Consider the following 72,089-nt stretch of genomic DNA (forward strand, 5'->3'; position numbering starts at 1 on the left):
ACTCATGAAGATTACCAGTAAATAATTGAGACATTTTAGAATTCTTTTAAATCTTTCATGATTTTATATGGTTGTGAACTGGGTATTTTTTCAGACGATGCCCATTCGTCAGAGAAGATTGATTTAAATGTTTACTTTGTGGTATTGCTGACCAAAACAGGTCAAAATTTGCCTCTAACACATTTCGTATTACATTTCTTTTTACGTTTGGCCTTACTACCGAGGCAAAGGCCATCCTAAACACGAGCTTTTACACTGCCGTCTGTACTTTGTGTGATTTACAGTATCTTTCTGTGAGAGGATGTAAGCCTGACCCATTTTTCAGCAGTTCTCTAATTATATTCTGCTCCCCTGGGATGGTTGTCACTTCTTCCCTCAGAAAGGCTATATTTACTCGGATTTGTAATATCAAGGGTTTGACATTTGTGTGCACCTTCGTCTTTTCCATCTTTTCGGTCTATTACACTTCGTTTCTACTACAAGGTAACTGCAATACGAAACCCAAGTACAAAAGCGATGTCTCAAATGGAATTGAACTGTTCACTTAAAATACTTTCTGGAGCAAATGAAATTGAAAAGCTAGACAATGCATAACACGACCATTACATCCAACATGCTCACTTGCTGTTACCTCCATGGATGAACTAGAAGGATTTTAAAGGTATTGTGTTATCTCCTATAAATGTTTTATATGACTCCATTGAAATCGAAGGGTATGTTAGAGGCAGTTTGAGTGGCATGTGTTCTACATTTGTATTAGACGTTTTGAATAATTGACAGTTATTATTGGATGTCTTTTCAATACGTGCGTTAATAGCTGAATATGAGTCAATGGCAAAGCCCTTTGGATTAGCTGTTCTACAAGTGAAAGTGCTGTTTTATTAATTAGCCAAACAAAGTAATTTGAGTCTCTGCTGCAGAGGAGCTAGGTAGCAAGTCCCTCAAAATATATATTTCTCTGTCAGGGCAATCTTCATGGGAAAGGCACACCTCTGTTGCACGCTGTTACCAGGTTCACTGTACACGGAGAGGCTCTGCTCATCCTAAGGAAGAGTTAAGTACCAGAGGATGTATCAGCGGACAAAGTTGCAAAAGCCATGAAGGGGCTTATTTACAAGCCCCTTGCGCCGCCGGTGCATCACTTTTCCCATATACAAAGTGAGCCACCGCATTAACCTGTGCTCACCCTCCGGTAGCTAGGCGCAATACACGTTTTACCACTAGTATATGTAGTAGAACTTTGTACTTACTACCATTCCTATGTGATTTTAGAGAGTATCTGTTTGTATCTCTTCCTTGAGTGACTTTACAACTTGTACATTTGCAAATTTTCCCTCCTTTCACTCCACTTGTATATTTGCATTTTCTTTCTGTTTGCATCTCATATGTAATGTAATGTAATGATGTCTTATAAAGCGCCTTAATCACTCCACAAGGGGTATCTCCGCGCTGTAGACCGCTGGGGAACCCGTCCTGGCTTTCCCTGTGAGATGGTCCTTACTGGGTATCTCCAAGGTGAAACCAAGCATCCCCGGCGTATGTGGGGGGCCGTTGTGGAGATGAGGCAAGCTAATGCCCAGAGTTGCCGAGTGTGATCCCTGGTTGGAGTAGGCACCGAGGCGAGAATTATCAAGTCCACTGACCCTGGTCCACGACCCTGCCGCGTTGGGAATTGAACCCTGGTCCCGGGCCGTCCTCTGCTTCCTCTGCCGCCTCTAACCAGTGAGCCACACCACTCCACTCACTCCACATATGTAACTCATGTAATCCAAAGTCCTTATGTAACGCAACTGGTTCTTTTGTAAAGCGCTCTGACGCCTTCGGGTAATGTTCGCGCTATATAAAATCGCAATAAATAAATAAATAAATAAATACAACAGTAGTGCGCCTAAGTCCCCGCTCCGACCGCTGTTGCCCCCCACTCGTTCACACTAGTCCTCCAGGGCCGTCAATCTGTGGTAGCATGCACGGCACACGAGCGTAACCAATGACGGCCCTGTAAGGGCATTTTTGGCCAGCCCTCGCCGCACCGTAGCAGTGTGACGCATTACGCGCTCACCACCCCCTAGCTAGCCCCTCGTCGTGTCGAGGAGTGGAAATGCGTGGTGACCATTCTTCTTGCCTGCAGCCTGCTGCTTTACCGTCTGTGGCACACAACTATAAAATAATTCATAAGGTGAGAGAGAGAAAGAATAAAGAACCGTCCAATTAGAATGATTGCACTGTGCACCACGGCACCAAGTTACCTCTTGGAGACTCCAGTGCTGCTAAACCTTAGGGGTATACAATGATATTGTTATTATTTCTGTCAGAAGTGAGCCCTACATTTGGCAGTCGAAACGCCTACACGCACACCGCTTTTTTGGAGGAGCGGTATACTTCGGGTCCTACGCAATTGTATTTCTTGTGCTAAATAAGTATAAAAATATACCCATAGATGAAAAAGCGAATTCACTGAAACCACTTCAGGTTAATAAGGACACAGTACATGATTCCGAGAGGGAGGAAAGTTAATGGAACGTTCCATCCTATACCTCAAGGGTGCGTAGAAATTAAGCAGAAGGGGGTCAGATAAGCCACTGTTTAGCTACACAGCTCAGATCCACATATCTAACTAAACATATGACTGCAGAACCCCACATGTGCAGTACATAGCTGGGACACCGATTACTAAGCTACATTTCGTGTCTACGCGCCAGAGAAGGGCATAGAGTGATGTAGTTCTGTGCATTGTAATTTTGAAATACTTTAGCCGGAGTTAAACTTTGGCAAAGGGAGCTCTAGGTATGACTAATAGTACAGGCTTTGTGTGCTGGGTTGTTGCGCTTTTTATTTTGCACAGATAATTATTTAGGGTGTTAGACGACCACCAGTACAAGGCAGTCTCTGACACTCATTCAAAAGTCTGATGGAAGGCACTGCTCGGGTTGATTATGTGAATGGGTGTTCTTCGGCTCTGATTGACAGTATGAAACGTGTCAGACTGAAGCAGCTGCCATTTTTTTAAGAGTAACAAAGCTTATTGGATGGCTACGTCAAACCAATTTCAATATATTTCTTTAAATAAAAAACGAACAGCATGGATGGTGAAAATATTTTTCCTCGTGATTATATAGACTCCCACAGCCCAATATATGCCCCAAATTAAGTCAATGACTTCACGCAAAATCTCATAATCTACTTGAAATGCCACTTTGGTCTCAATGACGCCAAACATTCCTACACAAAAATCAAAAGACCTCAGCATACTGTACCTCCACACGTTAGTGAAAAGGCAAAGTAAGAGACTCGTCCGGTTCACACCGATGGGCATGTTAAACCTGCTTTATTCTATTGATTGGTATTTGGTTTGATTGTCGAGGTTTTAGTCACACAGCGCTGTGCACGAGTTTTTGGGCGCTAGGCAGATCCATCTCAGCAAGGTTCCCCTGAGCCTGTTGTTCTCGCCATGGCACACAATATCTGAAGTCTCTCAGAGCTGCTGAACCCCCCCCCCCCCCGCCAAAGGGGCGGCAATCTGAGAGGTTGCCCCGGGCGCCACAAGCTCTAGCTAAGCCCCTGCGCAGAGCGTAACTCACAAGGTAATGTATGAAGTATTTGTGCAACACTTAAAACAGCAAACAGTGAAAATGACATACAAAAAGATACCACCCATGGTTAGAAACATAGGTGCCGATTACGATGGTGGGAAGCCCACCACCGCACGGCTGTGGCGGACTTCCCGCAATCACCCTAAATATTCCCACTGCCAAATTAGGATGGCTGTGGTATTGGGAAAGGTACTGTGGTGGACGGAAACACCGTCCACCGTGGTCACGCAAGGTGGGTCTTTTTCCGCCCACCTTGCGGGACATTTTACAATGGGGCTATGGCAGCGGTGCCGTGCAGGCACCGCCATGGGCATTAGGATGCCTGTCTTTTTTGGCGGCGATGCCGCTGCAAAAAGACAGGCGGTGAATGCCTTTGGGGGCCCGTTGGGGGCCCGAGGCTGCATAGGTACCCCCCCCTGCATTTGCATGTACAAGGTGGCAGGCACTGCACGGTGCCTGTCAGGTTGTACATACAAAAGCACAACATGTATTTTAACATTGTGGCGGGTGCTGCCACCTGCCGCAATATTAAAATACAGGATGCGCCAGCCACACTTGCGGCGCATCCTAATTCGTATGGTGGGACCGCCGCACCTATGGTGGACGGTCCCTTTTGCAGCTGCGATGGCGGGAGGACTTGGTCCCCCTGCCATTGTAATCAGCCCCATAGAGCTTAATTTAATTAACAAAACAAGACCAAAAAAAAACAATAAGCAGAACCAAAGTTCAAGTCAGCTATGATGGAGGTAAATCTAAAAGTTCAAGTGAACCATGATGGAGTGTGGGCCGCATACAGGGTCCAGCCTTGGCCCACTGCAAACTAACCCTGGGCATAGTACGCTACGCTAATGGAGCATATGTAGTTTGTACTAATTCGCACTCCGCAAATTGCACGTAGCACAGTACAAAAACAGTGCTTAATCAAGTAGTGTAACAGCCAAATCAACAACATCCTCAGATGCTTTGATAAAGCAATTTTACATGCTAAAAAGCATATAACCAATTCACAAAAGTGAACTTTTTGAATGAAAATATTAGGCAATGAGAGATGCGATGATTTTGGGGTCCCCCCTAAGCTAGGGGGAGGACCAAGCAGATGCCTTGAACACAAAGAGCATCCTCTTAGGACCACCCCAAGCACAGTTATTGTCAAAAAAACAATCCCAACCAAAGGCCCTGCAAAGCATTATGGGACCAGATCAGCAGTGGGCAGTGAATATTATAGTAACCAATATCAAAATAATTCTACAAAGAGCTGCAGTTAGTCCTTACTAGATGTCCCTCACAAGTCAAATGCAAAAGCATTGAAATTATTCTTACATCAAGCTGCAGTTCCACTAGTCATTACTAGATGTCCCTCAAGAGTCAAATGCAAAAGCATTGACAGTGCAGACAAGTACACAGTGCCATAAGCTACGCACGCAGTTTGTGTAGTACGTGTAGTTCAAAGTATACTAAGTGCTGCTACTTGAAGTGCTACTACGCAAAGTACACCTAGGGTTACTGCAAACACTACCTTGCAAGGAGGATGCATCGACATCAAGGATGCAATGCGTGGAACCGAAGAAGCTACGCATCGTCATTGACCTGGCTGGATGTAGGCGATGCATTGGTTCCGAGCAGCGCAATCCGAGATGCATTGACTTCCTTGCGAGGTATGTCATTTAGCCATGCAGTCGGCGATGTGATGTGCTTGGCAGGTGATGCAGCGGCACTGAAGGCAATGCGTCGGTTCTATCTGGCAGAATAGGGGTGATACGTGGATTCACTGATAAAATATTGATGTAAAAAATATTGATAACACAAATTTTGCAGTAAAAATATAGAATACAAAAATATTGACTCCCTATACTTAAACAGGTAAGTACAAAAATATTGAAACAAAAATATTGATATAAAAAATATAGATGTAAAAACTATTGATTTTTAAATATATAAAATAAAATATAATGTATTAAATAAATTAAATATGAATATCATTTTTAACAAAACAAATTTGAATATACATTTTAACTAAATGTTACAAATTAACTTAATTAAAAAAATATAAACACACAAACAATAATTTATACATATACATATATGTACTTTAAAAAAAAATAACAATTATCTTTATTGAATTTTAAAACTTTTAAATTACATAAAAGGAAAATTAATACTTCTATCAATAATTAAAAAATTTTAAATACCATTTTATAAGTAATTCAAACATTTAACTATTAGAAATACATGTCCACATACATTTCACAGTAAAATAAATACAACAGTAGGGAAAATGTTGGATAGCAGAGGTGTAAAAATTACTATTTCAACTCCAAAGAGTGCAACAGTAGAGAAAATATTGTATAGGGGAGGGGTAAGAATTACTATTCCTACTCCAGTGAGTGCAACAGTAAGGAAAGTGGTGGAGTTATAGGGTAGGAAATTAAATAAATACATTTACGTTTTAATTTTTTTGGTTTGTCAGAATTAACATAATTAATAATGATTTTACAAATTAGAATCAATAAAAAAATTAATAAACAGTCATTGAATATGCATTCTTTAACACTATAATATGAACAACACACCTAAAATAAATTAAACAATCACCATAATTAATTACTAATTCATTCATTTCTAGGAATTAACAACTAATTATTAATTCATAAATGAAAAATACATTACTTACCATCCTTCCCATCATTTACACCAAAAAACCCCACACCAAAACACACACCTAATATAAATTAAACAATTACCATAAATAATAGCTAATTAATTAATTTGTATTCATTAACAACTAATTATTAATTCATAAATTCAAAATACATTACTTCCCACTCTTCTCACCATTTTCACCTATAAACACAACACACACCTACAAATAATTACACAATTAACATAAGAAATTGCCAATCAATTATTTGAAATTAATTAAAAACGAATGATTAAATAATTATAAAAAAATTAATTTACACATTTAATACATCTCAATTCAAATAATATTTATGAATAAAAATGTATCAATAAATTTGCTATAATTAAATTACTTCCCACCTTATTCCTCTATAAACCCAGAACCCGATACAGTACTAAAAACATAAAATTCATATTATAAAAAGGTTTGACTACTAATAATAATTAATACATCTTATATTATTAAATTATTTCCCACCATATTCCCCTATTAACCCACAACCCACTTCGGAACTAAAAATGCAAAATTCAAACAAAAAAAACATTAAATAAGTACTAACATTTTAACACAAATAATAAAAATACAAACAATTCTTATACAAAACATAGATGCAACACAAACATATATATTATATACTAAAACACATAGCATTAATAAACAATTGATATTTTAAACACCTATAGTTTTGTAAACGATAATAAACATTTAGATATTTTTTACATCAATATTAAATACACAAAATGGATATTCTGAACCACAATATTTTTTCTTTCGATATTCCTGACCAACTACATGATTACCACAATATTTGTGCACATCGATATTTTGACACACCCAGGACTGTATTGGCACCACTTGGCAAGATAGACTCACAGTTAGCAGAGTCCCAAAAGTTGCAGGATAGTTGATGGAAGTCTTTCATATCCCTGGGACTTCAAAACAAGGAGGCCAGCCAGCAAGCCCGGGGAATCACTTAGGTTCTGAAGCTGTAGAGGTGCAGGTCCAGGTCCAGTCTTTCTCACTCCTAGGCAAGGAGGGCAGCAGGACAGGTACAGCAAAGCAGGATTCTAGCACAGTCCAGCAGAGTGAAAGTCCTTTGAGCAGTCCGTCAGTCCTTCTTACTGGCAGAATGCCTTGAGGTCCAGAAGTGTACTGAGGTGGTAGTAGCAGAGGTCCGGTACTTATATCTGGTTGTGCCTTTAAAGTGGGGGAGACTTCAAGAGAGGTCTTTGAAGTGCACAAAGTCACATCCCTTACTGCCCTAGCTCCAGACCTACTACAGGGGGCATGCAGCTCTTTGTGTAGGGACAGACATAGCACATGAAGGTGCAAGTGTCAGCTCCTCCCTCCCATACTTCCCAGGATGGCCCATCAGCCTGGTGATGGACCATCAGGATGTGAACGTCAGACACACCTAAGCTTTCTTTGTGTGAGGCTATCTAAAGGGAATGTACCAATCCCCACCCCAGATGTGTATTTAGAGACATGCAGAGGCACACAATGGTTAAAGTAATAAAATGACAACTTTCTGACAGTGAAAAGAAGAAAATGAGGGAATGCACTTTGAATTTAACCCCATAAACAGTATACGATCTTCAGCAATTAATTTCTGCTTGCAAACTAGAAGTGCGCTATGTCCAAATGGCACATCAAATATATGTCTACGATCAGGTGTGTCGTCACGCACCAGCTTTATGCTGCACTGCCATCCTTTCCAGTATCCAAAAGACAAGAAACTTGAATCCAGTATTCATTCCAGTAATCCATATTTATTCAAAATGTTTTCAATCAATACCAAACAGAGGCAACAGAATACTGAGCTTCAACTGCCAGAGAAATGCCCATCCGGGCCTTATTCCCAAGCAGGACTGAATTCTTTAACATCCTGGGCAACCATGTTGTTATAAAACCCAATGCTTATTGGGCCGGTGGCCCTTCCTCAGGGGTGACTATAACATGAAAGAAACAAAACTCATAAGCGTCGTAGGAAATCTGGTGCATCATAAATAAACAATCCTACAACATCCATTATGCACTATACCAGTTAACACCAATTCAGGACATGCTTAATGAGTGAAAAACCATACTAGCAGTAAAAAGGGCACTCACTTTTGTCTGGGTATTGGGGCATTCCCAAGTCAGAATTGTTTCAGTTCAGGCTTGGAGAGGCTGCACCTTGCCCCCTCCCACTCGGTACCCAAGTAGATCACAGAACCCGGTTCTATCTGGCACTTACTGGTCTTGATAGTCAGGTCAGCGCTCTGCAGGGTCTGAAGGACTTCCCTGAGGTGGAACAGGTGGTCCTCCCAGTTAGAAACTTCTTATAGGTAGGTGGCAAAGAAGCCCTCCAACCCAGACAGGGCCTGGCTGACTAACCTCTGTGATGTGGCAGGGGTAATATTCAACCCAGAAAGCATAACTTTGAAATAGAAGTGTGATTCAAGGTTTAGAGAATGCAGGCCTCTCTTTTGCCTTTTGGGTCAAGGCAACCTGCCTGTACTGAGACATTAAGTCAAATGTCAGGACTTTAGCAGCTTCAACCCAATCTGTGAGCTCATCAGCTCTGGGGATGGGGTGCACAGCAGTCTTGGTGACTGCATGGAGCCTACAGTAGTCCAGACAGAACCCAAGTTCAAGTGCCACCTGTAAGGGCAGCCACCGTGCTGGACCAAGGATTGTTTGATGACTCAATAATCCTTACTGCCAGCATCGTGAAGAACTCCTTCTTAATGCTAGCCCCCACTTTAATAGGAAACCTGGATATGTTATTTTTCACAGGTGTGCTTTCCCTCATATCAATATCACGGGTGAACCATGTACTGAGGCCTGGGGTAATTGAGAATGGAGAGGCAAACTGCCCCAACTACTGGCAGCAGTCTCTCTGTCAGTATAGTGTTAGTGTAAGGGAGAGGCTGGCACCCTTCACTGACCAATTTTGCTCCTTGAAAGAAAGGAGGCTGGGAAAAGATTCACTTTCCTCTTCCACCCCAATATCAGTGGCCCCGAGCATGGTAATCGCAGACCACTTAATGTGGGGCATTTACATGCAGGACCTTCGAAGGGTTCCTTGGAGTCTTAGGCCCACCAAGTAGGTGACAATGCTCTTGTGCTCCTTCATCTCATAAGGTCCTGACCAGCGGTCTTGCTGGGCTCGGGACTCCACATGCTCCATTACCCACACTTTGTGGCCAGGCTGAAACTCGACCAGAGGTAATTGATGTCCTCATGGCTGGCTCCCATATTCTCTTATGCAAGCTTCCAGATTTGGGCTTTTTGGTTGTGAAGGACAAGCATGTAGCTGACCACATCCTGGGTGGCTCTTCTGGTAGCTTGCTCCAAGCCCCCTTTCCAAACTGAGGGAACCTCTCATGGGTTGCCCATACAGCAACTAGAAGAGGCTAATGCCAACCCCCTTCTTTGGTACCTCCCTGTAAGTGAACAAAAAGCATGATTGGAGGATGTCCCACTTACTCCTCAAGGGTTCTAGAAGACCCAAACTAATACCTTTCAGGGTTCAGTTGAACCCTTCAAACGAACCATTGTTTTGGGTGCAGTGGAGAACTTGTAGGTTACCCTACAATTCTTCCACATGGTGTTAGGATTCCTGCCACAGTTCACCTCTCTTGACTATCACAATATACCGGCATGACTGATTTCATTCCTCCCAATACATATGAATGAACAAACATCTTGTACCCTGACTTTTGACAATATTACATGCTGTATGTAATAGCCAGATGCAGCTGGTGTTCCCTGGTTTGTTTGTAAAGGGTTAATAGCTTTTTAACATGTTTTACCACGTAAGTGCAAGGTCGGGTTTCAGGCGCCATGAAAACATCCCGAAAATCCACCAGAATAAGCATCAAGCAACTGGCATAGATGACCTAAACGTAAACCTTCCGGAAGACAACCCTCATCAAATTAATACCCTGCGCCTGTTCCTTACTATAAGCAATTAGAACGCAACCTTTGTGAACATTCTAAAACATCTTCTAGAAGACCGCCTCATTGAATTAAACCTCTGCACCTTTTCCTTGCTATAAGCAATTAGAATGCGACATTTGTGAACATTCTAAAACACCTTCTAGAAGGCAGGCTCATCAAGGTAATTATTTGCACCTGTTCCTTTTCACAAAACAGACTTCATTTTACTAAGCGCTGAGCTCTGCCGTAACATTGTGCTGCAAACAAAGGTAACCAATGTTTTTGTTCAACTTGTACACACTGTTGGCAGGGCTCTGCCAGAGAGGACTTGGGTGAAGTTAAACCCTGTCCAAATTTGCTTGTGGGGATGATGCTGAAATCATACTTGTGAGAGGCTGGTTTAGTATTTGGTGCTCACTTATTTAAGTGTAGCATCCTGCACTAATCCAGACAACCCTTATGGTGATTTTAGTGGTCTGGGACAACTTTAAAAAGCTCTCTAAGTGATAGCTGTAGAGAGCAGCCTTCAAGCTCAGTGCAGAACGAGTGTAACGCAGCTCATTTTACCAGTACTTAGTCTTATGGTATAGGTTAAATTAAAAAGAATCACACAGTGTAGTTATAAAAATAGGTATTTCATTACAAATACTTACTAATACAATGTATTATCTCTTACCCGGTGATATAAACACAATACACATAATACTTAGGAAGTAGAACATGTAAATAGCACAAATACACAGTGGTCTCCAGGGGGAGACCCAACCATATACTATAATAGTTGAATGCGGACCATAACTCAAGTCAAGAATGGACCCAGAAGACGTAGAAGAGCCGAGGATTCAAGTAACCACCCTAGGTGAGTATCTAGGAACCCCACAGAAGTCGTTTTTAGAGTGGTGACCGATGGTAGATGGAAGGTTGGAGAGCCACCCCATCAGTGGATACCCCAGGAACCAGGATAAATATACCAGGGAAGTCAGTGCATAGCGGTCATGTTAAGTCAGAAACTGCCGAAGACCACAATAGAGGACTTCAGAAAAGATGCTTCTGGAGAAGAAGATGAAGAAGTCCAGTGGAACCCAAAGGTGGATTCAAGATGAGAGGTACCTGTAAGCAGAGAGGACAGAGTTTATGCCACTCAGGAGTGATCAGGAGGCATGGAAGACGAATGCCCACTGTTGTCAGAGCTGCAGGAGATGATGAAGGTGCCCTTGTAATTGTAGCTGTATGGACCAGGCAATGCTGAAGAAGACCAGGAGCTATTCACGAGCTGTCCCATGTCTAATTTCGAGAACCAAGGAGTCAGTGTCCGGCAGGGTCACCAACAAGCCTTGGCAGTGGCAAACAATGTAGTCAATGAAAAAGGTGCACTGTCGGGACAAGAAAGGTCCAAATGACTCACCACGAGCAGGTAAGTCAGAGCAGGCCTGAGCAGGCAGGGAAGCCCACTGAAGCTTAAGAGGACCTATTTACCAAATGCACAGGAGTTGCAAGAGGACCTTGAGCAGCTCACCAATGAAGAAGGCCCACAGTGGAGGGGAAGTTGTGAGGGTGAAGATCTGGCTGCAGGAGTTGCTTGAGGTTGGAGCTTCTTGGAGCCCTAAGATCTCTGGAGAAGAGAGTCAGCAAGATTTGGCAATGGCAAGTTGATACGGTGCACAGGGTTCTGTTCCAGCAGTACCGACGAGGGATACAGGCCTCAAAGACAGTGCAGGCCTCATGGGAGTTGCAGAACCACCACTTGTGTTGCTGAGGCCTTCAGAGTCTGTGAGAGCCCAGGATCAGCAGCCCGGTCAGCTGCGTTGCGATGCCTGCAGATGCAGGGGAGTGGCTCCTTCACTCAAGAGATTCCTTCGGGTGTCTTGGATTTCATCAGGCCTGGTGAAGAACCTATATGGAGCACAGGCACAGATGTTGCAGAAGACCCGCCGGTCGACGAGACCTGGAGCAGCAGGAATCTTCCCCATTGTAGTCTTGTTTCCAAAGCGAAGTCCAGAAAAGTCCAGAGTGTCCAGATAGTCGAGGTTGAAGTGGTATGTGATCTGAAACTTGTCCCATGAAGAATCTAGGGACCCAGCCACAGTTAAGCCCTTAAGTACCATTAGGAAAGGGTTTGGGCGATTCAAGAGTCCCTCCCAGAGGAGGGGCTGGACAGTGGGGAGGATACTCCCATGTCCTTTGTCCAGTTTCGTGCCAGAAAGGGAGCCAATGTCTCCCTGAACTGGTTTGACCTGGAGTGTGCAAGGAGGGCACCAAATGTGCCCTTCGAGCAGTCTCAGTGGAGCTGGCAAGCGCCCCCACCCTGCCTCAATTAAGTATGGGCCCAAAATATGCTCCGCTTGTGGGATTTGCGGATTTTCGGTAATGTCGCGATCCGCGAATCTCGCAAAATCGCAGAAAAATCTGCAAATCCGCTCGCGGGCATATTTTTTTTTTGCACATGCCCGAGATTAAATTAGCTGTAATCCTTGAGGGAGGTCTTCACACACGGTCACTGGAGGCAAATCTTCTGGCCCTTTACGCAGCTGCAGGGTAGGAAAAGAACTATACATTTACCCAACAAGCTAGCACTTACTGATTGCCCAATGGCAACCTTACTGTCGCGCCAATGCCTCGTGAACCGACCCACACCGACATCACAGCCCCACAGAGAGTAGCTCCCATTGCAGCCGGTCGACGATGACGCAGCACTCGAGCCAGACAAGAGCTGTCCGTTCAGCACCGTCTATGTTGCATGCAAGTGTGAAGTGTAGACATAGCAAAGAAGGAAGTTTCTAAGCGCATGAATTTTTGAATCAGAAAACATTGTTCTAAGGTAGCTACCCAGTGCGGTTACGAGACAGATTGAAGAAAGACCCCGTGTATGAAATAACCTTAGGAGATTATGGTGTGCGTGTCTGAAAAAAGGGTTGCGTGCCTCAGAGAAGAACCCATCAAGTGAGAGCGGACAGACACATGGGACATGTCTCTCTGCCCGACTGAGATACTAGGTGTGTGCGTGGAGATGCGAGAGGAGGGGGAAACGAGGACACCGCAGACCAGCTCAGTCTCGGCTGGTGTGTGAGTGGCCCAGACTAGGGCACTAGTGAATGTAAGAGGGGCAGGACTTGTGTACATGCGTGTACACGTGGGAGCAGAGAAGAGGAGCTATTGGCAGTGTCCACAAGGCACCAAGAGAGGGTAGAGGAAGTACAAAGGGATAGAGAGGAGAGACGGGAAAGTAGAGGTGAGAGAAAGGACGCGTGCATTTAGGCAGAGATTGGAAAGTAATAGGGTGTATAGGGAAGAGATCTAGAAGTGAAGGGAGCAGAGAAAGAAAGTGGAGGTAGAAACGGCAGAGAAATGGCTGAGAATAGAAGGGCAAAAAGATGAAGTGAGGATGGAGAAGAAAGAAGGAATATGGAAGAGAGAAGACAGAAACAGAAGGATGCCAGGAAAAAAGAGAGGTTTCCGGGAGTGCACATGGGTTCAGGGGTCCGCTTTCCATGTGTGTGCATAGAGTGTGTGTCTGCATGTTGTTTGTGAGTGCACCAGGGAGCTTGAATGTGCGAGTGGGGTTTGTGCAAGCATGTTGATTGTACACAATCTCCGTGCTTTGAGTGTTGATGTTTTACGTACTCTCCATGTGCGCGGTGTACACGCAGTGTGCGTGCACATGTTGAATGCGCCCGCTGGGTGTGGTATTCTGGAGTGTGTTGTAATGACTGTCCATCCATTCCTTTGGAAGGTGAGTGAGCCCTTCAGCCTGGCTCCGGGGACAGAAGGTGACACTTCCATACATAGAAGGGAGGGCTGGAGGGATGTATTATCAAGGGTGGAATCCCCAAGTGTGGGCACATTGCTAAATAAAATAAAGAGTGTAAGATTGTCAGCACTCTAGTAGCATTGCAGTTATTACTGCAGCCCCTCTTATATTTCTTTAGGGATGATTAAAAAGCTGGTAAATACTTTTTAATTGATTCCTTGACAAGTTTCCTGTTCGGGTTTAATGTTCAAGAAGGGTCAAAATGCCAGATTTCGCTGATTTTCTTCCTGTACTTAAAAATTCATGCAATACACAGCCACACCCAAAAAACAAAACGGCCAAATGACAAACCGCATACCACGTTTGTATTGTTAATCCACATCCAATAAAAAGCCCTGAGACAGCTTTGATAGATAGGTGAGTGTGTTGTGGGGAGGGAGGGGTGCACAACGAGCTATTTTACATTTTGGGTTCCGGGACCCAGGGGCTGCTGGATGGCTCAACCACCCTCAACACCAACATCTTCAAGACCTCTTCTTTGATTCTGGCCTTGACCCGGTCAGCCAACCGGTAAATTTTGTGTTTTACCGGATGACTGTCACCGGTATCCACGTCGTCGGTACACCAGTGAGTAACACCGGGGGTCAAGGAGAAAAGGGTGGAAAACTGCCCCAACAACTGGCGACACTTGCTCTGTTGCTTCTCGTTTAGGGTCGGGTGGAGGGTCACACCGTCCACCGATCCCCCTCGGGTGGACAGGAGGTTCAGGAGAGGCTCACTCTCCGCTCCTCCCCGTCGTCTGTCGCCAAAAGCATGCTCACTTCGAGCCTCTCGAAGTGGGATTTGAAGCGGTTCACTTGGAGGACCCGCATCAGGTTCCGAGGAGCCTGCAAATCCACCCTGTTGGTGACCTCACTTTTGTGCTCCACTACCTCAAAGGGCCCCGTCCACCTGTCCTGCAAGGCACAAGGCTCCACAGGGGCCATAACCCACACTTTCTGGACAGGTTGAAACTCTACCAGTGTGGCATTCTGGTCATTTCGCCATTTCTTCCTGTCTGGCCTTAAGGTTCATCTGAGCAAGTTTCCTGAAGCAGGCCATTTGGTTGAGGAAGGCCAGCACGTAGCTGAACACATCCTGGGGTGTCTTTTTGGGAGCGGCCTCCCAGCCCTTCTTCACCGAGCTGAGCGGTACTTGCATGTGGTGACAGTACAAAAGCTCGAAAGGGCTGAACCTGAGAGACTTCTGGGGTACCTCCTGGTACGCGAAGGGCAGGCATGGTAAGAGGACGTTCCACTTACACCTCATGGGTTCTGTGAGACCATTATTCATGCCCTTCAAGGTCCAGTTGAACCTTTTCACCAGACCGCTACCTTGGGGGTGGTAAGGAGTGGTGAACTTGTACATAACACCACACTCCTTCCAAAGGGATGTCATATACTTCGATATGAAGTTGGTCCCCCTGTTGGAAACCACCTCTCTGGAAACCCCAGGTGGGAAAATATCCCCATCAACGCCCAGCCCACCACTGGCGCCTTCGTTGTCCTGAGAGGGATTGCCTCCGGGTCCTGAGTGGCATGGTCCACCAAGACCAGGATGTACCTGTTGCCCATGGCTATCTTGGGATCCAGTGGCCCCACAATGTCCATCCCTACCCTTTCAAAGGATGTCCCCACCACTGGGAATGGGAATGGTTAGACTTTGACCTTCCTCCTACTCTTGCCACTCGCCTGGCAAATTTGGCAAGACTGGCAATGCACATCCAACTGCCTTCCCATTTGAGGCCAGAAAAAGTGGGTGACAAGCCGGTCAAAGGTCTTTTCCTGCCCCAAATGTTCTGCCAAAGGCACGTCTTGAGTCGGACCCAGTAGGATGGTCTAAAAGCGCTGGGGTACCACCAGCACACGGGCTGATCCAGGTTCCGCAACCTTAGGCTAGCTGTACAGGAGATCATTCTCCCAATAGATCCAATGTGATCCAGACTGATCACAAGTTGCCTGGGTTGCAGCCTGCCGCTGCAGACCCTCCAGAGAAAGGCACTCTTTCTTCTCCAAGCAGAACTCCCTGGTGGGATCCCTTTCTTGCTGCCAATGGATCAGCTCAGAGATGCCCCCCAGTTCGGCTACCTGCTATCCTGTAGGCACTGGGACGTCCCCCTCGAGGACTGCCTCCTCCCGGGCCGTGGGATTCTCAGGGGCCGGTTTCCTGTGCCCTTTGCCCTTTCTCTTGGCAGGGACCTAGGCCACTGTTTCAGGCTCCGGGTCCTTTTGATCACCCTCTCTGGCCGCCATGGACAGAGTGGACACGCATGCCCACTCTGGCAACCCAAGAATCTCCAAGTGGGACCTGAGCTCAACATCCTTCCACAAGGACTGCTCCAGGTCATTACCGAGCAGACAATCGACAGGGATGGAAGGGCTCACAACCATCCTCAAGGGACCTGAGACCCCCCCCACTCAAAGGGAGCCTGCGCTGCTAGACACTGGCGCTCTGAATTGTTTGACTGCGATCCCCTGGTGGAATGTGCCGGGGACTACCTGCGTCTCAGGGACTAGGTGACACCGAACTGAGGTCACACTGGCTCCAGTATCCCTGAGAGCCTCTAACCTTTTCCCATTGATGGTCACCCAGTTGCTGTACTTCTTTGTGTTAGGGGGCACCTGGGACCATCTCACAGTCCCCTAGTGAGATAAGGGTCATTTCTGCGGGGTCCCCACCCTCCTGTGGGTACTCCTTCTCCTCCCCAAGCGCTACGCTAGCCAACACTCTGGACAGCCCTCCGGTGGGTGGCTGCTCTGCCTTTGAGCACCTGGAGTACCCCTTCCCGTGCCCCACCTGGTCACATGCAAAACATCTGCGGGGGCCAGTCTCGCCGGCTTTCCGGTTGAGACCACTGGCTTCTTATCTCCGGGGGGATGGGAACCTTTACCATGGGTGTTATTTTGGGGCCCTTTAGAGAACTCCTGTGTTTTAGCCTTGTCCCCCCCACGTTTCTGCTGGGGACCTTGCCCACCTTTGGCTGAGTCTCCCCCAAATGCTTTCTTGTGGACCCTGGTACTCACCCAGCGCTCCGTCTCCATAGCAAGCTTCCTGGGGTCAGTCAGCTTACTATCAATTGTGTGCTGCCGCAGACCTGTAAAACATAGACTGAACAGGTGCTCCCATGCAATCAAATTGTAGAGCCCCTGATAATCTGTCCCATTACTGTCCTTTTCCCAGCCATCCAACGCTCGGCAAAATACATTCACACACTCCAAGCATGTGTTGGCATCAGACTTCTTACAGGACCAAAACTGATACCTGTACTTTTTAGTAGTAAGACCATACTTAGTGAGGAGGGCGACCTTCATGTCTGGATAGGTGAGGTGATACCCCTTACCCAAAGCTATTAAAGTGTCCCTTGCTTCTTCATGGAAGAGAGGCCACAATCCTGCTCCCCAATTCTCCTCAGGAACCCCATTCATGCTGATTGCTGCCTCGTACCCCTGAAACCACCTTTGTATGTCATCCCCCTTCTTAAATTCCTTGCCCACATTCTTAGGGATGTGCACAATCCTGTCAGCCTGTCTAGACGAGTTGCTGCCACCATCTGAGCTGGGCCTACTCCTTAGCTCCAGCACTTTAAGACCTCGCTCATGGTCTAACATTATTTTCTTTTCTTCCATGGCCATTGATTTGTTTTCCCCTCACTTTCCATCCTGAGTTTTTACAATTTGAACTTCCTTGCCTACCGCCTGTCCTCCAGCTCCTCAGGAGACAGGCCACTGCTGCCTGGCCGGGAGGTTTCTTCCTCTCCCAAAAGCACATCCCTCCGAAGACTAGACTCCCCATCTCTCCACTAAGGCCACCAGATTTCCTACTAGCCTCTCTGGCTGCTAGCCAGGCCCTGAGCGCCTTTTGTAGCTTGTCCTTCCTAGTGAGGCCTCTGACTTGGACTTTGAGGTTTTTGCACACAGATTTGAATTCCCTCACCGTGTAGAATTCCAACTTATCCTCCTCAATGGCAATGTCCATGAATGCAAAGGATGATGCTACTCATTCTGGCATGATGAAACCGAAAGTTCACCTGGCAAGATCACAAAAAATCAGCCAAAAAGAACACAGGTTAGTATGTGGCATGTAATGGTCTGCGATATCACTGTGAGTCAAGTGCAAATGTAAGTCCAATCCTCACCGCTGACAACCAATGTTAGAAATGGGAATTCTGGCAAGCTGAGACTCGCGCCAAAGCGAGGCAGAAACCACCACTCTAGTCAGGATAAGAGAGTTACACTTCTAAAAAAAACTCACCTCACCCCCTTGGTAGCCTGGCACAAGCAGTCAGGTTTCTCTTAGAGGCAGTGTGTAAAGCATTTGCACATAACCAACAGTAATACAGTGTACGGACTACAAAATAACACCACACCAGCTTAGAAAAATACCCAATTTTTATATTATGAAGACAAGACCAAATAGGATAAAAAAATCCCCAATATTATACTTCAAAATCTTAACTTATCAAAATATGCTTTTCAAAAACAGTTCCTTAATGTTGATAGCTCAGTCCGGGGCTATTACGGCGTCGAGAACAACAAATCAGAAAACAGTTCTGACTGACCGCAGTGTCGCAGGTCAGCTATAGTGTTGGGAAGACCCACAAACAGTACCTTTCAGAGATGCAAGGCGATGGGACCCTTGAAGTCACTCGCGTTGCAAGTCGAGCTCCTTTCTGATGGGATTCGGAGTGCTGACGCCAACAGGCGTCGGGTGCTGCGGTGTGAAGCGCAGCGGTGCAGCGGCGTGCGGTGCACCCAGGTCATGGTGTGAGCAGTGGCTTGGTGGCGGCATCTGATGGCATTGTCGGTGAGACCAGGGTCACAGTGCAAGATGGAGGCAGTGATCGTCACGGTGCTAGCAAGTCACGGTACAAGCAGCGGAGTTGCTGAAGCGCTGTGGTTGGTTGACGAGCTGGAGTTGATGGTGCCGACGTTGGTAGACCAAGGTTGCGGTGTGGGATGAGGGTGGTGCATTGTGTAACTCACGAGCGGTGCCCCTGAACCACGGTGCAGGCAGCGGCGTCAATTTTGCCGGGAAGTGGCGGTGTCAGGAAGGCCCCGGCTTTGTCGTGTAGCGAGGCGGTGCCGAGTGCGGTGCCAACAGGTCATGGTGCGAGCAGCGGCTTGGATGGCGTCAGCAGACATCATCGGTGAGACCAGGGTCGTGGTGCGGCATTGTGACGGTGCATCTGTGGTGCCTTCAGGACACGGGTTCGGCAGGGTCGTCGTAGATGTCGTCGAGGGGCGTTTTTCGGGTTGCCCCACAAAACACACAGTACCCAGGGCTGCGGGTTGAAGAACCTGAAGTCTTTGCTGTTCCTCAGACTTTGTGAACAGGGGGCAAGCTCTACCTCAAGCCCTTGGAGAGTCTCACCAATTCGGTTGCAGAAAGTCCAGTCCAGGCCTTTAACTGCCCAAGACAGAAGTAGCCACTGCAGGTCAGTCCAGCAAAGCACCTAGCAAAGCAGTTGTTCCTTTCGCAGCTTCTCTGGCGCTTCTTTTTAACTCAGATCTGTTGAGCCCTTTCCCAGACAGGCAATCCACATTCCAGCCAGCCACATGGGATGACCCAGCTAAATAATACCCACTTTCTGAAAAAGGCCTTTATGAACTCAGAATGAAAAGGGCAACCTTGCTAAAGGTGGCGTCTTCAGATGCTGAGTTCAGGCATACCAAACTTCCTTCACTCATACCTTTTTCGGGCTACGTGCATGGGTGGCACAATCCGTGCTGCAGTCCCACGAGCAGCGGTGGACTCACAAGCCTCGGCACTCGTAGAGCCTGTTACTGGGGGCTAACAAGTGAGTCACACATCCAATCATGACACAATTTACCACAGGAGCACCAGCGCCTTACCACTGATTAGCAGTGTGAAAAGCGTGCAGAAACGTTATACCAGCAAAAACAGAGCCTAAACCTGGAGGGCAGAAAGCAAAAACTTGGGGGAAACAAAAGATGCCAAGTCTAACAGTAGTGTACCTAAGTACTCACCAGGTCCAATTTACGGAAGAAGCAGAGAGACTGAGGAGGGGGAGACCATGAAAGCAGATCCTACTTTCCTACAATACTCATTACAGTTTTGAGAACTTTGAGGAAAGGGTCTCTACAGGCAATCTAAATTAAAACAAAACAATAACAAAACTAAAGGTTGGTTGCCATGTGAAAGACTTTTATGAAGTGATACCTTAAGAGATAGATCTAATATTAGTCTAAAGCCTTATTATTTCTTTGTTTGATTCTAAACGCTCTCTCCATCCCATCTGCCTTCTACCTGGATTTTGCACCAGTGTCTCCTCCTGTAAACCAAGGGCAAGTCTTGGGAGGATTCGGTAACTAGCCTCTCTGCCCCTTTGGAATCATTTGGGATCCAGTTAGGTGGCTTATGACACATGACCTTCATGTAGTTAGACGTGAAGCTAGAACCCCAGTTAGATATCACCTGCTTGGGGAAACCCACATACGTAAAGTTCCCCATCAGTGCACTGGCCATGGATGGCTCAGTCACTGTCCTCAGAGTGATAGCTTCAGGGTACTGGGTGGCATGGTCCACCAAGACCATAAGGAGTCTGTTGCACCTGGTTATCTTGGGGTCCAGAGACGTTACAATTCCCCTCTGACTTGGCACTTGCCTGACAGGTAGAGGAGGACCTACAGCATGTATCTGATGCCTTAGTCATTTGAGGACATTAAAAGTGGGTGACAAGCCCACCAAACATCTTGTCTTGCCCCAAATTACCTGCCAGTGGAACACCATGAGCCAGACCCAGTAGGACGGCCCTTAAGCATTGGGTACCACCAACACGCGTGTTGCACGAGGCTCAGGAGCCTAAGGCTCACTATACAAAACACCATTCTCCTAGTAGATCAGGTGTCTGCCAGAGGCGCCACCAGCTGCCTTGGCCTCAGACCCTCAAGAGAAGGGTATTCCCTCTGCACCCTGCAGATCTCCTCCTTGGTGCGACCCCCCTTTCTGCTGCCTGTTGGACAGCTCAGACAGGTTCCCCAGTTCTGGTTCATCTTCCCCTGCAGGTACACAGGTGTCCCCCTCAGATTCACTCTCCTCGAGGACTATGGGAGTTTCAGAAGCTGTTTTCCCATGCCCCTTGCTCTTCCTCTTTTTGGCTGGCACCTGGGCCACTCTTCCAGGCTGCAGATCCTCTTGACCACCCTGTCAGGCTGCCGTGGACAGTGTTGTAAGGCACACTTACTCAGACAACCCTAGCATCTCCACATGGAGCCTGAGTTCCACCTCCTTCCAGGCTATTACCAGCAGACATTCCAAAGCCAATGGGTAGTTGCTATCATGGCTGTTGGCTGAAACCACCTGGTGGAACACATTAGGCCCTATCTGACCTGAAGACCCCAGATGAAACTTGACGGTTGGCATGCCAACTCCTATGTCTCTCAGAATCTCCACCCTCTGTCCATTGATGGTGACCCACTGACTTTACTTAATAGAATAGTCAGGCATTTGCGTTTTCTGCACCATTTCTCCTTCACCCAGAGGCACTAGGGTAACCTCTATACTGTCCGCAAATCTATTTTGGACCATCTTGGACAAAGCGTTACACTATCCAACACCATTGACTGCCCATGAGAGGGGGGCTGTGTCCGCTTGGGATACTTGGCATCTCCATTGAACTACCCTTCCTGCTGACATTTCAAACACTTCAGTGGAGCCTTCCCTACAGGCCTCATGTCAGAGTGCCATTTCTTCATCTTTTCAGTAGGGGGACAGAGCCCTTACCCACAGAACTAGTTTGTGGCCCTTTAGAGAACTACTTGCTTTTGCTTTTGTCCCCCCTCCTTCTTCTGGCGAGGACCCTGCTCACCCTAGGGTGATCCCCCAGACACCTTCTTGTTGAACCTGGTGCTGACCCACCGGTCCGCCTCCTTAGCAAGCTCCCTGGGATCAGGGAGCTTACTATCAACAAGGTGTTGGTGCAAATCTGCAATCCTCTGTTTCTGAGCCAGTTCTGAGCCGATTGCTACGCACTCACAGAACCTCTCGTCCTCCCATTCGATTACCTTTAGGAAACGCCCCTAACTTCCGGTTCAAGGTTATTGCGGCCGCGTTTGCCGGCCGATTCACGGCCGATCTATTGCTTGTGACTGCTGTTGCCGCTGTGGCTGGTGCCGGAGTGGTGCTGGGTTTATTTGGAGCTCAGCGGGAGCTTTAACGGACTGTCGGCTTTTTGGGGAGGCGGCAAGTATTGGAGCTGTGAAAGGTTATTTGCTGAGGGTCTGAGGGAGTGCGGCACTGCACCCCCAGCGGCTGTCTTGGAGCTGGATGTAGCCCAAGAGTCGAGCCCCATATCATCGTGTGTTGAAGGAATTGCTGTGATAGACGCGGCGAGCCCAGGAGAGTGCCCAGAATAGCATCCAGGATATTGGAATCTGGTAGCTGGTGCTCCCGTTAAGAAGGGCTAACGTCTGGACCTGTATTGAGAGGGGAGGAGAGAGGAATATATGATACAAAGCTGCTGCTGCAAATTGGCTACATTGATGGAGTAACCAATAGGAGCTTAAGTGAGGAGGAGGAGGAAAGAGTGCAGGCTCATAGAAACAGAGGTAAGTGAAGTTATAATTCTTCTTCCCCTCTATACATATATATATATATATAAATAAATAATAAATAACTAGGGGGAGTATACGTGGAGTGGGGATTGCTGTGCACCAAACAAGTGGTGAAAGCCCTAAGGTGAAGGAAATCCTTTCGCAACCTGTGGGAAGCTGGGAAGAAGAACGCAAAGAAAGGACACAGTAAAAGCAATGGCCCTAGGAAAAACTAAACCATGCAAAAAAAAGCATAGCAAAAAAACAGCAAATAAATCCTGAACAGCGGACGTGACCGGCTCACCTAAATGCTTGGTTGACGTAAACAAAGAGATGGTAACACCAACCGCTGGCAGAACAATATCCATTAGAGCAACCCCCACCTCAAGCACAACCCCTCAGCCAGCGCCGGCATCTACCAGGTCAACAGGTGCAAAAGGGGGGTCGGTGGTATCAAAAACCATTAAGGATTTTATCGGCAAACATTTCAAAGGAAAAGAGAGAGCAGAAAAGGAGACAAGTGTAATTGAGACCACGCAAATTATCGAGGATCCGGCTGCATCAAGCATTGAGGCATTGAATCAGACTGACTTTAACATCGCTGAGATACCAACGGAACCACGTTTATCATCTTCACGAAGGATGTTTCAGTCGATTTTCACCCAGGACTTAGGAGCAGATATGGTGAACGAAGAACGAGTAGATTGTAGTGACTTCATGGGAGAAGGGAACATTACTGGGGAGGCTCCCTGCCATAAGAGTCATGAAAGTCTAGGGTCCCCAGAAATAGTTGGATTAGAAGTATCAGGCATATCTTTACATAGCCTGGAGGTGACGGGTTCTACCGGACAATCTATGCTCGAAGTTATGCTAATGCTCCAGAAGACTCTGCAGGGCATTTTAGAGGTTACAGTTCTAAATAATGACATTCTAAAAAGACATGGTGATCAATTCAAGGGCATAAATGGGGAATTAGCACAGATTAAAAACTTGATGCCCTCAGTTGTAAGACCTGTAGAAACCCAGGAGGAAAATAAAGTGGCCAGGGGGGAAGAAGTGGATGAGGAGACTGGCCCCCCAGAGAATGCACCTACAGAATATGTATCCTACCGCCCCATGCTTATAAAGAGGTATGGGGATGAGAGGTATAGAAGGCCTAATATACTGAGGCGAAGGAAAGGGATTAAGGCCCGACCCAGTTGCTACCCCATAAAGTACCAGGATCATGGGGGGGGGGTAACACCGGTATATAAGACAATAGATAAGGTAGCAAGGCAAGGAACTAAAAAGTTAGATTTCGTAGAGAAAGGTGCAAGTAGCAGCAGACCTGAAGAACAATTCAGGGGGATAACGAGGAAGGATATGGGAGAGAACAAAAAGGTTACCAGGAGAAATCCCCCAGGGGTAAAAAAGAGTGTAAGAGTAGAGTGGGAGAGGGAGATGTCCCCAGGTGCGGAGGGACCCCATCCAAGTAACTGGAAGGGGGCCAAAAAAGGGGGACGAGAAGAAGTTAGTAGACACTTAAGGGGAGTAACGTTAGGAGGGAATCGCCAACATCAGCAGACAGTACCACCCACTGACACTTGGATATTTGTAGAGCCAATAGGACAGGTGAAAGGGGGGAAAAGAATCAAGAAATTAAACCCCTTGAACCGTTCCCAGCTACTATCCTCATTTGGAAAGTGCCCCAGCCTAAGATATGTTAGCACTGATGATCTAAAAAAATTGGGGTTCACGGTAAACAGTAAGGGGAGGAAATAACTAAGGTTTTACTCCACTCAGCTCTAAAAAAGGACGATATAGAAAAGGCAGAGACCGAGATGCTACGGGAAGGCATTAGAATACTAAAAAGGAAGGAAGTATTATCGGATAAGTTAGGGAATTCATTCCTCAGAAATCACGCAGTTTTAGGCGAGAGACAAATAAAAATGATCAACCTGGGGAGAGGTATTAAAGACGCCCTAGAAATCACGATAAGACCCAGCGACCAAAGGTGGGATATAGAAGATGTACTTGCTGGGAATAGATACAGAGAGCTGGCATACATGAGTGATGAGGAAGATGGTTTTACGAGTGAGATCGATTAGGAAGTAGGATCGCCGCACAACCTATCCATAATGTCCTGGAACATAAATGGGTACAATAGAATAGTGGCACAGGAGGAGTTTAAAAATATCCTGAGGAAAAACGACATCGTTTGCCTCCAGGAAACTTGGCTGTGTGGCGAAATCCCTGCTACCGTAGGCTTTACTCATTATGTAAAAGCCGCTAAAAGAAACACGGTGGGTAGACCTTCAGGGGGTTTGATGACGTTGATTTCTACAAGGATTGCCAAGGACATTGAACCCCTGGAACTAAAGTGCAACTGGGCACTGGGCAATACAGTGCGAACAATAAACAATATGTTGGGGGGTGAAAGCCTATGCATTATAAATGTATATATTCAGAAAGGGAAAGCAAATGAATATAAGGCAGATTTGGAACGTTTAAAAACTGACCTGGATGAGGTGTGTAACCGGTTTCCAAGGGATGTGCTCATAATATTGGGAGACTTCAACCATAAATTGAACCCTAAAATAATGGACTCTTGGTTGAAGGACTTGTTGGATGCATATAAAATAGAGCGGGCACAATTTCCCTGCTGCAAGACTTCAACTAAAGATGATAAGCTTGGGCAACTGTTGGGGGTTATGGGATTTGTATGTACCAACGGTAGAAAGAAAGCAGACAGGCCTGCGAAGCGTACCTTTAAGGTTGGGCAACAATTGTGCTCCAGAGATTACGTATTCATACAGGCCTGGCATTTCCATCTTATCAAACAGTTTGAAATTCTGGGGGTGGAGGGTAGTGACCACTATCCACTGAAGGTTGAACTTCAGGTAAATGGCCCCCCGCAAAGATAAAAAGTGCTATTAGTAGATGTAGAATACCCTAAGCGATTAACAACATGAATCACCGGGGAATATATACAGAAACTAAGTGCATATCAGCTAACTGTGAATTTGGGTAACCTTGTACCAGAAGAGAGCACAGCCTGGTACGAGGGTATAATAAGGCAATTGGTGGAATGCCTCCGGATTAAGTTAAAGTGTAATAACCATAAATCAGTAAACAATGCGACATTACGCCCTAATAATACCAAACATTGGTTTGATGCTGAATGCCGGAAACTAAAGGCCGGTATTAAGAAACAAGAAAGACGCCTCAGAGGTAACTACAGTGAGGAAGTGGTATCAGAACTCAAAAAAATGAAGTTAAAATATAAGACAGTTATCAGAGATAAAAAAAGGAGTTTTAAGGACAAATGTTGGGATAACTTACTCGTGGTAATTGAAGATAAAAATGTGAAAGGCTTTTGGAGGGTAATACAGGACTGTATGGGAAAAGCACAAGGGACCATGCAGTGCTCAGTGCCTGAGGACAAGTGGCTGACCTACCTAGAGGAAATTTATGGGAAATGGCCAATCAGGGAGGGAATAATGGTAAATGCTTGGCCAGGAATAAGTGAAGAATTAAAAACCCACTTTTTCCCAGATCGAATTAGAACCATAATATCTAGGTTAAACCTAACACGGGCAGCTGGCCCTGACAACCTGCCAGCCGTCATAATAAAAACAAACATAGAATGGTGGGCAGAGTTCCTTTCAAATATGTTTTTAGGGATCCTAAATACAGGTGAATTCCCTGCAAATTGGAAAGGGGCTATTGTTAGGCCAATCCATAAAAAAGGTGATGGAAACTCCCCCAAAAATTACCGCTTAATAAACCTTTTGGATATAGGTGAAAAGGTATTTTCCAAGGTAATCCTAGGGATACTAAAGGAGTGGGTGGAAGATAAACAGATAATACCCCCAGAGCAGGGGGGGTTCAAAGAAGGCCACTCAACGACTGACTATTGTTTTGTCCTGTGGTCCATCGCACGGAAGTCAATTGATCAGAGGGGTAATTTATTCTGCTGTTTCGTTGACTTCCGTGCAGCCTTTGATCTTGTGAACAGGGAACAGCTGTGGTCAACACTAGTAGGGTATGAACTACAGGATGACCTGCTGGTCCTTATCCATGCATTACATACAGAAAATTGGGCACAGATAATATTGGACACGGATGGAGGACTGACCGGGAGAATTCCTATTGGGAACGGCTTAAGGCAGGGGTGCGTCCTAGCCCCCCTGCTGTTCGCCCTGTTTTTAGCTGACCTACCCCAAGTATTAAGAGATGTTAGAGGGGCGAACCCGAAATTGGGAGGAAAGCACATATCGTGCCTCCTTTTTGCCGATGACAAAGTAATTATGGATCAAACGGAGATAGGCCTCCAGAGAAAACTAAATCGGTTTAAAGAATATTGTACGAATAAAAAATTAGTGGTAAATATGGATGACTAAAATTGTATGTTTTGGGAGAAGGAAAGTGAAGTTCTCGTGGTATCTTGGCACAATTTTGCTTGAGAGGGTGACCAACTACAGATATTTGGGAATGTGGTTCTCAGGTAACTTGAAATGGTACACACACCTGCAAGCATTAAAAATAAGGGCATTGGCGTCGGTCAAAGGACTAAAAAGATTTAATAATACCTATGGTGAAAGGTCAGATAGGCCGGTCTTAAAAGCCTATCAAGCAATGGTTCCCCCACAATTTTGCATGGAGCCTTTTGGATATAGGTGAAAAGGTATTTTCCAAAGGTAATCCTAGAGATACTAAAGGAGTGGGTGGAAGACAAACAGATAATACCCCCAGAGCAGGGGGGGTTCAAAGAAGGCCACTCAACGATTGACTATTGTTTTGTCCTGTGGTCCATCGCACGGAAGTCAATTGATCAGAGGGGTAATTTATTCTGCTGTTTCGTTGACTTCCGTGCAGCCTTTGATCTTGTGGACAGGGAACAGCTGTGATCAACACTAGTAGGGTATGAACTACAGGATGACCTGCTGGTCCTTACCCAAGCATTACATACAGAAAATTGGGCACAGATAATATTGGACACGGATGGAGGACTGACCGGGAGAATTCCTATTGGGAACGGCTTAAGGCAGGGGTGCGTCCTAGCCCCCCTGCTGTTCGCCCTGTTTTTAGCTGACCTACCCCAAGTATTAAGAGATGTTAGAGGGGCGAACCCGAAATTGGGAGGAAAGCACATATCGTGCCTCCTTTTTGCCGATGACAAAGTAATTATGGATCAAACGGAGATAGGCCTCCAGAGAAAACTAAATCGGTTTAAAGAATATTGTACGATTAAAAAATTAGTGGTAAATATGGATAAGACTAAAATTGTATGTTTTGGGAGAAGGAAAGTGAAGTTCTCGTGGTATCTTGGCACAATTTTGCTTAAGAGGGTGACCAACTACAGATATTTGGGAATGTGGTTCTCAGGTAACTTGAAATGGTACACACACCTGCAAGCATTAAAAATAAGGGCATTGGCGTCGGTCAAAGGACTAAAAAGATTTAATAATACCTATGGTGAAAGGTCAGATAGGCCGGTCTTAAAAGCCTATCAAGCAATGGTTCCCCCACAATTTTGCATGAAGCCGAGGTTATTTATCTCAGTGGCAAGTCCTCCTGGGATAGAGAGGAGGGAAATATATTAAAAAGCTTATTCGCTCTGCCAAAGTCCTCTATGGTGCAGGCAGCACGACTGGAGCTGGGAATAACCTCCTGGGCTACAACAGCTTGTATGAGCCTTGTACGCTTCTGGCAGCGGTTGGGAGTAGGGGAAATCGCTAAAATCTCCCTATGGGCTAAGGAGGAAATTACCATTAGTGAGCTTCCCTGGGCAAAAGAGGTGAGAGCCTCAATAAGCAAGGCTTATGGGGTGTTAGATTTGAAGGTATGCTTGCCGCAAGACCCCATAATATTTGGGAAAAAAGAATTAAAGATTCAAGGGGTCAATCTGTCCCGTAGTTATGATCGGGACTACCTTGCTCAAAAGACCTCGGTAGCACACATGAAAGTGGCTTGGGAGAGCAGCCAACACTTCCACTACGTGGATCGGCTACCCAGCCATAGTCTGAGGCGAGAAGTCTTGAAAATGCGAATTGGCATAAACCCAGGTTATGCGAATAACGGTGTTCGAAACCTAATGATAGGATGTAATGGGAAATGCACTTGCACTTTAGGAACCACCTGCGATATTTTACATATTTTATTAGATTGTACGACATTTTTAGACTTTCGAAAGGAGTTTTTATGTCCGATTTTAAAAAATATAAGATTACGCACAGAATGCAAGCTGCTACTCTTTTGGTGGAAATGGAGAATTTAGACATAGCCTGTGCGTTGGGGAAATATATGAATAAGGTTAAGTTGTTCCTCAAATGCGCAGAAGAACATGTATAGTGCAGCCCTTACCTTTGAATAAAGGTAGAAATACCAAGGAATAACAGTAGTAAAAACTGCATTGTGAAGAAGTTATATATAGGCAAAATTTTAGCGATTTTAACAAATAAATGTTATAATACTCCATTTTAAAAGGAACAAGAGAAGTTAAACTACATGTATCTTGAGGTGTAATTGTGGTTTTAATATTATCATGTTATGCTGCTGTTCTTTCTCTTTGTTGAATATTGTCATGCTTTGCTGCTGTCCTTTCTCTTATCACGGAATGTGGAAAATGTACTTTTAAGGTTTTAACAAATCAAATAAAGTTTTGTTTGACTGACAAATCTGGAAAACAAATACAGAACAGGGCTCTTGTGCAATCAAATTATACAAACACTGGTGATACTTTACCTAACTTCCCTGCATCCAATCACCCAGTGCCTTCGTAAAACGAATCTACACAGTCGACCCAGGTCTGTTGGGACATCTTCTGACTGTCCATGAAAGTCTGTTTGTACTTCTCTGGGGTAAAACCAAACTTCCTGATTGAAGCCTCCTTCATGGAAGGTAACCTCATCCTTTCACCTCCTTCTAGAGACAGTAGGGTATCTGTTAGACCTGGCATCATTGGCGTGGTTTTGCCCTGAATTTCTGCTTTTACCTCCTGTGTTGTTGCTGTGTGTTGGTCTTCGTTATGCTGGTGTAGATGCTTTGGGCACTTTGCCACTGCTGTTCAGTGCCATAGTACAAGTGCTCCCTTGTTCTAACGGTATGAGCTTAAGGATTTGCAAATAGTTCGGGCAAGTCACCTCTCTCATGTCTTTCATGAATATTTGTAAGTAGGGTGCCAAGAGTTTCACAAAGTCCTTGCCCTTGCCATCCACACTCATCGACATACCCTCCATAGCCAGCAGATGCCGCAACGGATGTACCCAATCCAGGGTCCCTGGAGTGGTTGACGAGCACCATTTTTCCAATAAAACCTGTCTTGCCGCTTGTTCTGACCGACTTTTTCGGCCCTTCCTTGAGGGAAGGTGATTGGAGGTGACTTCAGTCTACTATCATTCTAGTGGAAGCATTAGAACCGTAAATAGAGCCTATTCACAAGGCGTGTTGATATAATTCCGTACCCTTTTCCTTAGATCAGGGCTTATAAACTTATGTTAGGGGATAGATTCATTAGTATTAGTGATAATCCGTCCTTTTGTAAGAGTATTAGTATACTTTCAATGGAGTTATGCTTATTTCGGGCCTTGTAGGCCTCAAACGGAAGAGACTCAATCTTTCTTTCTGCCCCGGCAGCTTGAGATGCTTCTAGGTCAAATGTAATGTTTTAGTTACGAGGTATTGTTCGCTTGGAGAGAACCGGCTCAGGCTGGCCCTTATCGAAAGACTGTATTTTTCTCCATTCCGAAGACACAACATCAGGCCAGCCGGCTGGGAACGTGTCCTTGGTACGGGGAGGTACAAGAATTTGGTGGGCGGCAGGTTACTGGCCCTAACTTTCCATGAAGGAACAAGCTTCCATATTAGTGAAAGCATAAGGCAGTGAATGAGTCAGTCTGTAGGCGGCAGCTAGCCGTTAGCATCAATGCCATTAATTATTTCAGGGCAGACAGTCGCCATTTTAAAGTCCGAGACAGATCGAGAAGCTGATACTCTCTTAGAAAGATTGAAGTTATTTTAGCTGGAGCAGCTGGCGAGCTTTGACCTTTAGATTAGAGCATACAGAGTGAAGTAGTTAGTTAAGGGAACGAATACCAGAGTGGCTGAAACTGAGTTATAAGATCGAAGCCGAGAAGTGAAGATGGTCCGCGATTGAGAGGAGAGAGGAGTAGTGCAGAACAGCCAGAGAGAAAGCAGCTGATGAGAGGAAGGTTCCAGTGACTTGGAGGGAGGCGAAGGAGACAGAGCATAGCGGGGCAGACGTGTATCCGTTACTGCAGAGGTGTGACCTTAAAGACGAGCCAAGGCACAGACGAGAAGGGAACCCAGATGACTGCTGAGTCCAGACTTCATATTAATAAGGTGACGTCGACCCTTTCTTATTAGCGTGCACATTCTAACCTTTCATTTTCCTTTGCAGGCTATATGTTATAGTATAGTGTTATATTGATATTGTAGTTCTGATTAATAAAGTACCCCAGTTCTTAGTGAACTGGCATGTGCCTCTTATTCTTATATGAAAAGGTAACCTGTTCTTCTAGTCAGTTACTGTTTCGCGAACGGATGCAACTCCCGATCAGGTAAGCAGTGGTTGAATAATGAGGGAGAGAGGAGCCCTTGAAGTAGAGGATAAGTTGTACATCATCTAATTCGGCTATCATTGTGTGACCCATAATATTGTAGTATTATACCTTTAGTGAATAGCGAGAGATTCCCCAATATGGAGAGCTAACGGTATTCATAGGAAAGTGATCGTTGTCAGAAGACGGCGTTAAAGAGAGCACCAGGGGGGATACTGGTGTGTATACCCACAGGATTGTGGCTTGTAATGTAAGTAAGTGAGCACCAGGGGGGATACTGGTGTCTATACCCACAAGATTGTGGCTTGTACGTAGATAAAAGAGAGTACCAGGGAGGATACTGGTATTTATACCCACAAGATTGTGGCTTGAGCGAGCACTGGTTGCGGCCAGTGTGTAATGGTATATAATCAGAACTGCCCCAGGGTAGAACAGTCTGGGCCTGGTTGCCGCGAGACTAGCTGGTATGAATGTGATATTGTAGAAAACTTAGGCATGTACATTTCTAATTCCCCATCCTTGGGTATGAGACATAGATACCTGTTGTAAATAGGTCCTAAGGAGGGAGGTGATTACGTTCCGGCTGGGTTGGTTGTGCTCTGATGAGCTGATTCTATCTGGTCCGAGAATCCAGTCGTTACACCGCTAGCAATGCCAATGCAATATGTCTATCTCTAATAGATTTGAGCAGGAAGGTTTTGGGATGGGATAGACCTAGTGTATGTTCTGGAGAGCGCGGCAGCGCAATCTGAAAAGCAGCATCATTGTCTTTAAGAACCGCCTCCACTTGGCGAACCAGTTTCAGACAATGCCGTAACAGATGCACCAAGTTTCCTGTTGCATCACATCCCCGCCAGCAGAGATCGGTTTTGCTTTTGTCCCAGGAGTGTATCCATGCTGGAGTCAAGTACCAACAGGTAACTACTTTAAAAGCAGATTCTGTCCCTGATGCACTATGGGCGGTATGATGTGCTCTATATATTACGTGGTCCCACTCCTTGGGTGTCAGGGGCCTGTCCAATTTAGTATCCCATCCCACCTGGGCTTTATGTAGTAACAGGGTTCCCAAGGCCTACATGCTCCGAAGATAACCCACTTACACTCAAGAACTGTTGGCACGGAAACTGTAAAAGGCAAAGAACAAGTTTATTAAGACCCCATGGGGTGGTGGTACACTCATACAGCACCCTTCGGTAATGCAAGAGGTATCACACCGAACACCGGTGTGACCCCGATTTATATACAGTTTTGGGGCAATAAAAGATAGGCGGCACAAGTTAGAACACATTCATGTACATATATGGTCATGTTTTGGAACACAGCCAGCTCATTGGAGGGGGGCACAACTCCGCTGGTCAGTTTGGTGCACATTCCTGAGGGGTAACTGGTCAGTTGGGACTGCGCATGTGCAAGCTTGACCAGTACTAAAAATAGCCTGTTGCTGGGCAGACTGAAGTGGTCAGTGGTACGGACAACGGACTAAAGGGCACGCCAGCCACGAGGCCGCTTATGGCCTAAAATGGCCGCCGCAACATTCAAAATGGCGTTTTCATATATAGCCAAGTTAAGGAGGAAAACGTGTAGTTTCAGCTAATCGCTAACGCGGCCATGCCAATTACGACAGACGACCCTTTTAGCGTTTAGCTGAATCTACCTTATAATGAACATAATCAGGATGTTCGTCCTCGATGTCTATTAACATTATTTGTGTCACTTCTTTATGAAGCATCATTTTGTCATGGGCAAGTGCTCGTCTTGATGGTATGCATGCTGATAGGCACATGGAACATAAAGCACGGCCACATTGGATACATAGGCAAACAAAAAACAGTGCCCCCACAATTATACATAGAATCGTTAACAGTTTCCAGCCCCAAGTAGTAAGCATTGACCAGAACCATCCTGAAAGTGTCCAAGTTCCATTGTCCGGATGTATCTCAGCTGCGATTTTATGGAGCTTTGATATGGCATCATAAACAGATGGGGAATTGTCAGGTATGTATACACAGCAGCTACTTCCGATAATTCTGCATGCCCCCCCACGATCAGCTAGAACTACATCCAACACCATCCTATTTTGGAGCATAACTATTCTAGAAATCTGAAGTTCCTCAGTGATATTTCCTGTGGGCAATGGCAGTGTCATTCGCTACAGCCTCGACAACACGTGTCAATCGTCTTATTTTCCGGCTGTTCAACGCGGCCCCCACAAAAGAAAACAGTCCCAAATTGAAGTCCACATACTGTTGTAAGGCAGTATCAGTCTGGTCTATGTCATCCAGAACGACAGTCCGTTTGACCCTATTCAGGACAAAATCGTGGTACAAGATATAATCATTGTGATACATTGGTGGAGCAATGAATACAGGAGGTAGCACTAACGATACATAACACGTGCCCAACCATCCCAATGGAAGCTGATGATAACCCTTCGTTCCACAGATAAAATACGTGTTTCAAGATGCTACAAATGAGATGCCATTCGGGCTATCAAAAGTAAGTGTGGTGTTGCATTCACTCTTCCCTACCGCAATCGAACCTTTATTTCTAATACACAAATCGGCTTTAGTAGCAATGACATTAATGACATGTGAGCTAGATACATTGATATTTCTTTGATTGCTGTACACACGTGGGGCAGATACGTTGTCGGGCCTGTACTCTTCCCATTCGAATCGAGTACCCTCAGCCCGCGGAAACCCATCCTTGTCATGGGAACATACTTTATTCAAACGAAAAAGCACCCCCCCTTTGGTTGGCCATCTCAAAGTAAAGAGGAGGGTGTACCAGGCATTGCAGGATCCATTATGAGAGAACGGGAGTGGAATGAGTGGGGTGCCCCCTCTCTTCTGGTGCCCTGGTAACATCCCACACACCCAGCAATTTGAAGTATTGGTCATATTGTGCGTGTGATGAAGAATCTGAATAAAACTATTGTTCAGATAAGTTTGCCGATGTCGTTCTTCATGGTAGGGTAAGGTAAAGTGAAAATGTTCAGATGGAGCCGGGGTAGTCGGCAGCAAATGTTCACGTGCAGGTACCACAAGTTCAACTACCCAGGCTATTACAGCTATCACCACAATAGTCAAAACAAAGAGAATGGCACCCAAGATTCGCTTATCTCGTGATGCTGGTGATGCCATAGTTCGGAAAAGTTCTTACAGAGCCTCAAATAGTTCAAATTGTTCACAAAGTCTCAAATACACATGTGTGTATACCTAAAAAAAAAGAAAAATACGGTGCTGAACTCCGAGGTAGCCGTTGTTTTCTTCTCCGGGCCAAGACGGGTGTCGCTACACTGGCAGAACTGATCCCCCCCCCTTGGAATTCCCGGTTTCTGTTTCACAAACCTGGAGCGGTAACCAACCAGTCATATACAAAAAACTAAAAAATCTTCTTATCGGGGACGCAGGTTTTTGTGCTCTCGTCCAGCAAAAGCGTGGTCCGGGAAGGCTCCCTAAACTTCGGCCGACGTCACAGCTGGGCTCTTCTCTTTCTCCAGAATCTCTTTGTAGTCGGTCAGCACAGCGGGAGTCACCAGATCCGGAGAGACACGGCGGCAGTGTGTCGAGTGCACCCACCACTTCCTGTTGGTCACTCGTACAGCAGTCCGGGTCGCAAGGAGGACCTGTTCGGGGCCCTTCCACCTTGGCTCCAAACTGCTCGCTCTCTCAAACGATCGGATCATCACATGATCGCCAGGGCGAAGATCATGGCCCTCTCCAGTAGAGTTGTCAGGGAGCGCTTCTCGAACCTGTTGATGAATAGAAAGCAAATCATTTGTTAATCGTGCCAAATAGTCGTTCATCATAACACAAGGCACATCATGTATTAATCGCGGCTTGGGCACCCCCCAGATATTCATGGGGCGCCCAAACACCACCTCATATGGTGTAAGGCCAGTTCGTGAATGGGGTACTGATCTAAGAGAGAGCAGTGCTAGCGGCAACGCATCTGGCCACTTCAACGACGTGGATGCCACAATTTTGGCCAGTTTAAGTTTCAACGTAGCATTGTACCGCTCAACCAGACCTGCCGACTGAGGGTGGAACACAGCGTGGAACTTCTGCTGAATCCCTAATCCCTTCAGTACATACTCCACAATCTTCCCAACAAAATGAGGCCCATTATCGCTCCACAGAAATTTGCAAACTCCAAAGCGAGGAAAGAATTCCTTAAGCAACACCTTAGCCGTTGTCAGAGCTGTATTGTCTTTCGTGGGGAAGGCCTCGACCCATTTGCTAAAGGCACATACCACCACTAGGACGTACTTCAGGTTGTTGCAGCGCTCGAGTTGGATATAATCCATTTGGAGTACCTCAAATGGTGCAGAAGGTGGAACGAACCCTCCTTTCGGAGTATGGGTCCCCTTTCCAGGATTGTGTTGTAAACAAATCAGGCAGGTCTGTACTACTCTCTTAGCTGTATTCGCAATCTCGGGATGCTCCCAGACTCGTGTTAACAGTCGAGTGATTGCAAGAGCTCCAACATGCGCCAGTCCATGGGTCATCTGGACCATCGCCTGTAAGTAAGCCGCAGGCAATTTCCATTTCTTCATGTCTTTGCTTCTCCAACAACCCTCATCATCTAGTACCCCATCTGCTGCCCATGCCGCAAGTTCTGATTCAGTAGCCGATTTTTGAATATCCAATATTTCTGCTCTAGCATCACTCCATCGCTCAGCCTGCGATTGTGTCACATACATAGGGGAGCTAGTCCGGGACATAGCCGTTTGTCTCGCTATGCTATCTGCGAAGGCATTTCCTTGGCCCACTTTATCCGTGATCTTTTTGTGGGCACTGCATTTTACTATCGCTACTTTCGTTGGACCAAGCAACGCGTTTAGGAGATCACGCACTAGCTCTCCGTGCATAATGTGTTCTCCGTGAGATGTCAGAAACCCACGCTCTCTCCAGAGTAGCCCGAAGTCATGTGCTACTCCGAAGGCGTACCGGCTGTCTGTGTATATGTTCACACATAGGCCAGCACTTAATTCGCAGGCTCTTGTTAAGGCTATCAGCTCTGCTGCCTGAGCCGATTTCTGTGGTATCCTAGCTGTTTCTACAACTGTCTTAAGTGTCGTGATCGCATAGGCTGCGGAAGTCGTACCATCTGGCAGCCTTAAACACGATCCATCAACCCACAGTTCCCCATCCACATCTGGAAGTGGCACATCCTGTAAGTCAACACAACCCTTTGTCTGTTCCTCGGTCAGGAAAACACAGTTGTGATGTTTTTCTTCCTGACCCTCCTCGACCGGATAGGGCAATAAAGTGGCGGGGTTCAGAGTAGCGCATCTTTTCAGTGTAATATGTGGCGCCAAAAGTGTCAGCTCATATCCTGTTAGTCGCGCACTCGTAAGGTATTGGGTCTTTGTTTGATTTAGCAGAGCATCTACTGCGTGAGGAACTAACACCAGCAGTTTATGTGATAACACTATTCCCTCACTCTGCCGTATAGCTACTGCTGTTGCTGCTACCGCTCGAAAACACCCAGGCAACCCTCGTGCTACAGGATCAAGAATGGCAGAGAAGTATGCACATGGTCTCTGCTTGTCCCCGTGTACTTGCACTAACACTGACAATGCGCACCCATCATTCTCGTGCACGTACAATGTGAAAAGTTTCGTGTAGTCTGGTGTGCCTAACACGGGTGCAGAACAAAGGGCCTGTCTCAACTGTTCAAAGGCCTTCTGACATTCATCTGTCCATTCAAGGGGCATTGGTGTAGCTTTGGACAGTAATGCTAGCAAAGGTTTTATGATGTGTGAAAAACCCATGATCCACTGTCTACAAAAAGACGTCAACCCTATGAAGGCACGTACATCTCTCTGCGTGCGGGGGATTGGTGTATCTAAAATTGCTTGAATTCGATCAGATGTTAATGCACGCCCCTCCTTAGACAACAGATGACCGAGGTAGGTCACCTGGGGTCTACAGTATTGGAGCTTCTTTTTCGAAACCTTATGATTGTTCTGTGCCAAAAAGGAAAGCAACGCAATTGTACTTTCTTCACATTGTGCATAAGAGTCTGCAGCAAGCAGAAGATCATCCACGTACTGGATGAGAACAACGCCAGTCTGCAACTCAAAGGAATCTAGCTGTCTTTTCAAAGCCTGGCTGTAGATGCTAGGGCTTTCAGTATAACCTTGGGGAACACGACAAAATCTATACGATTTATTATTTAACGTGAAGCCAAACAAATATCTGCTATCAGGATGGACAGGGATGGAAAAGAACGCATTTTTCAAATCAATAACACTAAATGTTGTGGCCGTTGGTGGCACCAATGTAAGCAAGGTCGTAATATCGGACACCACCGCGTATTGGGGAATGACAATTTTGTTAATCTCTCTCAAGTCAATAATAAAGCGATAGACTTTGTCGTCAGTATCTCTTTTAAGGATCGGAAGAATAGGACTGTTGCAAACATTATAAGGGACCTCCTCCACTACTCCTGCAGAGATCAAATCCTGAACAATATGTGTCAATGCAATTTCACCTTCTCTCGAAATCTTATACTGGGGTACCCGTGGTAGAGGGACCCCCTCCTTAACAGTAATGTGTATTGGTGGAATACGCATCTCTCCCACATCCGTATCTGAGGTCGCCCATAACGTGTGCGGTAGAGAGACCAAGGCTGGAATGTCTAAGATAGTGCAAAACCTATCCGAGTCAGGGTAATTGTCATTCAGGAAAACCCGCACTCCCTCAGGAGCGCACCGAATCGTTGCTCGAAAATATTTAAGCAAATCAATGCCCAGGATATTGTCTGGTGTATGGGGCGATAACAAAAATTGACCAAAACTGAAAAATTTGTCAAGACATAGTGCAAGAGGCTTTGACAATGGGCTAGGGGAGGGTGTGCCATCGAACCCTACACATGTAATCATTTCGCCAGACAGGGGAGCCCTCGGAACCAAGTTTTTCGACAACGCGCTACGAGTAGCTCCTGTGTCGACCAAAAAATGATCAGTAGAACCCAGAATACCCGCTGTTACATATGGACCCTGCTGATCTACCGGCACTTCAACTGATTCCTTACCCCATCCTACGCAGTCCTATGCATGCACATAATCCTGGTGCTCCACATTCTCACCCTCCGAAATCTGATATTGATTCCGTCTATCAAACATGTTTCGTTCATCCTGGCCACAGCCCCTGTCCTCAACCCTACCACGATCACTTCCGCCGCCCCTCGCTCCCGTATAACCTCCTCTCGACCTACCACCTCCTCGACCACGCTGACTACGCTGCTCACGAAGTACCGGACAATCATCAGCCCAATGCCCAAACTCCTTACAGTAGGCACATTGATCCTCCGCTATATCCGTACGACCATACCACGTATTCCCTCCACCTCGTCTACCTCTATCATTCCCTCTACCCTGTGTTCCCCGAACCTGCGCCAACATCACCTTCGTTTTCAATTCTTTCGCCTTCTTATCAACACTTTCTTTAGCCTCCAACTCCTGCCGCTCATAATACTGAGCCATAGTTAACAAAGACGCAGGGGTCGCCGTGGCCCAGGAACTTTCACTCGATTTCAATCGCTTTGCAATCTCCGGTAGGAGATTAGCCACATACTTATCTACGAACAAATGCCGACCCGTATCGTCTGTTAAAGATTGACCACTATAATCATGGAATGCCTCCTCGAAGCGCGTAAAGAAATCTGAAACCGTTTCATCAGGCTTTTGTTTGCACGAGGCTAACATAGTCCAATCGATCTTTTTAGAAGGAACAAGCGTTTTTAATTTAACCAAAATAGCCGCCGGAAGGTCTAGAATCAACTGACAAGGCTTACATGCCGGTTCCCTATCTAAATCGGCAGCATTTATTTCTTTCCATGTCCCCCCAAGTATTGTTTCATCATTATTTTTACGAATTTGCCTCCACATATCAGGTGGAAGGATTAGCCCAAAAAGCAGATCTATGTCAACAAGAGTCATCACACAAGATGAAATAGCCCCTTCCACCCCTTCATAAAATGCCGCCGGATTTTTCCGAAGATCAGGTAGAGAATTTTTCAATGCCATAACATCTGCTCTATTCCAAGGCGTATATACCCAGTTATATATAAAATATCCTTTCGCATCCTTTGACGATTTATCATCATCTGTACCTTCCCTTTAGGTGGAACATACAAGGGCGCGGCTTCACGCATAGGCATAACATGCAATGCAGAACTCTTATCTGAACCCCGGAGAGAACACTCCTTAATCTGCTCGTTATTCTCCGGCTCGGACTCCTTTTGCTTCCTTTTCCGCTCCTCCTGCAATCTTGTTGTTTCATCTCGCAGCTGGATCAGTTGCTTGAAAAGGTCGTCAACATCTGCAAGATCAAATAAACCTTTATCCAAATTCTCACGATGTACTGACAAAGCTTTAGGTTCTAACGTATCTGAAAGGTCACGATACGCGGCAACAACTTCATCCGCCAAACTAGACAAAAAATACATTAATTCAAGATCCGACCACCTACTCCTCTCCGCAATCACCTCATCCTGAGAAACACATTTCCTATTCACTTTACGAGCCCAACTACGTAAATGTGCGGACCTCTCCGCAGTAAACCTGAGAGCGGATATACCTTTCTTTTCCGACTTATCCTGCCCATCATCTCCCGAATCTTCAGCTGGAGCCGTTGGCGAAACGTACGGGGGCGGTGACCGATCTAGCAATGAAAAATCATCAATTTCATTATTAAGGACAGGATAAAGCGGTCGGCGAATAGGAAATTGACCAGTCGTTTGCAATTTACGTTCCCGTTCCTCCCTCTCTCTTTTCTCCTGAGCCTCTTTTTCCTCAAGCTGTAAAGCCTTATCCCGAGCAGCCTTGCGCTGCTCTTTGTCCGCCAAGGCAGCTTCACGTTTCATTCGCTCGCGCACCGCTTTCTCCCACATTCGCACACAATCAAACATGTTTTGTCTAGACCTGCGTTGAAACAAAAATTGCTCCACAAACTGTACTTTACGTAAATCGAACGACCCATGTAGAGGCCATTGCAATTCAGGATCAGTTCTCGTGTACTTCTGCCATAATTTGCTGTACATAATAGGGGGAAGGCCAAATTTAATATACATCTCCCTGTTCGGTGTTCCCTCTGGGGGAGCCGGCTGTGCTTCCGCTAACCTAATTGTGGTACCATTTCCAAGACAGCACATTCCTCGGAGTGTGCTGAAAACAGGCATGTTCAAAAAGTATCACGAAAGCGTGACACCGTATATAAAATGGCACTTACAGTACTTCACACAAATGTGCCGCTCAGAGGAAAAAAAACAAAGTTAGAGAAACATCTCTACATGCCTGCCTATGTGAAGTGCACTACACATATAGATTCAAAGTTCACAAATTCACAAACGTTAGCTAACTCAAATCAAAATCGTAGATCATAGGACTCCGGCAAGCGTCCGAAGACTACCTTACCGATCACAAATCATAGGACTTCAGCAAGCGTCCGAAGACTACCTTGCCGAACACAAATCTTACCCAAATTCTCAAATGTCCAGATTCCAACTGCCAAGGTCTTGTGATCAAATCAGCCAAACGGCACTTTCCCAGCAACACAGACACTCGAAAACTCAGTCGGAGACCGGCGCCACCTGGAAGGTCAGATCGGAAGGAAAGGAAGAAACACCGTGGGAGCCAAGACTCGGGTCACTCAGTGGCAGCGCGCGTCCATGGCGAGTTTCCAAGCCTTCGTCACGACCTCTCCTTCGGCCATCCGAGTCGCCGATGAGTCCCTGGTCGTGGTCGCCAATTTGTAGTAACAGGGTTCCCAAGGCCTACATGCTCCGAAGATAACCCACTTACACTCAAGAACTGTTGGCACGGAAACTGTAAAAGGCAAAGAACAAGTTTATTAAGACCCCATGGGGTGGTGGTACACTCATACAGCACCCTTCGGTAATGCAAGAGGTATCACACCGAACACCGGTGAAACCCCGATTTATATACAGTTTTGGGGCAATAAAAGATAGGCGGCACAAGTTAAAACACATTCATGTACATATATGGTCATGTTTTGGAACACAGCCAGCTCATTGGAGGGGGGCACAACTCCGCTGGTCAGTTTGGTGCACATTCCTGAGGGGTAACTGGTCAGTTGGGACTGCGCATGTGCAAGCTTGACCAGTACTAAAAATAGCCTGTTGCTGGGCAGACTGAAGTGGTCAGTGGTACGGACAACGGACTAAAGGGCACGCCAGCCACGAGGCCGCTTATGGCCTAAAATGGCCGCCGCAACATTCAAAATGGCGTTTTCATATATAGCCAAGTTAAGGAGGAAAACGTGTAGTTTCAGCTAATTGCTAACGCGGCCATGCCAATTACGACATTTAGTGCAGAGACACGTGGGGCATGCTATGAGCATGGCGTATAAGTACGAAATAAGTCTGCGGTCGTCTTTCTTGCATACTAGCCATTTTTCAAATGGTGTGAGAGGTCGGAACATGCGGGAATAGTTAGCTGGCGTAGGGACCCAATGCGCAACCTGGCTATAGGAGAATGCATCTCTGGATGGTAAGTCATAGTCTTTCCGCAGTTGGACAAACAGGATCAAGCGCTCAGGATCAAAAAGGGATCCCACCCTCTTGCACCCCTCCTCTCACCATCTAAGAAACACGACTGACGCTTGTCCCGGAGGGGAATCTGGGTTGTCCACAATGGGGGTCATCTGTGAGGGAAATTAAGTCCACTCTTTCTTCACGGCTACCCTGTCCCAGACTTTAAGGGTTGGCAAAGTGACCGGGGAGGAATATAGTCCCCACGCTCTGTGTCTACGGGGTATCCAGAGCTCTGCCATATTTTCACTCCTGCAACCGATTGGCCATGAAATTCCAGTATTTGCTGGACCATGGTCTGTTCCATTCCACAATAAAGCGTAAACACGCCACTTGATAGTAGGCTCCAATTAGTGGGAGAACCAGTCCCCTTGCACCTTCTGAGTCATCATTTGCACTAGAGAGAGGCATGGTTTCTTACCCTCCCACACAAATTGGGTAATGAGTGATTGCAGTTTCTTAAGAGCCCTGGGAGGCCTTGTTAGCGGAAGCATCTGAAAAATGTACAAGATGCAAAGTAGCACTGTCATTTTAACCACTGCAACTCTCCCAAACCAGGCCATTTTGAGGTGAGACCAGGCATCCAGTGTTTTGGCTGTATGTTCCAACAGCAAGGAGTAATTCCGTGACACCGTCAATTGGTAGGCACCAGTAAGACCTCTCAGATCCAGCCATAAATCACTCCTGATCCAGCCTCCTATTCGTACCTCCTGTAATGGCCATCGTTCTTTTTCCTATCTCGCCCCTCAGCTGTGGAACAAATTGCCCTCCCACCTTTTATCCATCTCTGAACATAAACTCTACCGGGCCAGTCACAAAACCTGGCTGTTCCCGAAATGAGGTCTCCTTTCGCCTGAATCATCTCCCCGGCACTGTTTCCACTTGCTCTTCTCTGCCTAAAGCGCCTTGAGACCTTGTGGTGATAAACTTTGCGCTCTACAAAAACCTCTGACTTGACTTGACTTGACTACCATTTGGGGTATAGTCGGCACCACTTTGAACCCTAGGTAATTGATATCTGATTGCACCCACTGGAATGAGAAGTCCTGCTGCAACCTCTGCCGGAGGAACAGAGAGGTTTAAGATCTGGGATTTCGTCACGTTCACCTTAAAACCTGAGAGACCCCCAAAGACCGCAAGCTCATACAGCAACGCTCGCAGGGACCACTGCGGTTGAGTAAGCGAGAGTATCATGTTGTCTTCGTAGAAGTTGAGTTTGTGGACATCCGCTCCGAATTTGAGGCCTACCACGTCAGGATTCGCCCTGATCCGCTATGCAAAAGGCTCCATGTAGAGTGCAAATAGTAGTGGGGAGAGAGGGCACCCCTGTCGTGTCCCTCGGGCAATGGGGATGAGGGCTGACCTGCAGCTATTCACCAGGACGAAAGCCATGGGAGAGGAATAGAGGCACAGTATCTACCGGAGGAAGTTAACGCCAAAGCCATACCCACGCAAGACCGCAAACAAATAATCCCAACTGACGCGGTCAAATGCCTTTTCATCGTCGATGGACAGAAGAAAGGCCATCTTACGGGAGCAGTGGATACCGTCAATGGGGTGAAGGAGTCTTTTGGAGTTGTCACCTCCTTGCCTAGCACGAATAAAACGCGATTGGTCGGGATCAGCGAAGTCTGGCATGAGGGGGCGAAGACGTGCCGCCAGAATTTCCGCAAAGAGTTTTGCATCGATGTTGAGGAGTGAAATAGGGCAATAGGACCCACATACGTGCAGATCCTTCCCAGGCTTTAGTATAACTGAAATCGCCGCCTCTGACATCGAGGGTGTCACATCCCCTGATTCAAGAAAGGACTTAAATAACCGGGTGAGCAAAGGGTCCAGTTCCACGCAGTATGTTTTATAAAAGATGGCCGAGAAGCCATCTGGACATGGCGATTTGACAACTTTCAGCTTAGAGATAGCCGAAATCACCTCTTCAATGCGAATTACAGTGTCTAAATCATCGGAGACAGATTTAGGAAGGGGAGTAATAGAACAAGTATCAAGATACGCTGTTGGGTCAGGCGGGGAAGGGTCGCTCTCTGTATAAAGCAGTTGGTGAAAGCTGCGAACGGTGTCAACTATTCTATCATCTGCTGTCTGATCTGCGCTGGAGTGGTCCTGCACTAATTGAATAATAGATGTCTGTTTTTGGGCCTGCAGTCTATGTGCTAACATTTTCCCGCATTTGTCACTACTCAGGAAAAACTTATGACACAATCGGAGAAGGGTGTGTTCTGCCCTATCTATGTCGAGATGCTTTGGCATTTGCCGGCGGTTTTCCAGCTCGCGCCATACCCGGGAGCGCCTGTACGTTTATGAATCGCCTCTAGCTCGCCCACCTCCCTCTCCAGCTGCGCACATTTGTCCCTGCGCATAGCGTTGTAAGTCGCCACAATCGCTTTAAATTCACCAAGCACCACCAGTTTCAGGGCCTCCCAGACCGCAGAAAGCGAAGTGGAACCATTGTCGTTCACCCGGAAATACTGTACTATGGCATCGCGCACCCGCTGTACCACCGCTTGAGAGTGAAGCAAGCTATCTCGCAGCCTCCAGCCAAGGGAGCAGGTTCGTGCTCAGGGCACCGGCACAAGCACTGAGATAAGGGCACGGTCAGAAACAGAGTGTGGGACAATCTCTGAGGAGTGAAGGCTTTTCATGAGTGAGGTAGATGCCAAGAAGTGGTCGAGGCACGCATAAGCGGACGCGTGCAGCGGGTGCGACGAAGGCGCGACGAAGTCTTGCCTAAGTCAAGCCCGTCTGCGCCCGTCCGCGGCCGAACGGGGCTTGGGGCCACTACCCCTGTGCAATCTGTGCCTTCCCACATACGCTATGAAAGACAACAACTGTTAGATTTATGCCCCTCTAATGCGGGAATGTGCTGGCATATAATGGAAGCACTAACTCTTCGAAACTGCCCTATGTGCCCCTTCAAATTCCTAAGAGAACCAGCTAGTGAGGCAGACAAAGGAAGAGTCAATTGAGGCTTGTTAAATTGCAGATCATTAAGCAAGCACAACAATCAGATATGGCATCTCCTTTTGGATGAGAGGATAAATGTTCTTTTCCTAACGGAAACATGGCTTGGTGAACACTCAGACCCTGATATAATCGAAGCTATCCCGCCAGGCTACTCTCTCGTCAGATTAGACAGGAAAGGCGGGAGGGGCGGAGGAATCGCCATTATCATAAAGGCCCCGCTTGAATGCACTCTTGCGCCCTTGCAAATAGATAACTGCGAGGCCGGACTTTTTTCTCTTAAACTTGGACCCCAACACACTGTATCAGGAATCCTTGTATATAGACCCCCCGGGAAGTTTAAGGAATTCAAACCCAATTTAGTGGAGGCTATAGCTCACCTAGCCATTAGAAAGAGTAGACTCCTGATATTAGGCGACTTTAATTTCCACTTGGAGGATGAACTATCCAAGGAAGCTACAGACCTAAAGCAAGACTTGCTGGCCCTACAACTAGTACTAAACAACAAGGTCCCCACCCATATACATGGACACTTATTAGACCCTGCTTTTAGTAGCTGGAATGGAGTAAGAGTGAATCAGCCCATTCCTGTTCCCTGGTCGGACCACTTTTTAATCCCTTTCAAAATCCACTGCCCACATACAGATATTCACAGAGGGGAAAAAAACAGCTATCCACGACGGAAATGGAAGCGTTTTTCACAAGATACCTTTAGTCAACTACTAGAGTTAGGGGGTCCACCAGGAGGGGCTGATTGCGAAAGCACTAATAGCAATCTTGAGAAGCGTATTTTAAACGCTCTAGATGCGTCAGCCCCGATGTGTCCATCAAAGACAAGAAGCCGAGATAAAAAGTCTGCCCCTTGGTTTACGTCCGAGTTGCAGAATGCCAAATCAGAATGCAAAAACTGGAGCGCAAATGGCGGGTTGATTTTTGCCCTCAAATTAAGACCACGTACAAGGAGGCACAGAGAAAATATAAAATCACACTTCGAAGAACTAAGGCTGTACATTATAAAAATCGTATTGAGGAGGCAGAAAATTCCTCGAGAGAGTTGTTAAAAATTTGTAAACAAATCTCAGTAGTAGTAAATACTAATACTCCAGATAACGATTCAGTCGAGGAATGTAACAGAATAGCCAACTATTTTGCTGTAAAGGTCCAAGACATCTACGCCACCTTCTCAGGCGGCATAATCTGTGGACGAGACTTTGAGGAAAAAGTAGGGGCAAGCAGGGTAGAGAACTGTCTCAGAGTCTTCTCGGTACCCCCTGCAGAGATACTAACCAACATCTGTCAGGGTATCAAATCTGGTTCCCCTCGAGACTTAGCACCTCCTCGGGTGCTGGGGAAAGCATCTTGGTGCTGGAACCCTATATCAGGCATGTACTTCAGGTCTCTTTTGCCTCCGGAACTCTCCCTGATGACTGGAAGAAAGCGATAGTTCTTCCCATAAAAAAAAAACAAATGTTAGCCTTGAAGTGCTCGAAAACTTAAGACCCATCTCCTTACTACTGTATTTGGCCAAAGTGGCAGAGAAAGTGGCCAACATACAACTAATGGCTCACTTAGAGAATAACAACCTCCTGCACCCCTCTCAATCAGGCTTTCGACCGGGTTTCTCCATGAAGACGACCCTGTTGAGAGCAACAGAGACCCTGCGGCAAGTGGCGGACTCCGGACATACCATGGCACTGATAATGCGTGACCTCAGTGCAGCGTTTGACACTGTAGCTCATTCCATCTTGCTACAGTGTCTAAACAAAGCAGGGATCACGGAGTCCGCGCTAAGATGGTTGAAAGCATTCCATACTGACCGTAGTTTTCAGGTCCAAAGGGGCTCCTTCAAATCCTCTGCCATAGCACTAGAACAAGGGGTGCCCCAGGGCTCAGCTCTGAGTCCAAGCTTGTTTAATCTGTACATGGCCCCCTTGGCAGAAGTGGTGCAAGCGTATGGAGTGGAGTTAGTCTCCTACGCTGACGACACCCAACTGCTGATCTCCCTGTCCCAAGCCCCTAAAACAGCAGCATCCAACTTTAAGGCCTGTATGCAGGCTTTAGGAGGATGGATGAAATTGCACTGTCTAAAGCTCAATGGCTCCAAGACGGAGGTTATGGTGATTGGAGGAAGCAACTCAAGCTGGACAGTGGACTGGTGGCCAACAACGCCCAATCCCAGTAAGGAGGCAAAGAACCTGGGAATATGGGTTGATCCCAAACTGTCCTATGACGGCCACGTCAACCGTTTAGTGGGAAAGTGCTTTGGGATATTGAAAACCCTCAACCACACATTGGATTTACTCCCGCTGGAGGCTCGACGTACCATGGCCCAAGCCCTGGTCACGTCCCGTATGGACTACGGCAATGTGCTGCTCTTAGGCACCACGGAAAAAACCGAGGGCGATTGCAAGTCCTTCAAAATAGTGCCGCCCGTCTAGTGCTGAGACTTCCTAAAAGAGTAGCTTCTAAACCTGCTCTTGCAGCGCTACACTGGCTACCAGTCAGAAAGAGAGTGATGTATAAAGCACTCTTAATATGTCACAGGATTGTATGGCATAAAGCTCCATCCTATCTTTCTGACCTGGTACATATTTATGAGCCATCTAGAGCACTACGCTCAGTAGGAGCGGGGCTACTAAAAATTCCCCACGTTAATACAGCTAAATTGGGTGGGCGCTCTTTCAGACTGTTGGCAGCCAGCAACTGGAACAAACTCCCGATCAGCCTAAGATTAGAAGGATCTGAAATCAAGTTCAGAAAACTTCTTAAGACCCACTTGTATAACATCTAACTTTACAGCTGATCAGAGGAGTTTCCTGCTCTGAGCGACTTTCCTCTCTCCGTAGCGCGGGAACACGCCGAGATGGCGTCACCAGGCGCTTTATAAATCTCTTTATTATTATTATTATTAAGTTTTACGTGCTGCGGAGTAATATGTATAATCTTGGTCACCTGGATGTATTGCTCGCCACACATCATGCAGTCCACTGTCTTCCAGCCATTTTATCCCTGTCGAAGATATAGCCCTATTCTGGTGAAATCGCTGCTCCGACCTATCCAGCTCTGCAATCATAACCAGATTGAAGTTGCCCCCTACCAGAACTGCTGCGTCCGGGGAAGTGAGAACTTCCGAAAGGGCAGTCAACAAAAAGGGTTCTTGTTTCTCATTAGGCACGTACAAAGAGGCCAGCGTAAGGTAGGAGTCTCCCCACTGTACTCTGGCAGCTAACAGCCTCCCCTTTATTTCTGCTAGAGTAGACACCACTTTGCACGGACAGCGCGCACAGACTAAAATAGCCACTCCATTCCTTTTAGCCGGTCCAGCTGACCAGAATTGCTGGGGGAAGCGCTTGTCTCTCATACATGCACGGTCCTTAGATAGGACATGTGTCTTTTGGAGAAGGCAAAGATCACTATCTGAGTTTTCTAAGAGGAGTAGAACTGCAGCCCACTTCACAGGGTTATTCAGACCCCGAACATTTGAACTAACTACCTTCAAATCCCTACCCATTGGAGTGTTTCAGAGACAGTGTGTGATTTGTTCAGCCCTGCTTGGCTGACATGGAAGATTTGCGTGAAGGCCTATTGCTCCCTACCACCCTTGTTCCCTTCCTAAGAACTGATGTGGAGACTCTCCCTCAATAACCCAAAAGAAGCCCCAACCCCAAAAGTAGTAAAACAGTAGAAAACCGAAAGGAGAAAGAACAACAAGAAAGGTATGACTACAGTTCATCACAATAATAAGAATTTGGGGGATCATGGCTGCAGCCAATGACAAGTTCGTAAAGGTCGTCAAAAAGTCACAGAACGCCAGGGGAGACATATCTCCACAAGCCAGTCAATCACAGCTATCCCCCGGCAACCCCCCAGTATACCTCTCCTCGGGCCATCTGACAGCAATGTCATGGAGGAGCCTGGGCCAAAGTAGATTGAGACAAGGAGGAAAGTACTGTGTCTCTCTCTTTCGCTCGTTCAGACTGGACAGGTTTCTTAATGGGAGACGCCCGCCCCACCCGTTGCCATCCAGAATTGGGACGGGCTCGCCGAGGTTGAACCCGGTCCTAGGACTCCGCTGGCGGGTCTCCCTCGATGCCCAGCATCTCCAGTGCTTCTTCTCGGGACCTAAGCTGCAGGAGCTGTCCATGATGAATAAAGATGATTCGGAATGGGTGACCCCAGGAGTAGGGAATGCTAGTTCAAGTTCAAGTTCAGGGATTTGTATAGCGCACTACTCACCCAGAGGGTCTCAAGGCGCTTGAGGGAGGGTGGGTGCATTACTTATCGAATAGCCAGGTTTTTAGTTGTTTTCTGAAGGAGAGGTGGTTCTGTGTGAGTCGGAGGTGAGTGGGGAGAGAATTCCAGGTTTTGGCCGCTAAGTAGGAGAAGGATCTTCCTCCCATGGTGGATCTGTGGATGCGCGGAATTGCGGCGAGGGCTTGATTGGAAGATCGTAGTTGGCGGGTGGGTGTGTAGAAGGACAGTCATGTGTTGAGGCATTCGGGTCCTAGGTCGTAAAGGGCCTTATGTGCGTGGGTGAGGAGACGGAACGTTATTCTCTTGTTGACGGGGAGCCAGTGGAGATCCCTCAGGTGACCGGAGATGTGAGCATGGCAAGGGATGTCCAGTATGAGTCTGGCTGAGGCGTTTTGGATGCGTTGGAGTTTTTTTTGTAGTTTGGCTGTGGTCCGGGCGTATAGGGTATTTCCATAGTCCAGTTGGCTGGTGACCAGGGCGTGGGTGACTGTCTTTCTTGTTTCAGTGGGGATCCAGCGGAAGATTTTTTTTAGCATGCGTAGTATGTTGAAGCATGAAGACGAGACGTCGTTGACTTGTCTGGTCATCGAGAGGGAGGAGTCTAGGATGAAGCCCAGGTTACATGCGTGATCTGTAGGTATGGGTGCTGTGCCCAGGGCCGGTGCCCACCATGAGTCGTCCCAGGCAGAGGGGGATGATCTTAAAATGAGGACTTCCGTTTTGTCCGAGTTAAGTTTTAAACAGCTGTTCTTCATCCATTCGGCTACTTCTTTCATTCCTTCGTGTAGATTGGTTTTGGCGGTGTTTGGGTCTTCGGTGAGGGAGAGGATCAGCTGGGTGTCGTTTGCGTAGGAGATGATGTTGAGGTTGTGTTGGCGCACGATGGATGCAAGGGGACTCATGTATACGTTGAAGAGGGTGGGGCTGAGTGAAGATCCTTGTGGTACACCACAAATGATTTCGGTGGTCTCTGATTTGAATGGGGGGAGGCGGACTCTCTGGGTTCTTCCGGCGAGGAATGAGATGATCCAATCCAAAGCTTTCCCTTGTATTCCGACGTTGTTGAGGCGTTGTATGAGTGTGCTATGACATACTGTGTCGAAGGCGGCGGAGAGGTCGAGTAGGATGAGGGCAACTGTTTCTCCATTGTCCAGTAGTGTTCGGATGTCGTCTGTGACTGCGATGAGGGCGGTTTTGGTGCTGTGTTTGGCTCGGAGGCCAGACTGTGAGGGGTCGAGGGAATTGTTGGATTTGAGGAAGGCGGAGAGCTGATTATTGACGGCTTTCTCAATGACTTTGGCCGGGAAGGGGAGAAGTGAGATGGGGCGGTAGTTCTTAAGTTCAGAGGGGTCCGCTGTGGGTTTCTTCAGAAGGGCGCTGAGTACTGCATGCTTCCAGCTTTCTGGGAAGGTAGCAGAGTTGAAGGAGCAGTTGATTACATCACGGAGATGGGGTGCGATGATGGAGTCTGCTTTGTTGAAGATGTGGTGGGGGTATGGGTCAGTTGGTGAGTGGATGGAGTTCATCAGACGGATGGTGTCTTCAGTAGTGATTGGGTTCCAGGCGCAAAGGTTGTGAGAGCGCTGTTTTGGTTTGGAGGTGGGTGGTGTGGGTTGTTCTTCGGACCGGTTTTCTAAGCTGTTATGAATGTCGGCGATTGTGTTGTGGAAGAAAGAGGATAGAGATTCGCAGAGGTCTTGGGAGGGAGTGATGTCGTTGGTGCCGGCGGTGGGGTTGGTAAATTCTTTGACGATGTTGAATAGTTCTTTGCTGTTTTGGGCGTTGTTGTCGAGTCGATCCTTGAAAGATGATTTCTTGGTGGATCGGATCAATTGGTGGTGTTTGCGGGTGGCGTCTTTGAAGGTGGTCAGGTTGTCAGTGGTTGGTTTTTTTTCCAGGTTTTCTCGAGAGTACGACATAACTTTTTAGATTTCTTAAGGTCATCGTTGAACCAGGGGGCCTTTTTGCTACCTTGTTTGATCTGATGGTTTTTCAAGGGTGCTAATTCGTCAGCGCTGCGGGTGATCCATTGTGTGAGTTTGGTGGCAGCTTGGTTTGGGTCCGATGATATGGCGGGGGGGTTTTGGTTAAGTGATGTGAAGAGTTGGTCGGTGGTGATTTTGTTCCAGTTCCTTCTAGGAATAGGTTGTGGTGGGATGTGGGACGTGGTCTTATTGTAGCTGAAGTGAAGGCAGCTGTGGTCCGTCCAATGGAGAGCTGTGGTGTGATCGAAGGAGATGTGTTTGCTGGAGGTGAAGATAGAGTTGAGTGTGTGTCCGGCTAAGTTGGTGGGGGTGTCAACAAGTTGTTTGAGTCCGAGGTTGGCCAGGTTGTCTAGGAGGGTGGTGGTGTTACTGTCGTTTTTCTTTTTCAGGTGGAAGTTGAGGTCTCCCAGTAGAATGTAGTTCTCGGAGGTGAGGGCATGTGGGCTGATAAAGTCGGTGATGTCTTCATTGAATTGTGTGCGGGTTCCTGGTGGTCTGTAGATGAGGGTGCCTCTAAGTGTGGTCCTGGGGTCGGTGTGGATCTGGAACTGAAGGTGTTCGGCGGTCACGAGGTTATCGTCGGAGCTGGTCGTGATTCAGATGGAGTTCTTATGGGCGATGGCGATGCCTCCTCCTGTTTGGTTGGTGCGGTCTTTTCGGATGATCTTGTAGGTGTCCGGGATGGCTATGGTGATGTCGGGCGCTGATGAGGCGTTCTTCCAGGTTTCTGTAAGGAAGGCGACGTCCGGCGATGTAGTGTCGAGTAGGTCCCAGAGTTCAGTGGCGTGTTTGTGTACCGATCGGGTGTTCAGCAGGATTCATTTCAGGTGGTTAGAGTCGGAGTTGTGTTTAAAGGAGGGGGATTTGGCGTGGGTCCTGATGCAGGCGAACTTGCAGGAGTGGCAGGCGAATGGTCCATGGGTGCGTCCAGGGGTAGCTACGCAGCATTGTGGGGTGCGACCGGGGTTAAGGGCTAGGAGAGTAGCAGCGTCATACGATAGGCGAGTGGGATGGGTATAGCGAGGACCGCGAGGACCAGGGGGTCTAACGAAAGTGTAGGAGTTGCGCCTCCCGGGCTTTCCGGATAATCCGTTTTTTCAACTGGAAGTCATGAACGCACACTAAGACGTACAGGGGGGCACTTTGTTGCCACAGGGGAGACCCACTCGGTGGACCCTGTCCATCTGAATGTCTTTGTGTTCGTCTTCTCCAATGATCTGCTGAAATAAAGCAAGGGCATACGCCCGCAGATCGTCCCCTTCCTCCTTCCATGGAAAGCCTCTGATTTGCATGTTATTTCCTCTCAAACGAGTTTCTAGATCCTCTGCATGAACTTGGAGGTCAATGTTCTGTCACGGAGGCGTAGTACATCTTGTTGCAGTAGGTAGATATCTTCATCTCTACTTACGTCGTGCTCCTCTAGAGTGGCAACCCTTTCCCCTATTTCGTCAATGTCACGTCCCACCTCCCTAAGATCCACTGCCAGCTGGAATTTCAACTCCTGAATGCCATCCTTTATAGCAGTGAAAAGTTCCACAATGAAAGCCTTGGTAGCGGGGGAATCATTCCCTTCCACAGGCCAGAACTCTTCTCCCCCTGCGCGCCGGTCCGATCAGGTTGTTTCCGAAGAAGATGTTGCAGGGACCTCTCCTTGCGTGTCCGTGTTGCTGTCATCCCGGACCCCCCACTCAGGTACGCCACTGCCATTAGCGAGGTCGATGGGGACCAGGTCGCCGTTCAAACTGCTCACGATAGAGTGCGGCAGTAAGTTGCTAGACGGCCTGGCAACAACTCCCTATCACCGGATGGTCTCACTAGAAATATAGCGCTCCCACACCAGAAGGGTGCCTTCTACTCCCAGAATCCCCCCAGGCACTGGTGGGATTGGCGGGGCTGCTAGAGTTCTATGCGCCACAACGTTCTTTAAGATCTGCCTCCTTAGCTCTGGTGTGCACCCCGCGTGTTTGGAAAGCCAGAGTGGGTAGCCGTTCCTTTCGCAGCCTGGCTGCGCAACTTTGGAATTCACTTCCTGTGTCCATCAGAGGGATCCAGAATCATCTGGCGTTCCGGAGGGCCATAAAGACGTGGCTTTTTCTGGCTTAAGCTCTTTCTCTGGTTCTTGTCATAGAGTCTGTGTCCATCGCTGGGACGCTCCGTCGCTGGGGCAACAATGCGCATTATAAATCTGACAAATAAATAAAAACTAAACGAATTGGACCTTTGCTGTGTGTTGCTTCACTCTCCGCTGAACTAGAGTAATTGCTCTTGCCCCCGTAGTCTGCCGGAGTGGGGCCTGGTCAAGCGCGGCCTCCCTTGTAGGCGCTCCGGGGCTAGACGCTCACAGGGTAACGTCTAAGATGGCCACTCTATTTCCTCTTGGCAGATCACGGAGGGTCTTTTTAAAAGTTTATTTTTCTTTTTGAGTGATTTGTTGCTTGATTTTTCTAATTTTTATCTAAACCACTTTCATGCAAGTTATGTGGTATTAGTATAAAGAGGATTTTTATTTGGTTCCCACTTAATTAGTTTCATTGCTTGTGTGTTTTTAAGATACAATTGCAGAATTCATTAAACTGTTGGCATGTATAGATGTCTTGCAGTTTTATGTCTTCAAATGACTTGTAATGTGGAAAGGAATAAGTGTTTCAGTAATTATCAGCTCGTATGGAGAAAATTTCACAGCAGATAATAAAAGAAGAGCTTAAGTCAACGTTTCAAGGTAAGGACAGAACATGTACTGCTTACTCAATAGTGAAAACCCCGCAATAAAAATAGCTGTGAACGCAATAAAAATTCAGGAAAAATCACATATAAAACTGAGACAACTAAACAGCATACGTTCCAAGAAAGGTATAGCAATATAAAGCTTATACGATAACAATCTTTTTTACCATGAAGGAGAATGCAGCTGCTTCACAGTAATTGGTTTTGCGTAGCAACGGGTCACCTTCATCTATGCAGATTTGCATTCCAAGGGCAGCTCATGAATGTTCTGAGCACTCCGTGAAAGGGGTTTGATCACAACAGCTTGGCCCAGGTGGATCTTCATTGCCTATTTACGAAGTAGTAACTGCTAAACATGCCATCGTGCACCCCCTAGGTAAAGTGGGGTAAATGTGCATTTCATGGGATTGTGCTCCAATGTGAGAGACTAAGGGAAACGGGCTGTATGCAGGACATGGCCATGGTTTACGCCTTGCAACCGCTAGCCACTGCATTTGGCCAAAGTGCATATCAGTGGACATAGGTGTTCAAGTACTGGAAACAGGGCTGAAGAAGACTATGCGTGTTAAAGGTGCACAGGTGAAGACCATTTGCAATGAGGGACATGCAATAGGATTAGGAAACCCCTTGCGCTCGCTGGCTGTTGCCACTTGTTCAGTGTGGTGTAAGTTTGGGTTAATGAATGCTAGGCACGTGGAATGTACATCTGCCTGGTGACAAATAAACACAGCAGAAGGATGTGTGCAATACGGTCGGAGCACAGGGTCTTGGTGCAGAGCAATGACAATAGTCCACACCCTTTACTAAGTAGCTGCTGCACAAGTCCCAAATCCATGTGTTTTGGATTGCTTTGCCAGGATTGCAGGATGAAGGAAATGGCAGAAGGTTACACCTTTTTCATGCACAGTGGGTGGTGTACACAAGGCATTTGCTCAGCATATGGCAGAAACCTATCTCCTGGAACCATTGGTGTGTGACCACAGCCAATGGCCTTGCCCAGTTGCTAGATCATTTTTAACAAACGCAAATTGATGACGTTATTGTCTGGAAATATCGTGTATGTCTAAAATGAGAAGCCACATCTTAAAAGCCGATTGGGAGCACTAGGCTTTCATAAACATCCATGTTAAGTTAGAAATGCTTCTGAATACAATTTTCTTTTTAGTTTTTACTGACTTTAAGTAAACATTCTTATCAAAATGATGACGTGAAGAGTTCAATGATTAAACGTGCTGAACCAGCAAGAGTTAATAGAAAAAGATAGCTTTCAACATTCCTATAGACATATTTTTCATAAACTACAGTAGTGTACTAAATTATGTAGCTACATTTTACTTCAATGTTTCTTCATGAATAAGATTCGAAAGTTAGAATATGTGCGAAAGGGCGGAATTAATTTATGGAATTGTTGGCCTGTTTTGATTCGCATAAAAAAGTCAGTAGGAACCAAACCACAACTTGTACAATAAAGTTTATGTTTAGCACTTAATATCTGTAAGTCTTTGTTCTGAGACAGCTAAGACAGTGGAAGCTTTCTGTTTTCCAATTGGTGGAGAAGATGGACAACTGCAACATTTGTTTTAGTTGTTATCGAAATGTTATAGTAGTGTGTGCTCCTAAACTAGTGTTTCAGACTCGAATTCTCCACACCCAAGAGCTTTTTCTTGACAGCCACCCACACTCTGTGAAGCTCTCCACTCTGAGCAAACCTTTCTAAGCTCTTTACTGAGATCTATGCTAAGACCCATTCATTTCCCTTTGCAAAAATCTATCTTATATTTCTGAGACTCCACTGAATTTTCTGAACTTTTCTTCATGAGAAGTGCTATTTGAATTGCACAGAGCTTTATTCTTTTACCTCTTGATTTTGAGCTCTTTATGGGTTCACGATACTTTTCTCATCAGAAGAACTAGAATAGGGATTTTTCTTGTATGGACCACTCTTTAAGCCATATGTTCTGTATTGTATTGACATTAATCAATTAAGGAAAAAGAAAGACTTGAATAAAACCCTTTAAACTCACATTGAAATCTCATCATTGTCTCTCAAGAATGTATCATTTAACTGTGTTGTGTAACTCGAATTTCACTTGCAACTCCTGATTAATTATTTGCCTGTGCCCAATGATTCAGAGACCCGGGACCCAGTAAGAGCAGGGATATTATATACAGGTATGCTGAGACAAAGATTCCAAAAACGTAAACCAAATATTTATTTAGGCCTTTGCTCTACCAGGAGTCACAGACAAAAATAACATAGGGTGTGTGTTGCCAAAGCCCATGCCCTCCAGTCAAAACCTGTTGTAGTTCATAACTGATTCTTTCACTGCGGGGTCAATGTATGTCATATAAAAAGCCTTTTGAGTTCAAATAAACAAGCTTAGTAGCCTTTCTGTCGAAGTTCTGACGGAAGTAGTCATGCAAGGTAACCAAACAAAAACTATAATACTGATGTGGCAGAGTGCTTATGACTCAACAAATTAAACAGTTTACATTTACAAGTTCAGGTATATATTACGTCTTACCTCACACAACTGTCATATTCTACTAATGATCTCATATATGGCACCATAGATGACATCATAAATTACATAATCGATGACATCTTGGAATTTCATGTGAATATTGTAGCCCACTTTCTGTTTGACAAAACATAGAGGCATGCTGAAAAGAATATGGGCTCGGAGATAGTCCATTGGCTATGGCCTAGTTAGTTGGAGGAAGTTGCTGAGTGCAGCTACTTCTTTCTTCTGAAGTACTATGAAGGCTCAAATGCTTAAATGCAAGGTCTGACTTTCATCCCTCCCTACAGAGGTGTACAGACGACTCTGAGGCAGCTGTCCTGATCCTCTGTCATACACAAAACCATTAGGGAGAATGAGGACTGTTTTACCTAACTTCTGATCCAGTGTCCTGTTTGAAGTTCTTCCTTGTCCCACAGAATTTTTTATGCGACAAGAAAGAGTGAGCCTGATGACTGCTACCACTGAATACTGATAGCAGTTGTGAATAGGACACGGAATAAGCTGTCAGCTGTTCCACAGTGTTTCTTTAGCTTGACATGCTTTAGTAGAAGGATCAGATAGATGTGCTGTTGTAACTGCAGCAGTTAGCAGCCCTGACAGAATCAGTTCTTATTTGGACTCAAAGCCTGATCTCAGTGTCATGGTGCACTGCATTTATGACAGTTAGACCTGGCACTAACCCTGGGCAAAGCACTACGCTACGCTCGCGTAGTTTGCGAAGTTTGCGTAACTTCGCACTATGAGAACTGCACGTAGCACAGTGCAAACATGCGTAGTGTAGTGCAGCGGTCATTTTTTGCTTGCTCGCGTCCTCAAAGTCAAGTTGGCAACCGCGAGCAAGCAAAATGACATCCTCGCGAGACTTTTTCCTTGTTCGCGATCAGCAACATCAAGTTGCTGATCACGAGCAGGTAAAATAAACCTCCCGGCGAGATTCTTAAAGCTGGGAGGTTAGGTTTCTCATTGTGAGTGGTCGCGCATGCTCGCGACCGCTAACGATGAGAAACTACCAGTCCACGTTGAGAAAGCTGCAGCTCGAGTAAAAATCTTCTCGAGCAGCAGAAAAATACAGCTCGCACTGTGTAAGATGCCGTTTTCATTGATTGCACAGTGCCGGATGCTTGTCCGCACTGTGCAATCATTGAAAACTACATCTTGCACAGTGCAAACATGCTACTACGCAGTTCGCGTAGTGCTACACGTAGCTCGCGTAGTGCGAAGAGCACTTTACGTAGCTACGCATAGCGCTACTTCGCGAACTACGCCCACCCCTACCTGGCACCACTGGCATGGGTCTCCCTTCCATTTTTTGCTGTTGCCTCCTATGTGTTTTTGCTATGTTTTTGCTGGTCTAGATGCTTTGGACACCTGCCACTGCTGTTCAGTGCCAAAGTGCAAGTGCTCCCTATTGTAAATTGTTGTAATGGATAAGTGACTCCATTATTGGTTTATTTGATTTACTTGTCAGATCATAGTACAGTGCACCATGAGTGCCCAGGGCCTGTAAATCAAATGCTGCTGGTGGGCTTGCAGCACTGATTGCATCACCCACAGAAGCAGCTTGTAAAGTGTGGCTCAGTCCTGCCATTGCAGAGCCTGTGTGCAGTCTGGGAGTGCCCTGTTGACTTGGCAAGTGCACTCACTTGCCAGTCCCTAAACCTTTCCTTTTCTACATATTAACCACTCCTATGGGCAGGGTGCACTGTATATGAGCGGTAGGACATGCCCTGGTGTGTGTGGCATGTCCTGATAGTGAATTACAGCCATTTTCGATTTTTACTATTGCGAGGCTACCTGTTCCAATAGGCCACAATGTGCAGTTTAATTATAACATCTTATAATCCTAACTGACCCAGGGAACAAGGTAGAAAAACGAGTTTAGTATGCCTGAACTCAGAATGTTAAAATACATCTTTTAGTGAGGGTGGTTTTTACATTCTGTGTTTAAAAGTACCACTTTTAGGTATTTTCTTGCCTAACAATTCAGTATGCTTCTGCTAGGTTTGTGTATTCTATGTCTGGTTTGTGAGTGACAGGGGGCTGGAGAGGGCTTTGGCTCTGGCAGTCTGATGAGTAGGGGTGGGCGGAATTTGTGAAATTGACTTACGCAAACTATCAGGAAAGCGCGCAAAATCTCAGCGAGCAAGCGGAACTTTCGCGAAGATGAGGAGATTGTTTTTCCCGCCCATTCGCGATGTGTTTTTGCATGCTCGCGGGGAAGTGGACCTCTAACTTGCCTATGCAGTCTCTAATGGGCGCGGCCATCTTGCTTGCAATGCTTATTTTCTGTTCCGGGTCGAATGACGTGTTCGTGATCGCAAAGTCACGCGGAATAGCGCGACCGGTTACCAACAATCCAACATCTCGTGGCGCAAGCGAACGGATAGGAAAACACGTCGGCGAACGCAGAAACCTGGTAAGTCGCTACCGCATATTCAAGAACGCATTTTTAAAGCACAAACAAGAAAAAACTTCCGTTTTGTGGCAGATTGCGAAGGTTTTGACATTTCCGTGCTCTCCGCAGAACGCAAAAATGTCAAAATATTGCGAATTCCGCGAGCGGACCGAAATTTACCGCCCAGGCCTACTGATGAGTCAGGGCTGGGCTGAATGAGACCTGGGTTGAATAGAGAGTAGGAGAGGAGATTTCCTTTCAGCTACCTGAGCCAGGTCTGCTTTCAACAATGCTGTCTCCACCTCCTGCCCAGAAGCTGCACCCAGGAAGACAGAACGGATTTTGACAAGGTACAGACACGATCTGCCTTCAGAGAATAAAGGATTTAGTAATATAAATATTGGGGACCAGACACCAGAACTTTATACCTCTTCTTGGAATCAAGACGAACCTTTGCCGAGGAGAGAAACCAAGAAAACTGAAGGAGGAGACTGCCCCTGTGCTGTGTGCTATTTGGGGTTGGCCTGGTGTAGTGAGGACATGGGTTTAACTGCGGACATTGCTAAGTTAGCAGAAGTAAAGGTTTGCCAAGGAGAGGAACCCAGAAAGCTGGCCCTGTGCTGTGTTTTGTTTGCCAAGGAAAGTAGAAAAGGAACTTTGTGTGTACTTTGTCATCCTGACCAAGATCTCTAAGGGTTCGAAGCTGAGCTTGCCTTCTCTTCTAAAGTCTCAGGGACACAAAGACGTCATCACCAGCTCCCCCGAATTTCCTTGCTGGGAATTCTGCTTGCAGAGAGGTGCCTGCTGCTGTTTTTGCGACCTCTAGAGACTTGTGTCGCTGGGAGCTGGAAGCGCGATGCAACGAGGAAGAAGCATTTCGCCACCGCAACTGTTGCCATCGCATCGCCGAAGAAGCGTGCCACCGCTGCAGCTGTTTCCCAATGTATATCTGAAGAAGCGTGTTGCGTTGCCGGAGTAGCACTTTGCCGCTGCAGAGGTCTCCGTGGCATCACCGGAGAAGCGCGTCGCAGGGCCTGTCGTGGCTCAAGGATCCACCGGCTCGCCGCACGACCTTGAGGCGTACACCCATCACATCTAAGTTGTCACATCGCATCAAAGACACCACCGGATCGTCGCTTCACATCAAGGTGCCATCTTGACGCATCACACTGGGAGGCAGTAAGAAACCGAGCATCAACTCCCCATGCAGTAAGGAAGCGGCGCGTAAACTCCCCTGTGCAGCAGTAAGGAACCTACGCATCCACTCCCCTGAGTGTAAGGAATGGCGCATCACCTTCCCTGTGACCCTTTTGTTTGTTTTGCGTGACACATCTAAGGTACTTTGAAAGTAAAGTGTCACATTTACCATCTACATTGAACTAAGCTATTTCTACCATTTTAAAGTCATATTCTTGATGGTGTATAGTAGATTTTTGTTGTTTGGTCTTGTGTTAAGTCTAGTAAACATTACTTATTTTTCTAAATTGGTGTGTTGTCCATTTGTAGTGTTTCACTGTATTACTGTATGTGTTCACAAATGCTTTACACATAAATACTGAATTGGCATGGTGAGCAAGATGGACTCAAAGTGATTTCCCGCTCCGCTGCCGCCTACGCCACAGGATCTTTCGGCCTTCCGCTATGTGGCCTGACCTCGTGATCATACGGAGAGATCAGACCCGGCCGGCGCGAAGGCTGATAACAACCTGCAGTGGCTTCTTCCTTCTTCAGATTAAAACACCGAAAATGCAGCTGAGACCCCTCCGGAAGCCTCGAGGGAAAGTGTCCGCTTCTAGCTAGGGGAAAGCTGCAAATTGGATTATCGGGCCAGCGTCTTTGAAACGGCGTGACTCCAGGTTCTGCTGGTCCAGCTTTGCCACACTGTTTGGTCTTCTGTGTGTCTGGCTGCTTTCATTTGTTTTACGATTGAGCTCCTGCTCTAACAGGCCGGACTCAGTGACTTCTGCAATGGAGTTTGGTGATTTTGAACTGGACCGGTGAGTGGGGTATGGCCTCCTGAGGGGTTAGGGAGGTCAAAGGTAAGACAGTAGGTATTCCTAGTGCTGCTGCCACTGCCAGTTCCACCATGGTCGCTATAGAGTCCCCCCCAGAAGTAAGAAAGAGACTGTGGGATCTAAAAAGTCTCTGAGCAAACCTAACCTCGGGGGACCCCCAGAGGATGGAATCACCTCACAGCCTTCGGTTGCCAAAATGTTTTTCTCTGCTGGAACGGGCTCAGAAAATGGGGGGAAGTCTGCATCTAACCCCCACACAGAAAGTAGCCCGGCAGCCTATGGAAAATGAATTTTTTTTGTTATTTATGTCCCATTATACACCCTCTCTTTCACGTCCAGAGATCATCATGATGGAGACTAGAAAACCCGGGCACATAAACGTAAGGTTGCACACAACGCACTCTTTCTCTAATTGCAACCACACATTCTTATGTCCAAGCCGATTCCGAGAAACGACCCCCGTTGCAACCATACACTCTTATGGTCAGGCCGATTCCGAGAAATAAGCCCCCGTTTGCCAAGACACAATGACCAATTCCGAGAAACCAGCGCCTGTTTGCTAAGACATGACACCAGTGATCCTGTCACGACCATTTCTCTCTCTCTCATCTAAGGAACCAGCCTAGGGTAATTTCTCAACACTCTGCTTCTGCCGGGACTTCCTCATGATTATGACACAGTTACGCTGCTCCTGCCATGACTTCTGTATGATTACAATACGAATAACTGAAATTTGCTCAAGGGAAGCTCCTTCCTCTTTTCTATGTCAAGAATGTATAAATACCATGTTTTCTTTGATTAAAGTAGAGACTATTCCCAAGCCTCCTTAGGTGACGGAGCTCTCCCTTAACTCGAGTTACTGAAAAAAGACCCTGAATTCTAACCACCACGGACTCTGCTCTTCATGCTTGACCTTATTGATATTATAGAAATTCAGTTCAAGGTAAATTACTAAAATATTTACCACAGTAAATTGGCGCCCGAACAGGAACTTCCCTTTCTCCCCACACGCCGGTGATGCGGACCCTAACCTGTCTCTCCAGATACCGACAGACTTCAAAGTGCACACTGCAGGGTGTTCCTGCATGAACTCCTTCATGTCAAAGAGGGATCGAGCCGCGGCCTGGCCATCCACACGAGGCGGTGAGGCCGACAGCGGAAGTCTTGACCCAGAGCCCGAATCTTGTGAAGTTGCCGAGTCCGAGGTCTTCAGAACCCTGACAAGTCCCTGATCAAGAGCGCAGCGTAACTAGTCCAGTGTCCAGATCTTCAAGGTCTTCAAGTTCTCTGCACCTCGGTGAGTACTGCTGGGGGTGTATCAAGACGGGTTCTGATTTTTCAGAGCACGGTCAAGACGGGTTCTAGGTTTCTAGAAAACGGTATATTTGTTATAAAGTGTAAATTTTATTGTTTGTTGAAGCAATGCCTTTGTTTTCTAAGTTATGTCAGCTGGGTACCCGGAAGGGGTTACTGCAACAAGATGTACCAGTCCCCCCAAAGCATACTCCTGGTTTCTTCATGTATACGAAATATGGAATTGGTGCCGTTTTGTACTTAGATCTTTTGGAAGATTACACTCTAGATTTAGAAATTGCGATTAGATGGCCAAAGAGTGGCACAGGGGATTTAAATTGTATCATGGCAGTTGAAAAGAAATGTTGGGAAAAGAAAGCAAGACCCTCGATGTTAGAGAGTATCGAAATATGGCATCGAAGGGAAGAAGGAGCAAGGGAAAGTAGAGAAAGCAAAAAGAATGTCAGAAGACAGTAAGATGAGAAAGTTACAGGATCAGAATGATGATATTAATTTCGAACAAAGAAAAAGGGAGGTCTCGGCCTCCGTGACGGGTATATATCCCGTCCTTTCGCAAAGAACAGAGTCCGATGGTAGTTCAGACCCTAGCATTCCCACAGCACCTCCATGTCCTAAAGTTCCTTCCGTATCCAAAGACTTCATTACCACCTATTTAATTGAACCACCTCCTGCTTATACTAATCAAACAGCGGTCAGACGGATAGTTACCCAGACGGAACCCATCCCTGACACTTCAGATGGTGTTCTACCAATGTGAGAATGTGAATGGTATACAACGTTTACAATGGAATTTTTACAACGCACTACCATTAGAACGCAGGCATTACCACGCATACCATTACAACGCATTGCGCTGGGGGGCGCTCTAGGGTAGGGAATAAGTATAATTTTATATCCAACACCTTCCCTAGTGTCCACAGGGACTGGAGTTGGAATATAAAATTATACTTACCACTATCCAGCACCTCTAAGCGCTATGCGTTGTAACGGTATTCGTTGTAAATACCGCGTTGTAAAGGTATGCGTGGTAACAGTATGCGTTGTCACGTCATACATCCAATGTGAATACCACCCGACTCCAAGGGAAGGTCCACAAGCAGATGCCTCCTATCGCTTACGGGAAGCTTTAGAAGGCATACAGGGGTACCAAATATCACAAATTGCCTGAATAAAATTTACGAAGCTCCCTGAACAGGAGAAAATTTAGAAGTCCCACAAGAGGCTATTGAAAATAAACCTATCGCTCATAAAAAAGTCTCTCACGATTTATATTTACCTGTTTTATCCGTATGATCTCAAGTGCTGGAAAAAAGGTTCCCGACGACATACTTCAGCAAGATCAAGCAGTGGTAGCGGGGAATTATAATAAAATAAAAGAAATAGATTTCTGCATCCCTCTCTTTACCAGTAAGGTTTCCGACTCTCATAAGAAAAATGCCCCTACCCGAGAGACCGAGAATGGGGGTACAGACGAAGACAGGGAAGAAGGAACTGCTTTTCAAGGAGCAGTACGTTCCCGTATCCCTTGTTCCCAAAGTAGCGGACAACTCAGGAATAAGACTAAAAAATTGTCAGCTTCTTCAGATAGATCGTTCCAACTAACACAATAAACTTTGGATGATTGGATGGACGATGAACCTCAACTCACCACACAAGAAAAAGAACTTGCTCGATCAAGCACCCATTGGGTGTCCCAATACTCTATATACGGCCCTGACATAGTTGCTCAAATGTTTTTATCGCTCCCCATAGCCACTTTTTGCACACAGGCGAAATAAGAATATTAGAGAACACATTGTGCATTCTTGGTTTAAGACACCAAAAATTGAACAGAATTTAATGCAGAGATTAATTCTAACTCACAATCCGATTAAAGGAACGTTTCTGTATTCTTCATGCACTTCATGTAGAAACATCCTTACAGGTGAGGAATTCTCTTATAATGGACATACAACTAAAGCAAAAGAGATGTGGAATTGTAGATCCTCGAATGTAATTTACTTCATACAGTGTCCCTGTCTCCTAGGATATGTAGGAGAGACCTCCAGAATGATTCAAACTCGCCTTACTGAACATCGTCCTGCCATTAAAACAAAAAAGATTGTTGCCCCCATGGTAAAACATTTCATAGAAAAAAATCATTGCCCAAAAGATATGAAATGGCGGATATTAGAGAAAATTCAAACACCAGATTCCAAGGGTGGAGCAACAATAAGAAAGAAAAGAGAGGTGTTCTGGATCTTTGTCTTTAACTCTTTTCGGAACGGCCTCAACAGTGAAATCCCTTGGGAGAACGCGATCGTTTAATTGAGATGAGTAACTCACATTAGGACCACGGGCATTTGAAAGTGGCAATATATTATATATTATTCAGATTTCAAGAAGATGGAATGATTACCTATATTATACTTAATGGCATTTATTAAATCTTATATGCCTTAAATATATATCTGTCCATTTATGACTGTAACAACACAGCTATATATCCCTTCGAATATTACTGTAATAACAAAGGTATATTTATAAACTAATGACTACCATTCTCTTCATTTCCAATTGCACTTGGATTGATATTCCTATTGACTAATATAAGTCACTATGAAGTGGTTTTATTTTATACTAATGCCTCTGTATTACAGTGGGTAGTCCAGCTTTCGGGCTCCATCTGTCAAATTTATTTGAGAGATGATATTTTCTCCTTTCGCATTTCTCTTAAATATAACAAAATAGTCCATCTTTTATGTTTTATTTTAATTTTAGTTTTTTATTTTCAACACACAAAGTCGAATAATATGGCCCCATTTTTGACGACATATGATAGTGGTCGTCCTGCTCCACGTACGAATAATCTATAGTCTGTTCTTTTGCTCGACCATCTGACGCATTCGAGCAATAGGTATTCCTTTTTCTGTAGTGTTTCAACATGGGACAGAATAGTCCGCTTTTTATTTTCAGTTACCAGAGTCAAATATAGTGGCATCTTAGTAGTGTCAGTATGTATCAACATAGGATAGAATAGCCCGTTTTTTATTTTTAGCCACCAGTGTCGAATATAGTCGCATCTTAAATGACGACACAGAGTATGTTTCAACATAGAATAGAATAGCCCGTTTTTTATTTTTAGCCACCAGTGTTGAATATTGTCGCATCTTAGATGATGACATTGTGTATACAGCTGAGATGGTTAGTCTTTACAAGCGCTCTTATAAAAGCGTGACCTTTTCAATTTCTGAGGCATTTCGACTTTCGGATGTAGTCTCCAGAACCCCGCCTCTCTCCGCCGGACCGTTAGAGTTCTTCACAATATTGTTAGGAGATAAGAGCTATGCGTCGTTTTGAAACTCGTCAATTGACTATGTACTTAACTGAGATCAAGCTATGAGCTGATTTCAAGTGCCGGCAAGAATTAATATCATACATCTCTGTCACTATCTATTAGGAACCTAAAAGGAAGGAATTTCCCCACATCAGGAGGATTTTCCGGCACCGAGGGTATATTCACACCCGCCCAGGTAGGCCGATATCCTGAGTCCTTGGAATCACTTTAACCACCATGGCATCTGCCAGCAAGGACAGTAATTTATAACGTACTTAATTTTTGTTTTTATCCAGCTAATCATTAGTCTATCGGTAGCACAGACAGCAAGAAGGCCAAGCCCGTTTCATCTTTTGTATCAGGTACCGGTCTTTAGAATAATTTGTTTAAAAAGAATGTGAGTCTATATTTTGCGGGAACACTAATACGATATTTTACCCCCTCTACTTTTCAATTTTATAGACCCGGGTCTATTTTAAACAGAAATCACAGATTTATATGTACCCTGGTGTAAAAATCGGACACCACGCCATGGTAACTATATTTTTAAATTCCTTTTGTCACCTAGCAGTCATCTCTGGATACGTAAAAAGTGAGATATCACTATTAGAATAAAGAAAAATTCCCGCCCAACATCTCTATCACGTCATGATATAGAACTCCAGGAAAGAAATGAAGATACTCAGTTATACCTCCGTTATATCTCACATTTGTAAATAAGGAGTAGGTGTAACTTACTACATAAAATAGATGTGAAGGGCCTTCGGTTAATACTAGCAATGGCTGTCTATTAATAACTTGGAAAACCTAACCATCACATGTCTTCCACAGTTCTGAGACCCGATATGCTGTCCACAATTTGGATATTTTCTAATCAGAAGATAACTGAGAAGAAAGAAATAATTTGAGCCATTCATGCTCCTATCCTAAACATATCGTTTTTGTCTGTGAGTATATGGATAGAACCTTTTTCTTCCAACCCTGTTTAGAAGCTTAGAGAATTACAACCCCTTTTTCCCTTCCCATCCTCATTCATTGTCTCTATTTTGGGAGACATAACAAAATTGAAATAAAGTGTTGTAATTGGTTTACTACTGGAACTGTCCCCACCACCCTGTCTAGAAGCCCATAGAATTATCACCTTCCTTCCCCTTCCTATTCTCATTTATTGTCTCTGGTTTGGGATATACAAGGAATTGAAATAAAATGTTGTAATCGGTTTATTTTTGAAATTGTTTCTGAAGATAAAAGGTCTATATGAAGCTACCTGTTGATATATATGTTTTTAAGACAGTATTAGTTTTTTAATAATTGTATGTACTTGTTCTTATTTTTGTATTTTTTATAAATTTATTTATAGAAAACACGTGGCTCCTCCAGAAGAAGGCGATGGTCACCAAAACGCGCGTCAAGAATTATTGTGCCACTTCTTATACATGAATTTTCTTATGATAAGTCAATATTTGTGTGTTGTATTTAGTTTTTTATGTACGGTGATTAATTGATCTGTTTATGATTTTTTTATGTATATGAAATTAATGTCTCTTTTAATATAAATGTTAATAAATATCAGAATCTGAATTCATTGGTAGCTCCCTGTCCTTTAATATTTCCTTTTTTAATATCAAGTTCTAGTTATGATTGCCTAGGTTGTTTCTTGTCGATTGTTTATCTATCCCTGACCTAGGAATCACAAACTCTATGTATTCAGGGGGTCCTTGATAACTATACGTGAAATTTATCGCTCCACATGACATCTCAAAGACTAGCCAGTATATATATGGTTCAACACCTCATTACCTTGTATGAAGACACTAGCTACCCGCCCAAAATGTTACATCCTCTCTTAGGAGACTGTCTAGAAGGGAGGTGGGTGACAAGGGGACAAGAATTCCTAAACATTTTCCTAGATCAACGACAACGCTAGGTCCAATACCTTTCTAATGTTTATGACTCAAATCCCCCTCAGTATGGCCAAGGTCAATTTCCTCTCCGAGAAGTACATCCCGTTGTAGATTCTGCAGGAAAGCTACAACAAACATTTGTCTACACTCCCCTGACAAAACTAGAGATATTAGAAATGAAGAAAATGGTCCCTTCTCATGAAAAAGATCCTACGGGTTTCCATAGGGAACTCAAAGATATTCTTCAAATGGGTTCCTTTACTTATAAGGACCTCAAAATTCTCCTCAAAGTCCTACTGCCTCAAGGAACATACAACAAACTAAAGGGGAAAGATTGGGAGGTGGAAGGGAAAAAGATAGCAGGGACAGCTTTAGAGACAGAAGAAACTACTCATACTCCTGGACAAGGCCTGGGACCTCTAGTCCTGGAACTCCCTCGCCTTCTCCCGAAAATACTCTCCCAGTTATTGGCCACCAAAAAGGAAGATTGGGATGCTATCTCTGCATGCAAACAAAAACAAGATGAGGATATAGGGGACTATTATACAAGATTAGAGAAATGTTTTCTTATCAATAGCGGTCTCTCCTCAGGTGGAGACGCCTATAGTCGGTTGTTTGTCTCAAAATTTGTAGAAAATGCCTTACCTCAGATCAAAGATATGGTATTAAAGGTTGAAAGCACTTGGCAAGCAAGTTCCCCTTCACAAGCACTTCAGATGCTCCAGTACCATCAGAACAGAATTAGAGATGAACAGGAACAGGAGAAAAAGAGGACAAAAGATACTAAAATGAAGGTATTGGTAGCCCAGACCAATACAATTCCTCAGACTCATAAGCAACGTTCAGTAACACAAGAAAAGGTTACCTGTAATTATTGCAAAATACCTGGCCATTTTGTACGTGACTGTCCAGTCTTACAACACAATATTGCTACTGGAAAGACACAACCTCGCACCTATACCACTCGTCCCTCTGCTCCAACATCAACTTCCCCAGCTGATACTAAATTAGCCACACAACTCTATCAGTATCCAGTGGCATCCTATCCTGAATTCCCTACAATTTCATGAGACTGTCGTCCAAAAAGGTCCCTATGTACATGCTAAGCTCCTAGGTAAAGAAACAATATTTCTGATTGACACCTGGGATAGTAGGACCACAGTACAACACAACGAAGTTCCCAAGGTACCCCTCTCTGGCTCAAATAGTATTTCCTTGGGTTTTTCAGGTACACCAGTCATTAACAAAGTTTCTGAACCAGTATCACTTCAGGTTGGCCCTCTTACAGCTTCCACCGATTTGGTACTTACTAAGTCCTGTCCCGAAAATCTGCTTGGCATCCAGACATTAAAGGAACTGGGTGCTGTGATATGCTGTTCCCCGGAAGGAATCCGACTATTCCTCTGAGATTTTAAAGGTCATTTCGCGACACAAGAGTTAGCGGTTAGATCAAGGGACATTCCTACTACATTATGGGCTAGGGATCCAACTGACGTAGGGTTCCTGGATATTACGCCACACATAGTCACGTTGATGGAAGGTGTTGTCCTACCTCGTGTCCGCCAATACAAGTTACCTCCAGATGTGGAACAAGCCCTTATTCAGATTATCGATGACTTGATACAAAAAGGAGTAGTCAGAGAAGTACCTTCCAACATACGTAATTTACCAGTTTTACCAGTGCGAAAGAAGACAGATGACGGTGCACCACCAGTTTACAGACTTGTGGTTGATTTACGTGAACTCAATAAATGTGTGGTACCACAGTACCCTGTGGTCTCAGACATCAGTACTCTGCTGACAGCTATAGATCCTGATGCCACACATTTTACAGTTATTGACCTTAAAAATACATTCTTCAGTATACCCATTCATCCAGACAGTCAATATCTATTCAGATTCTCACTGCAAGGTCGTAGTTTTTGTTTCACAAGAGCTCCTCAAGGGTACACAGAAAGTCCCAGTATCTACAATCAGGCACTTAAAAGACAGTTGGATGGCATTGTTCTGCCCTCCAATACGACATTGTTACAATATGTCGATGACTTACTGATCACTGCACGTTCTGAACCAGAATGCGAACAAGCCTCATGAAATGCCCTAATGTTTCTTGCACAACATGGCCACAAAGTATCACCCTCTAAATTGCAATTGTGTTTACAGCAGGTGGCATACTTAGGACACCTGCTGTCAAAGGAGGGTAGGGCACTCACACCTGAAAGAATCCAACTCATTTTTAACATTCCTGTCCCTAAGACACAGAAAGAAGTCTGTGCCTTTATTGGCTTCACTTCCTACTGTAGGCAGTAGATTCCCCAGTTCGCCTATTTGGCCAAACCCCTGATACAATTAACGACCTCCGATTTTCCCACCTCTTCTCCATTGCCATGGACACCTGACCATACCTTTGCTTTTGACACTCTCAAACAAGCATTATGCTCTGCACCTGTCCTAGCTACACCCGATTATGCCAAACCGTTTGTCCTCTTCGTCATGGAACGGGAAGGTACAGCCTTGTCAGTGCTCACACAAACACAGGCCAATAATCATCGTCCCTGTGCTTATTTCTCCAGTACTCTTGACCCTGTTGCACAAGGTTTGCCTGCCTGTTTAAAATCCGTTGCAGCTACGGCTCTGGCAATTCGACAAAGTGATTCCATAGTGCTAGGACATCCTCTTGAGGTACAAGTCCCACATGCGGTAGAATTACTTTTGAATAGGACACAGACACAACACTTGACCATAGCTCGTCTCACAGGTTATGAAGTCACGTTATTCCAACCCCACATTATCATCAAACGATGCAATATCCTCAACCCAGCTACACTGCTACCCACTGTTCCAGAAGACAACCAAACTCACGACTGCGTAGAGATAGTCGAATTAGTCACAAAGCCCCGGTCTGATCTTGTAGACGTACCTCTAAGTGCACCTGAACACACTCTGTTCGTAGATGGTTCCTGCATGCGCCTCCAAACAGGCAAACTTTCAGCAGCTTATGCTGTCACTACAGAAAATACGGTCCTCCTACCAGCCAGAATACCTGTGCATTCAGCCCAAGCAGCCGAACTCATAGCCCTTACACAAGCATGCGAGTGGTCCAAAGGGAAACGGGTTAACACCTACACCGATTCGCAATATGCGTTCAGGGTAGCCAACAACTTTGGAATTTTGTGGAAGGAGAGAGGTTTTCTGACCTCTCATGGAACTAAAATACAACATGGGGATCTTATTCTTCAGCTACTAGAATCAATCAATACACAGACCCACAGAAGTAGCTATACTGAAATGCAAGGCACACACAAAAGTCATGGACTCCATCACCCGAGGTAATGCTCTGGCGGATGCCACAGCTAAACACGCTGCTCAGACAGGAACACTGAATACTGAAATTACTATTAAGACTATTTATCCAGTCATCGATCCTACCAAAGATGTAGTAGACATCCAAAACCAAGTTACATAGACCGAAAAGAGAAAATGGGAAGGATAGGGAGGTTCTCACACAGATCAGGGCTAGGTAACAAAAGATAAATCCAAATGGTTTCCCCCTGACATAATGGTTCCTGTAATCATAGAAACTGCCCATGGTCCTGCACATCAAGGAGAAAAAAGAATGTTGGGCAGCCTAAATTTGGTATGGTATAACAAGCATCTGCACTCAGCAGCCAAACAAAAAGTACGAACCTGTATGATTTGCTGTCAGTTCAATCCAGGGAAAAGTGTCTTGGTTGAACAAGGAGGGTTCCATCCCCCAAATCACCCTGTTGAAGTCCTCCAAATGGACTACATACAAATGGAGAGATGTTGGGGACATATGTATGTCCTTGTAGTAGTCTGTACCTTGACCCGATGGACTGAAGCATACCCCGTCCCAGACTACAGTGCCCAAATGACAGCTAAACAATTGGTGAGGGAATTTTCCCCCCGATATGGGTTGCCAAGAGTCATATACTCTGACAACGGACAACCATTTTCCTCTAAACTAATGGAGGCTGTTTCCTTACTGTTAGGATATACCTGGAAATTCCACTGTGTTAGACACCCCCAAGCAGCAGTCTTAGTCGAAGGACATAATCAGACTCTAAAGACCAAACTAGCTCAAATATGTGCTGACAAACATATAGACCGGGTTAAAGCTCTTCCGGTTGCTCTCTTCTACATACGAATGGTGGCACATTCCCGGACGGGTCTGTCTCCCTTCGAAGTCACATATGGGAGACCTCCGAATATCTGGGGCGTTCCATCCCCTAGAAAGTTAACTGATATTGATTCAAATGTTTTGACGGATTACCTAGCTTCCTTGATGTCTGCACTACGTTCTTGTCGTTCACAGGTGGCTGCAGCCTTTCCAGACAAACAACGCCGGAGGAACACGCCATCCAACCCGGGGACTGGGTTCTCATAAGGAATTTTGACCGTGCCAGTCCCCTTGAAAGAAGGTGGACATTCTCCCAAGTTGGGGCTACTCACGAGGACTGCAGTCAAGGTCGAAGGAAGAAAAGGATGGCTTCATGCTAGCCACTGCAAGAAATTCTTCGGACCAACTCCTACTGACATTTTTGTTAACCCCGAGAATATAGACACGGAAGCGACAGACTTTATTTCACCCCTTCCTGAACTTTCCCCTCAAGAAGAGTACAGATCGCGGCTGCGATCCCATCAGAAACAAGCTAGAGAAATTGCATCTGACCTCGACCTACCAGTGGCTGATTAAGTCCAAGACGTAGTTTTGGTGAAGCGGTTGCTGGGAAGTGTCCGGTCACATATGCATAATTGACTCAGACTAGCAACAAATCATGGAAAATATGTTTAAATACGTAAAATTATTGCATAACAAAGTTTCAATTTTCCTCTCTATCATGGTTCTTCTTTTTTGTATCACGGCTTGCCTAGGTTGGTTCCTTCATCTAGCTTTCCCACCTTCTTCCCCCACGCTTTTGAATAACACAGCTATGCATTCACATGTAGATCTCCCTACACATCTCGAAAATAGAAGAAAATAATTTTTCAATAACACATTC

The sequence above is a fragment of the Lissotriton vulgaris genome, chromosome 1_1 (genome assembly GCF_964263255.1).
Source record: "Lissotriton vulgaris chromosome 1_1, aLisVul1.2, whole genome shotgun sequence".
NCBI classification, from domain to species: domain Eukaryota; kingdom Metazoa; phylum Chordata; class Amphibia; order Caudata; family Salamandridae; genus Lissotriton; species Lissotriton vulgaris.